This window comes from Aedes aegypti, chromosome 1 (genome assembly GCF_002204515.2).
Source record: "Aedes aegypti strain LVP_AGWG chromosome 1, AaegL5.0 Primary Assembly, whole genome shotgun sequence".
Classification (NCBI taxonomy): Eukaryota; Metazoa; Arthropoda; class Insecta; order Diptera; family Culicidae; genus Aedes; species Aedes aegypti.
In genome coordinates, this window is record NC_035107.1 from 242,100,730 (window position 1) to 242,172,818 (window position 72,089).

General features: G+C 41.1%; 2 protein-coding genes across 2 annotated transcripts; one reads left to right on the forward strand and one right to left on the reverse strand.

The window, feature by feature from the left end:
* Positions 1-1,997: 1,997 nt before the first annotated feature.
* LOC23687380 lies at positions 1,998-41,560 on the forward strand. Its single transcript, XM_021837352.1, has 4 exons — positions 1,998-3,078; positions 27,763-28,176; positions 28,665-29,352; positions 40,845-41,560. Exons 1-4 carry the CDS (start codon positions 2,932-2,934, stop codon positions 41,234-41,236), a joined length of 1,641 nt encoding a protein of 546 aa, XP_021693044.1. The 5' UTR covers positions 1,998-2,931; the 3' UTR covers positions 41,237-41,560.
* A 3,754-nt stretch (positions 41,561-45,314) lies between these two features.
* LOC5564809 (cytochrome c-type heme lyase) lies at positions 45,315-57,501 on the reverse strand. Its single transcript, XM_001649107.2, has 3 exons — positions 57,317-57,501; positions 56,716-56,966; positions 45,315-46,132 (listed from the first exon to the last, which is right to left on the reverse strand). Exons 2-3 carry the CDS (start codon positions 56,962-56,964, stop codon positions 45,539-45,541), a joined length of 843 nt encoding a protein of 280 aa, XP_001649157.2. The 5' UTR covers positions 56,965-56,966; positions 57,317-57,501; the 3' UTR covers positions 45,315-45,538.
* Positions 57,502-72,089: the final 14,588 nt, after the last annotated feature.

Sequence of the window (72,089 nt, forward strand, 5' to 3'; positions counted from 1 at the left end):
TGCCCGGTCAACCAGTCAGTGATTTTCGATAGCGATCGATATAGATTCGTTTTGAACCGTTAGCGATCGCCATCGTTGCCCGAATAAAAAATACAATACAAAAACAATATAACGTATTACAACAGTACCATTCAATATATTGGAAATACAATACAGTATATGTAAAATGACAATACAATTACAGTACAATATATTGTTTTGAACAGTTCACTGTATGGTATATGAGATTTTTGCAATATAATGTATGGGTGGTTAAGTATCGTAACAATACAAATATACATATTTACTCATACAAACATTTTGAAAATACAATACGATATAATGTTCACGTATTGTCTTGATTAGCAATTCGTGTATTGTTGTACAATACAAAAACAATTCAACGAACTGTATCATGGTTGCATTCGTCGTTACAGCTAATGTCAAGTGACTTCTAAAAAACTACTTATTTTAACTTTTTGAATATTTTTCACCCAACATTTCTTGCTTTCTGAACTTGTTTTGTTTATTTCTTTCAGCAAAGCTACATAGAAAAAAGCAACAGTTGTTTTACGCGAAAATAGGAATTTGACCAAAATTGTAAGGTATAAAACCAATTAAAAACAATACGATGTTCTGTTACAATATATTATATTGTTTTTGAATTGTATATCCAAACAAGAATAATATTGCTTCGACATTCAATTACAATACGCTGTATTGTATCCAATACGATATATTGTACATTAATGGTTTATTCCATTCACTGAATGATACGTTTTTATCCGGGTGGTCAACACCAAGTGTCGGGCCATACACTCACCGTCATGGCATACACAACCACATTACGGACGCAGCACACGCATACATTTGCACTGCAACTTCGTTATGCTACACGGAGACGGAATTCAACTCAATTTTGGGTTGTTTCAATGCAATTCCGTAGTTGAGCCCAATAACTCAATTTTGGCTAAATTTCCAAGGTCCCCACTAGGTAGTTTGGCTTTAATTCCATTAGAAAAATATACTCAATTTTGAGTTGATTTAACGCAAAATTGAGTTCTTTCGACCCAAACATAAGAAAAGTTGCATTTACCCAAATTTGGCTTATTGGGCCAAAGTACCCCCATTGGGTAGATGCAGCTCTCTCTATTTTTGACAACATTCGTGTGGGAGAAAGAGAAAACCGAGAGATTTTGGGTTGAAACTATAATCGATATACTTAATTTTGGGTAAAGTAAACTCAAAAATTAGGTAAAAATATTTCTCCGTGTAGCGTTGCATGTGAGGGGAAGGACATTGAACGTGTTCAGCTCTGTGTACACCCCACAAGCCTACACGGAGACGGAATTCAACTCAATTTTGGGTTGTTTCAATGCAATTCCGTAGTTGAGCCCAATAACTCAATTTTGGCTAAATTTCCAAGGTCCCCACTAGGTAGTTTGGCTTTAATTCCATTAGAAAAATATACTCAATTTTGAGTTGATTTAACGCAAAATTGAGTTCTTTCGACCCAAACATAAGAAAAGTTGCATTTACCCAAATTTGGCTTATTGGGCCAAAGTACCCCCATTGGGTAGATGCAGCTCTCTCTATTTTTGACAACATTCGTGTGGGAGAAAGAGAAAACCGAGAGATTTTGGGTTGAAACTATAATCGATATACTTAATTTTGGGTAAAGTAAACTCAAAAATTAGGTAAAAATATTTCTCCGTGTATGCATGCTATAAAACGTTGGATTTTTACTGTGCGCCCTGTTTTCAAGTTGCCATTGAGAAAGAGCGAGACAGCACCAACACACGGCGCACAGTAAAAGTCATGAGAACAAAAGAATGGCACGTACAGAGGCTCATAAGGGTCCAAATTAAATTGGTTACCCTATTGGGCGGCGCGTCTGAATGCTGGTGGATTGCTAAAATGAGCAAGTTGATGTCGACGCGTCCTTCCGAATCCAACCCTGCGAGCACAAAATTGACGTTCGGTTCGGTTGTCACCCGCGATTTTGACAACGGCGTGCGTCACACACGAACGACGGCTGGCTTGCTTCGATGTCTGATGCTCCCATCACCCATCAAAGCAGCAGCTTTTTTATGCTGTGCCAACACAAGCCAAACGAGTAGTGCAAGCAGTGTGCGAGAGAGTGAAAGAACTTCACAGCCATCCCTAAATCCAATCCCAGCCACCAACATCAGAGAAAGGGGGAAAGTGTCGCGCAAACCCACTCATCAAAAAAAGGGAAGCGAAGCGGCCGCGAACGGCCCGATTTTTTTGACAGACCATTTTCCGTGTTTGTAAACAGTTTGAAAATCGATCTATCGCCTCATTCCGGGACAAGATAGGCAGACTTCCGGCTCGTCGCAGGGGAAGAATTTCACGCGTGAAGCATTTTGTGTGTGTCGCAAGAAGTTTCTGCTGCTGCAGTGCAGTAGGCCAGTCAATTGAATTTTTAGCGCTGTGCGGACGGTGGTGGAAGGTGGAGGGAAGCGTAGTAGGCATCGACTCGAATGTTGCTCTGGGAAAAATAGTGAACGCAGCTCACTTAGATGTGAAGTTTTTTTTTTCGTGTGTTTCTTGTCTTGAGGAGTTGGCTCTTGGCTTCGCTTTCTCGAGACGGCCAACAAAGTGAGCATAGGCGATTTGGATTTAGTGGAAGGAGAACCTTGAGAGCCTCGCGTTTTTTTTTGTGTGTTCCTTCATACACCTCTTCTTCGTTGTTGTCATACTTCGAGACAGACAATAATTTGGTGCTTTGCGTGCCACGAACCGAGACTTACGCGGCTCGTGAAAGGGCATCGACCGAAAGACCCAGGGAACAATCCGCGACCGCGGCACTGAATGGGTTGATGAGGACCGCAGCCGTACCTGGGAACTAGAAGGAGCTTACAGGGCCTTAACAGAAGATACCGGGAAACGGGAATCGTCGGAGCAGTCCGGAACCGGAGGAGGAGGAAGATGGAACAACTGCAGATCCAGGCGACGGAGTTGCCGTTCTGTCGGCTCTGTTTCACGCAGGGCGTTGCGCTGTACGAGATCTTCCCGGGAGCCGCCAATGAAAACGAATCTCTGCTCATCAAGATTATGGACTGCGTTACCGTGGCTGTGAGTATCAGTAGAACCTAGTAGTAGGCTGTGCCTCGAATTGGGTGGTGGGTCACTCCTGTTGTATGTTAAATACCTAGTTTTGTTCTAAAAATTAGGCTGCGCCTGCTGCATCGATAATCCTGCTTAGAATAAACATACAGTTGACTCTCCCTTACTCGATATTTCGTATCAAGATATCGAGTTAGAGAACCATAGTAAAAGTTGGTTTTCATGGCTACCTCGATGATTACTTGAATCGCAGTTGCTCTGGCTATGTGTTTTGTAACTCGATACCTCCATATCTCGATGATCCCTCGATGTTGAGTCATGGAGAGTTGACTGTATTTTTTTATGGTTCGACTGAGCCCATATCCTGGAAGCTAAAGATATTTTGAACGGGGCCTTAGGATTATCTGGAAAGGAGAAGGATGTTGCGTCAACAGACCGACAATATCTTCGCATAATCACAGCAATCACAGTCACTGATAAAAATCCACACCCTCGATCTGTGTGTTTAAAATTATGGATCGATTCATGAACGTCTGTAACGATTTTCAGTGATTTTCTTGCAAATTTAATGTTTGTTACACATTAAATTCCTTTGTTTTGCTTTATGGATTGATTCATCAACCGACAACAAGGATTCCATATTTTTCCGCATAAGTTCCCGAAGATTTCTCTTCAGATTCGTATGCATCAACCTATGGGCGCATAGATCATCACCCAACACGGATTGTGGGTTTTGCTTATGGTTATCTTATGTCAAAAACATCATGTTCAAGTCGATTCATTGATTTGCGCAATGAGTTTGTTATGATGAAATCGATGAGCTATGCTATCGAGTTCCATGTTCAAAACTTTTAAATTGTTTGTGATCAACCCATAGTGCATTGGATTGCGGTTGAACCTCGTGTCGAACGACAGTCATCATCATGCTTCCAAAGAGAAGGAGCAAATTTTGAAGCTGAAAGTAATGCTCGATTTACTATAGATTCCTTTCACATATTACTCCGCAGATCTCTTCAGGAGTTTGTTTTGAGATTTCTCATGAACTTTCTAAGTAATTCTTCCATGAATTTCGTTTTACAGTCCATGAGGCGTGTTAACACTACCGCTTGGTACCACCCTAGTGGACGAACCCAACAGATCGACAAGTACTGCTGTCTGACGTACAAATGTCATGGATACTTTGGCGAACGCTGTCACTGTCAGCGTAGTTTAGCGAAGATTATAAATGCGGAAAAAAGAAGAATTACGTTTCGTTAGACAAAATCACATTTGAGTCAATCCAAGTTGAATTCGTTCATCCTAATTATATTTCGGTTAAATTGTTGAATTTGATTAATATTGTGTAGCACACGTGAGTAAACGTATTCTGAACATTAAATGCGAGGGTTACAGTGCTAGAAAATTATTCTTATAATTACAGGCCGGAATACATTAAGAATTCGTATGAAATTGTTCACCCGAATTGAAGTAATTGAAAACCATTTATGTAAGACACCATGTAATTAAAACTTGAAATTATTCTAATAAAACAGTTTTGAGCTGTACGACAAACTCGTCTGCTGCAAAAGGATTTCTAAATTTCGGTGTGAACAATTCTCAAAAATAAATGCGATGGCATCATCTAAGGAAAAGGAACATAACCCCGAAAGCACCGGGTATGATTGCGCGCTTTGCGAAAGACCGAATCATGCGGATAGCAATATGGTCAGCTGTGAGAAGTGTCAGAGTTGGTTCCACTTTATGTGCGCGGATGTGACTGCTGGCATTGAAAACCTCCCGTGGACGTGCAAGGAGTGTTTAAACACAGGTACTGCGGACAAATCTCAACACCGTGAAGCCACAGTCGTCGATGTCTCAGACGCGTCCGGCAAGGAGCCGGCCGATTCCCTTGATCCGAGGGTCGATAAAAGATCGACAATCAACGAGCAAGATCAGGATTCAGACCAGGAAGAAGCCGAAATGCAGCACCAAATAGAGCTGCGTCAAATGAGAGCCAAGTTCGAGCGCCAGCTCCAGAGGGAGAAAGAGAAGATGGTTCTAAAAATTCGCCTAGAGAGGGAAATGCTTCAAAGGAAGAAAGAGGCGGAAGCAGAATTTCACAAGATGCGTAACGAGATGTACAAGGAGTTCGAGGGTGTGATGGACCCATTCGTCCAGGAAGAGGGCGCTGTAGGAGGTACCTATGTGTCGAATCACGTACAGTTGGAAACGGATTTAGAAAAGGCGTGGAAGGAGAAGTTCAAATTTCCGGAACAGCAGGGCAAATCGGCCGATGATATCCGTGGAACTTTTCCGAAATCTTCTACACCCAAAAACGCTCCACTGCAACGGGATACTATCATCAACCGCCAATCAGCAATCGAAAATGTTCTGGAGGAATCGACACCGCTCAAGAATCCGCAAGTACCAACCGTTAAGATAGACAAGCCTGTCTTATCGCATCCACCGCATCCAGAATTGTCTGCAAATATTCCTCGAAACTCGGCCATATATCAGGCACCCATCTCAACGGCGAATATTGAGGTGCCCGCGACGTTCAACCCATGTGCGAATCAACAGGGGATTCCAAATCAGCATCAAGGAGAACCTGAACTGACCAAAGCTCAGATAGCGGCAAGAAAAGGTCCGTTTGCAAAGCTACCAGTTTTCACCGGTCGGCCAGAAGAGTGGCCGCTCTTCATAAGCAGCTTTAATAATGGCAATGCTGCATGCAACTGGACCGATCTTGAAAATCTCGGTAGACTACAAGAGAGTATCCGAGGGCCAGCTCTGGAAGCCGTAAGGAGCAGACTACTGTTGCCAGAATCGGTCCCACGAGTCATTGATACGCTTCGGCTTCTCTATGGCCGCCCGGAGCAACTGCTCCATTCACTTATGCTGAAAGCAAGGAAAGCGGATCCACCTCGGATCGATCGTTTGGGTACATTCATCCACTATGGCATGGTCGTTCAGCAATTGTGCGACCACCTAGTAGCATCGGGACTAATAGATCATCTTGTCAACCCCATGCTCATCACGGAACTGGTGGAAAAGCTACCGCCCAGTACGAAGATGGAGTGGGTTAGATATAAACGTCAACAACACGTTGTGGATTTGAGAACTTTTTCGGATTTCCTCTCGATAATCGTTTCGGAAGCTACCGAAGCAACGCTCTACACGGATTTCCACGTGGATGGTCGTCCTAACCGGGACAAGAAAGAAAAGAAATCGAAAGCTAAGGATCACGAAGGATTTCTCAATGCTCACATCGGCGTCCAACCTCCATCACAACGCTCTGCAAATCAACATAATATCGAACTCCAGCAAGCGATACGTAAACCGTGCCGTGGATGCAACAGCCTCGAGCATCGAACGCGTTCCTGTGAAGATTTCCAGAGGCTGACGTATAGCGATAGGCTAAAGATAACTGAAAAGTGGAAAATGTGTCAATTGTGCCTCAACGAGCACGGGCAAATACGTTGCCGATTCAAAGGTCACTGCAATGTAGGAGATTGCAAAGAGCGGCACCATCCCCTCCTTCATCCACCAAACCCTCCTATGGCTTTGTCGACAAACTGTCATGTGCACAACTCGGAACATCATCCAATCATTTTTAGGATGGTTCCAATTAAGTTGCACCATGAAGGGCGTACCCTTGACGTTGTCGCCTTTTTGGATGAAGGGTCTTCTTATTCGCTGATGGAAAGCGCCATTGCAGACCAACTGAAACTGAAAGGAGCCTGGGAACCCATTCTTGTCAAATGGACCGCGGGAATGAGTAGACTGGAACGGGACTCAAGGAGCGTTGACGTATCAATTTCGGCCACCGGGTCAAAGGAGAAATATCTGCTTCGAAATGTCCACACGGTTAAAGAGCTTCAACTCCCTGACCAAAGGATTCGTTTTGCTGAGGTGGCAGCTCGATTCAAGCATCTTTGTGGACTACCAGTAGCGGACTGTTTAAGTGGATCTCCAAAAGTGCTTATCGGTTTGAAACATTTGCATGTGTATGCACCGCTGGAGTCACGGATTGGAAATCCTGGTGAGCCAATAGCAGTTCGTACCAAACTTGGCTGGACCATATACGGCCCACAAGGCGGCGAAAACATGGCAACAGGGTTTGCTGGTCATCATACAGTCGGTGACATAACTGAACTAGATTTGCAAGAACTACTTCGAAGGCACTTTACATTGGAGGAAACCGGTTTAGACGTCAAAGTGCTGCCTGAATCAGCCGAAGATCGCAGAGCAAAGGAGCTACTGGAACAAACCACTATGCGGGTCGGCAAGCGCTTCGAAACGGGGCTTCTGTGGCGAAGCGATAACCCACAGCTACCAGATAGCTTCCCCATGGCGCTAAAACGCATGAAGAGCCTGGAGCGGAGATTGGAGAAAAATTCGGAGCTGAAACAGAATGTCGAGAGGCAAATTGAAGAATACCAATACAAAGGCTACGCTCACATCGCTACGAACACTGAGCTGATTGAAGCTGAACCGGGAAAGGTCTGGTATCTCCCTTTAAATGTGGTACTCAACCCAAAAAAGCCGGGCAAAGTCCGGCTTGTATGGGACGCAGCCGCGTCCGTTCAGGGAAAGTCGCTCAACTCCGAATTGCTCAAGGGGCCCGACCTTCTATCCAGTTTGCCGTCTGTGCTGTGTCCGTTCCGAGAACGTCCCGTCGCTTTCGGTGGCGATATAGCGGAAATGTATCACCAGCTGCGAATACGGTCAAGCGACAAGTCAGCACAAAGGTTTCTATATCGTCCGAACGCATCAGGTCCTCCCATAACCTACGTCATGGACGTCGCCACCTTTGGCGCAACCAGTTCACCCTGCTCCGCACAGTTTATTAAAAATCGAAACGCTCAGGACTACGCGGAGGAATATCCGGACGCTGTGGATGCAATAATTAATAAACATTACGTGGACGATTATTTAGATTCCACGTTCACTGTGAGCGAGGCTATCAGACGAGCAGAGGAGGTTACATACATCCACTCCAATGCCGGTTTTCACATCCGAAATTGGGTGTCCAACAGTGAAGAATTCCAACAACACTTCGGTAGAAAACCGGAGAACCACATCGTTCATTTCGCTAGCGACAAGTCTAGCAACACTAGTATGGAAAGAATTCTTGGTATGTCTTGGAATACAGTAAAGGATGTCTTTGTGTGTACTACGGCTCTGCGCAACGATCTTCAAGTATATTTGACCGAAAGTAAGCTGCCCACCAAACGAGTATTGTTGAGCGTTGTCATGAGTTTTTTTGACCCGCTCGGCCTGTGGGCGCCTTTCACCGTGCTCGGAAAAATCATCGTTCAAGATCTTTGGAGAAATGGTTGTTCGTGGGACGAGATAATTGATGAGCACTCCGCGAAGAAGTGGTACCGTTGGATTGCACTACTGCCAAGTCTTCAAGCTATGGAAATTCCGCGATGTTACTTCGCCGACGTGAAGGCATCAGACTACCAGGACCTCGAATTACACGTGTTTGCAGATGCAAGCGAAGAAGCTTATGGATGTGTCGCTTATTTTCGTGTATTGGTAAAAGGAGAACCGAGAGTGGCACTGGTTTCAGCAAAATCGAAGGTAGCTCCGTTGCAATACATGTCCATACCGAGAATGGAACTCCTTGCTGCGGTACTTGGAGCCAGATTAGCCGCCTTTGTGAAGTCGAACCACTCTGTACAGGTGCAAAGAGTGTTCTACCATATCGATTCAGCTACAGTACTTTCATGGATCCGCTCCGACCATAGGAAGTACAAACAGTTTGTCGCATATCGCATCGGGGAAATTTTGAGCATCACCAATCCAAAGCAATGGAGCTGGGTGGCTACGAAGCACAATATAGCCGATGTTTTAACGAAATGGGGAAAAAATGGACCACCGTTGGCGACGGAAAGCGAATGGGTACAAGGCCCTGACATTCTTTATCGATTAGATCAAGAGTACTCTCAACGAGATTTGCCACCCCCTGGCGTAGTAGAAGAACTGCGAGCATATCATCTGTTCCACGAAGTTTCGTTTCACAAGGCTCTAATAGACACCACGCGATTCTCGCGTTGGACCATATTGGTAAGAAGCATGGCCTGTGTGTTTCGTTTCATTTCTAATTGTCACAAAAGGATGAAGAAACAGCCAATAGAAACACTGCAAGCCTCGCCTAAGTTGGTGAAGTTGCTAAAACGAACGTTTCCATCAATCAAATCACCTCTCAAGCGCGAAGAATACCAGATGGCGGAAAACTTTCTATGGAAAGCAGCACAGCAAGAAGGATTCCCCGACGAAATGAAAACGCTATTGAAGAACAACAGACTACCTCAATCGAAATTGCACCTTATTGAACGCTCCAGCCCACTCTATAGATTGGCTCCATTTCTAGATGCGAATGGTGTGATCCGGATGGAAGGCCGTGCAGCTCACGCGGATTTCATCCCTTTCGAGCAGCGTTTCCCAATTGTACTACCAAAGGGCCACGACGTTACATCGAAACTACTACTACACTATCATGCAAAATTCGGTCACGCCAACCGTGAGACGGTAGTGAACGAGCTGCGACAGCGTTTCTATGTTCAAAATATTCGCGCGGCTGTTTTGCAGGTGATTAAGGACTGTACTTGGTGCAAAATACATAAATGTATTCCTGTGGCGCCTAGAATGGCTCCTTTACCGGTGCAGCGTCTAACCCCCCAAATACGGCCATTTAGTTATGTAGGAGTTGACTACTTCGGCCCAGTAGTCGTCACTGTAGGACGTCGCTCAGAAAAAAGATGGGTGTGTCTATTCACATGCCTTGTGACTCGGGCGATCCATATGGAAATAGCCTATAGCTTGAGCAGCCAATCATGCGCCATGGCAATCAGACGTTTCATTTGCAGAAGGGGCACTCCGTTGGAGATTTTTTCCGACAACGGAACTAATTTTCAAGCTGCGAGTAAGGAGTTCATCCAGGAAATTCGTTGCATAGAAATGGAATGTGCGGACATCTTTACCGACGCTAGGACTCGTTGGAACTTTAACCCCCCAGCAGCACCACACATGGGTGGTGTATGGGAACGGTTAGTGAGGTCGGCAAAGGAGGCACTAAAGGCTTTACACAATGGCGGCAAATTAAGTGACGAGATATTGTTGACGATATTATCAGAAGCCGAGGACATGGTGAATTCTCGTCCGTTAACATACGTGCCACAAGAATCTGCAGACTGCGAAGCCCTCACGCCGAATCATTTTCTTCGTGGTTTGCCTGCCGGAGAGCGTGAAGAGGCTAATTTGCCAACAAGTTCTGCCGAAGCGTTGCGGGACAGCTATAAACGATCTCAAGAGCTGGCAGACATGTTATGGAAAAGATGGCTGAAGGAATACATCCCAACAATCAACCATCGCACCAAATGGCTTGCTGAACAAGAACCTATCGCAGAAGGAGAGCTGGTCTATATTACTGATGGGAACAACCGTAGGACCTGGATCCGGGGTATAGTAGAAAAGGTGATACGAGGGACTGATGGAAGAATTCGACGTGCGCTAGTTAGAACGTCTAAGGGCGTTTTTCGTCGGGCGGTCGCCAAGCTAGCGGTGATGGAGTTGCGGAGTAAATCTGGTCAAATCCCTGGCCCTGAACCAGAGTTACGGGAGGGGGAATTGTTAACACTACCGCTTGGTACCACCCTAGTGGACGAACCCAACAGATCGACAAGTACTGCTGTCTGACGTACAAATGTCATGGATACTTTGGCGAACGCTGTCACTGTCAGCGTAGTTTAGCGAAGATTATAAATGCGGAAAAAAGAAGAATTACGTTTCGTTAGACAAAATCACATTTGAGTCAATCCAAGTTGAATTCGTTCATCCTAATTATATTTCGGTTAAATTGTTGAATTTGATTAATATTGTGTAGCACACGTGAGTAAACGTATTCTGAACATTAAATGCGAGGGTTACAGTGCTAGAAAATTATTCTTATAATTACAGGCCGGAATACATTAAGAATTCGTATGAAATTGTTCACCCGAATTGAAGTAATTGAAAACCATTTATGTAAGACACCATGTAATTAAAACTTGAAATTATTCTAATAAAACATATTTGCAGTTTTGAGCTGTACGACAAACTCGTCTGCTGCAAAAGGATTTCTAAATTTCGGTGTGAACAAGGCGATATTGAAGGGACCATCGACTCATGGAAATATCGAGTCATGGAACATCGGTTTAACTGTATACACCTTCTATAATTCATTCTAGATTTTTCTAAGGATAATCACATCAGGCATCATCCATAAAAAAATCCAATGATTTCCCGAGGACTTCCTGCAACATTTAGAGCATCTTCAGGCAGTGTTGCATTTTGAACAGAACGCGAGCAGATGAGCAAGCCAATTGTTCTTCGAAATTGATCTTGATCACAGTAATCATTGATCATTGTTCATTTTTTCCAAGTGCTCTTGAGCTCTCAGTTCAGTTCCCAGCTATTTTTTCTATGTACTGTTTAGTTTCCCTACAAAGACATCTCTTTACAAATACATGAAGTGTTTTAGCACTTCCTCAAAGAAAACAACTGATCTTGTACATTGTAACACAATGAGACCAAGTTTATTGTTGGAGTATGTTTGGATTTCTTAATTTATAAGCTAATATAAACATTTAAGGTTATTGGGTGATATGCAAGTTACAGAATGTTATTTTTACAAATCTTCGTAATCTAAAACAACGCAATTAAACAAATCTTCATTTAGCTTCACAAACAATATGTTCGCCAGATTTTCGTTGGAGAGCTGCAGTCTTCTATCAGTGAGGATCACGCTCAGGGATACCTGAGTACATGGGGCTGCTAGAACTATTTGGGATAATTCATATAGTTCTGGCTCAGCTGATCTCACCATTTTCCAATATGAAAGTACATTTGTATCAGCAGAAACTCGAGGTTGTGTCCCAAACGATTCTAGCTTTTGTTCAAACGTTTTTTGGGATAAGTCGACCGCCGATTCCTTCGTACGTAGCATTTGTTCAACCTTCGAAATCGATGTTTTATCCATCGAAATTTCCTTACTCTGGTCATTTGACTTATTTGAAAATCGGTGTTTGATCTTTTCCCATACGATGAGCAAGTGTGTCTTAAAAAAATAAGAATATACGTTAATAAATTTAAAATTAGTTGTATTTTTAATTACCTTTGCTGTAACTCTCTGTTCATGGGTAATCAGCTCACTTCCTCTGTAGTTTATTTGTAGATCCAAAATTATTGCTGCCAAAAATGAATTATTATTAAATAGATTGAACTGCCGCTTCTCCATTTCTTCAAGTAAGCTTATTGACAATGGCGACGCAACTTCTTCCAATTCAATGCGACATGTCAACCAAACGAAATAGAAATCTCCCATGGTTATAGATTCATTCTGCAACTTCAAGGTAGCTGAATAAACTGGTTTGAATGCCTTTGAAAAACCTTCAATAAATTTCCACATTTTAGATCCCATTCGCAGTGTTTGATCGTTCTTCAAAATATTCTGGATGAACTCTTTATGCTCCATAAAGTATTCAACCATCAAATATGCTGAATTCTATCTTGTGTCACATTCAAGTGTCGCAATGGCTTGTCTATGTAACTTGAAAATATGTCGCCACTTTTTCTTGAATCTTTTCGATTTGATGACATCGTACACTGCAAGTTGCAACGTATGCGCAGCACAACGGACTCCACCAGCATGGCCTCGGATAACAACACTTCCTCAGGTTCATCGTTTGTTTCATACTATTCATCTTCATTAAAATTATCTTCATCATCAGATTCCCAATCCGCATACACGATTGCACTGGGCTCGTCATTTGGAGCATCTATATCGAAAACTTCATCGTCATTTTTAGTTATATTTACTTGATCTTCTTTCAAAAGTTCTACTGCTTTCACAAAATATTTATTTATTGTACTACGTCTTCAGTTAAAAAACTCTACAGACTGACTATCGGATCGGGTTCTGTTGAATCGAATTATTTTACATTTGCTGGCATTCACTTCCATACCGTTCAAGCAGCACCATTCTTCTAACCGCTGTACATCTGATTGGAGAGCGACGCAATCTAACACAGAGATTATTATTCTGTACAGTTTTAGGTCGTCAGCATACATAAGTTTGCACGACTTTAGATAAGTGCACAGGTCATTGACAAATTATGAAAATCAGTGGCCCTTGGTGACTACCTTGAGGCACACCCGATGTCGTGCGAAACGATTCTGACTTGTGGCATCCTATTTTCACGAACGATGTTCTTTCCGATAGATAAGAGCGAAGCCATTGTACAATCCATACCGGAAATCCTAGACGATCAAGTTTCTTCAATGCTAATTCATGCGGAACCTTGTCGAAGGCTTTCGAGAAATCGATATAGATCGAGTCGATTTGTAACCGCTTTTCCAAGCTACTATTCAGCGTGCTTATATATGAAAGCAGATTCGTCACCGTCGAACGTTTTTTCACGAAGCCGTGCTGGAATTCTGAGAGTATTGGTTGAGCAGCTGCATACAGTTTATCGTAGATAATCGATTCCAGAACTTTCGATAAATGACACAGAATGGAAATCCCTCTGTAATTTTCCGCAGAATGGATGCTTCCTGTCCACAAGGTGTAACGGCGGCTGATTTCCATGCCCTAGGGAAAGTTCCTTCCGCGATGAACTTGTTGAAAATGAGCGAAACAGGTGTTGCTAATTGAACAGCGCAACGTGTTAGAAAAACTGACGGCAAACCGTCAGGGCCAGAGCCTTTCTTGGGGTCCAATCTTTTCAATGAGACGAGTGCGTCGTTACTACGCCAAATTGGCGCCGTTATCGGTGGCTATTGAGTAAACTTGATCCAATCCGATTTCATATTTAGCAAGTATCTTATGTATCTCTTCACAAAATATTTACCGCCGTTTGTGCAACTTTGATGTCCACCATGTCGAGCGTCCTTACCGTTATTTTCGAATCCTTCAAATATTGTACATTGACACCCAAAATGCTCCGTCCTTTTCTTGTTGCTGAGTCCAACTTCAAACAAACGAATCTGTTTTTCAAATCTTCAGTTATGCGTTTTTTGAATTGGTCAGCTGTGTACTTAACCTTAGACGGTATGTTGTTGTGATTGAGTTTTATCTTGAGAGCATCTTGAATTTTTGTCAGAATTTCACAAATACCAGGTTTTTCGAAAATAGACTGACGCTACAAGACAACGGCAAGCCTCCGGATGTAACCATTTTTACACATGCTCTTGTAAAAGAGTTGGAGTTGATTTCAATTGTCACTTTCATCATTTTCTTGGGTCGCGGTTCAGAGTCTTCTAAGCTAACTTCTTCAGGATCAAGCCCTAGCTCTAGAAACCTTTTCGGATGCATGTCTTTTAAGTGGCGCTTCAAATTACTTTTTTTTTCGTGGACAAAAGATGTTGTTGGCATAGCTTGCATTTTGCCGGAGGGGTTTCAATATCTGTGAATTGACTTGCTATAATAGCAGCAGATTCCTTGACAGGTAGTTTTCGTTTCGATGATGTTAGTTTAGTTTTCGAATCCTAAAACATGAATTTAGTTACATAAAGTAACATTGTAGAGCAATAAAACAAAGATACATACCCTCATTGAGAAACGTGTGAAATTTAACCAAAAGCCGGAATAATAAGTTTTACTTATCAACCGATCAATCAAATTACGCCACGAAAATGAACTTTGTCAAGCGAGCAATCAAAGCCTGCTTAAAGTTCAATTTTCTGAACAGAACGCGCGTTCTGTTCAAGAGCTCGCCAAGTTCAGTTCATTTTTTTGGAACGCAAATTGAACGCGTTCAAATGCATCACTGTCTTCAGGAATAAAAAATTCCTTTAAGGATGCCTCCAGTTTTTTTTTTGGAAAAATTTCTCAATGAAGGTTTCAAATAGTTTTGCATTCAACGAAATATAAGGAAATTTTTTAGATTGTTAGAAAATTAAAAAAACATCTGCGTTGAATTTTGAAGAAGAAATCACTGGAGAAGAACTGAATCATTCCTCGCGAGATCTAAGCAAAATATCATTAAAAACTTGTGGAATAGTCGCCTAATAGTTTTTGCAGTGGCGATTCCCTAACCTCAAATCTACCTGTTCCACGATTACAAATTCTGGATTTTCAGCAACAAATTAGCATCTAACAAATAGAGCTTTGTTAGAAAGGTGGATTACAATCATTTACTTTGTGTTTTATAAACTAAATTTGTCGAATTATCCGTTTTTAGATTCGTAGAACAGGTAAAAGTGAGGTTACGAGTCGCCTCTGAGTTTTTGTAGGTTTCTTTGGAGCATCTAGAATTTTGCATTAGAATTCACTGCAAGCAGATTAAAAAAGTGACTTTAGAGATATTTTTTATTGAAATAGAGACATTAGAGACCATAACCGAAAATAGGGACTTGCATTAAAATAATGATCAAAAAAAAGTTGGCTTACTTGAAAAATTTACTATTTTTCGGGCCTGTTTTAATTTTTACTCTTTCATTATTTTTGTATAATAGGCAAAAAAACATATTTGTATTTCGAGAGGGATTCGCGATAAGGGCCTATCTGACAAATCAATAACAATGAGAAAATAACCAATGAAATTCTCATGTGCAATCCTAATTGGAGAAAATATACTCAAACTTTAACCTTTCCACTTTAATACACATTTCATAAACCTAGTTTTAAAATCCTCATCAATACCACACACACATCTCCTACAATTTCCCTAGCTATTTCGTACTAAAAAAAATATTATAAGGTTTCGCCTTAAACGCACTTAAGGATGCCAGTATCGCCCAATGTTATGAGCCTGTAATCGATATTATTTTCAGTGTCGCCAATTACTTTTGCGCCGTGTTTACATTCTGGTTTCAATTAAGCCCGCCATGTACGCCTTATTTATTTTTTGTTTGCAGTGTCGCCCTTTACTCTCGCCGTGTTTTGATTTCGATTTCAGATGCGCCCATCACTTTGATAAACAAAAAACAGGCGTAATCAATAAAGTGTGTGGTTTGGCATGAGGTGAAGTTTCGTCTTCTACAAATTTGCGTTTTTTGAATAGTTAAATTATCGATAGGGGAAAAGTTCAAGTGCAGTGAATAGACAATCGAGCTACAATTTCAACGCTATATTTTCTTAAATTGTGTACATTTTGTCAGTTTCGCCTGATTCACGAATCTTTCTAGATTTTTTGGTTTAATGTTGTCAACTTGTCAACTGCTCAAGAACAACACCCAACGGGACCTGTAGTTTCTTTTACCAATTTGCCAAACTTAAAATTCCCTGTAAAGTTAATGCATTAATGACTATTTTTTATCTGCCTCTCTTTCATTCTGCTGTGAATTTCTACACTAAATGTCATTTCACCTGGGTTGAAGCTTAGCGATGTTTCAACCCAGGCGAATTGACAAACAGGAATAAAATTCCCTGCAGAATGAAAGAGAAGCAGATAGAAAATTGTCATAAATTACTAAAATTTAGTCATTCTGTGACTATCCGTTTTTCTGAGTGTACAATAAACATGCTTCAATATTCAAACACCAACCAATACTAAATTTGAGCAATGCAAGCGTTTACTATCACTAAATACAGTCATGAATCCATATCGAGTGAGCTATAAGCTCAATGTTGAAATAAACATTTTTTCATTGCTGTAATTTTATATACATCATGCTTCTTTATTGTTGTTGCATTGACGCTCCCACTGGAACCAAGCCCGCTACTCACTTCATTTTTCTATTAAAACTTGTATAATGTTTGATTTAGACTTTGCATACAAAAGACTAGATCAAAATCAGATTAGACTTGTGTGTTGATAGGCCTCGCTGCCATCACCGAACCATTAATCATATATATAACAATTTTTTTTTTTTTCTAAAAATGCTTTAGGAAATATGTAGCTATTGCAGTAGGAATTCCTACAGATGTGTTTCAAATGATTTCTCCAAGAATTTAATGTTTCTCTAGGATTTCAACTAGAATCCAGAAATTCCTTCAATAATTTCACCATGGACTTATCCTCGATATTCATGTATAAAACTTGAAACATAAATAAAAAAATCCCAGGAATTCCATTGGTTAACTCTCTTGATATTCATGCAAAAAAACTTCTGAGATTTTCTTCAGAAATGATTCCAGGGATTGCATCCAGTGTTGACCAGACTCATTTCCCCGAAATTCTAATTGTGAAGCCATGAACTGTTATAACTGTGCGTTGTATTCCTGAGATGGAGGGGGAGGTGGTTGGGCTTGAGTGTTGCACATGGGATACGACAGTTTCGACCTCGGTGGGCCGCAATTCAAGTTTCGGTGAAATGATTCGCACTCACTCACTCACTCATTTCATTTCACCGAAACTTGAATTGTGGCTCTCCGGGATCAAAATTAATCGATTTTGTGTGCAGTACTCAAGCTTAACCATCTGATTTTCTATCTTTGGAGGGTAGAGCATGGCTGTAGTAGTTCGTGGCTTCGTAGTTCGGAAAATGTTATTTTCGGGGAAATGAGTCTGAACAACACTGATTGCATCAGATTTTTTTCAAAGTGATTTTAAAGATTTCTCCTACAGTTTCTAAGAAAATTTGATCGGCATTGACTTATCGGATTCCCGTCTTAACGATTACTTTAGGAATTTCATCAGAACATTCTCATTGAATTCCACCAAGAAGTAGTTGAAACATGCCTTCAAAAATTTCTGCTGAATATTTCCAAGTACCGTAAAATCGGGTGTAATTGATCAGAAGGGTAAAATTGATCATCGTATCACACGATTTTATTTATTCGTAATGGAGCACAAATATCAATGTAAGCTACAGTAAATGTACGTTGCTTGTCGTAACTATTGTAGAATTGTGTGTTGGGAAGTTTTTTACGTTAAAGAATGTTTATTACTATGAAAATAACGTAAAATTTCAAAATCATGCACAGTGCAATATTGACAAACAGCTATGAACTTCTATTCATAAGCAAGGATTTGAACATGATATAAACCTGAACGTTTGTGAAGATGCTTGATATATATCCCCAAACCAGATTTCATCACCAAAACTCGTACCAATTAGCTCATATGCTTGAAATAATTGAATTTCTGTTATATTTTATTGAATTCCTTAGAAAATTGCATACATTTAGGCGTTTTCCGTGTAATTCTTGAAATTTATCTATTCGTTATTTATTTAAATATTGCATTGTTAAGAATTTTACAAGCATATTCGGATTCAGGGAGCTCAAATTTATCATATAGAGTTGTTTTGGAAACTAACAATCATGGCATTGAGAAGTGATCAATTTCACCCCGAAATGAGATCCCCTGATTTTTTATTTTAAGAGATATTTGTTAACACTAAAATAACATTTGTTAGAAAATTTCGGTACATCAGTCGATGAGGCTCACCTTCGTACTTGTTTTCCTGCATTTTGTTGTTTGGTATTGTTAACATTATAGAAAACAGACTAGAAAAACCGTGAAAAATGATCAATTTCACCCGAAATTACGGTACTGTTTCTTAGGAATTCTAGGTTATAGGAATTTTATATTCATTTGATGTTGAATTTCCTCAATTGTTTTTTTTAACAAAACATATCTATGAATTCTACTGTGCTTTTTATCAAGAACTTCACCAAGCCATTTCTCCAGGATATATAGTAGATTCAAATATGAATTCTTTAAACCATTCCGCCTACGATACTTTATTTTTTTTCGGATCCCGGAGATTCAATAATTATTCCAGGACTTTGGAAAGAATTCTTCTCCTTTAAAGAACAATCCAGTAATAAAACTTAGAATGTTCTAGAAATCAAAACCAGAAAAACAATCTTCTCAGAATATCTTCAACAATTTCATTATGAATTTCTGCACAACTTTCTCAAATATTTATGCAAGAACCGTTCTATGTACTACTTAAGTGTCTTCAGGGATGCTATGTGTAATGAAATCCTTCGTTGATTCCGTCAGGAATTTCTGAAGAAAGTTCTTTATGATTTTTTTTATTGGTTCTCCAACTCCAATTCTTGAAGTATTCGTCTAGAGATTTTTCGATGGATTTTTTTTTATTACAAGAATATATTCAGGAATTCGTCCAAAAACTGATCAATATCCCCTCCACGTATTCGTTCAGAAACTTTTCCATGGAAAATCCCTCAAGAAAAGTTCTTGTTTTAAATCGAGTTTTCTTACACATGTTGAAAATAATTCTTTAAAAATCTACTATCTTGACAGAACAGAAATTACAAAATCCTTTAAGAATTCTACCATGAGTTCCTCATAACAAACTTCTTGAAGTTCCATTATTGCCTGCTAGAAATGAATTTCTCTGAATGTTCAAGGATACCTCAAAAAACATTCCGGATTACTGCAATTAAGTAAAAAAAGGGGAATAAGTAGAAAATAAAAAAAATAAACAGTGAAAAATATCGAAAAAAAAAATATATGTGAGAAAGACTGAAAATGCCTACTAAGTCAATAACAACAATTTTAGATCCATTTTCTCATCAAACAATACATGTTGAACGAAATTCAGAAAAAAATATTTTGCTTCGATATAACGTAACCTCGATATAACGTAACGAACATAAAAATCGAGTTACGTTATATCGAGGTATTACTGTAAATAAAATTTGTGATAAATATTATCATTTTTGTGGCACACAAAAATAAATTTGAAGATGTGAACACAGAAATATTGCATTTTGATGATGTATTCTAGTACCAAATTAGTTAATCACAAAGGTGGCTCCAAATACCGGACACAATCTGAAAATGGCTTGATTTCTGTAAATTTGTACATCATCGAATGTTTTTACTACAGGAACAGTATTTCACAGCTAATTTAATGCATTTGCAACATTTACAAAAACAATTTGAGTTTCACTTAGTTTGCAAGATGTCAATTAAAAACCTTTTAGATATATGTTGTTTTGAATGTTCATTCTTCTTATTTTTTTGCACATTTGATCGACGGAATTCATGAAACATTAATGTATTTTGAGGAACTGGTGCAAACATTACAAAGATTTCACGTCAAATCAAGCTGTCCGAAACCGGGGGACAGGAGGTGTTTGACCAAAATTGTAGTTTGTATATAGAAACTTGGTCAAAGCAAAGCTTTTGCGTTTGTTATCATCAATGTATACTGAATTTTTATTAGATACTAATTGTCCCAACATACGTTGTACTGCCCGTACAATTAGAATCTAATAAAAAAAACATTATAAATTGATAATAACACACATAATGTCATCATTATTTTTTATATGATTGAGATGATACCACGTTGCATCATAATTTTCAATTAGGAAATGATATTGATATTAAGTGTATGGATGGACCGATGCACGAGTTCACTAATTTGACGTTTGAGCGGTGCTGTGTTATTTACGTGACCATGGCAACGAATGAATTCGGCACCGCTCAAACGTCAAATTAGTGAACTCGTGCATTGGTCCATTGTGCGTAAATGATCGCGTGACTATGTTTAAAATTGGGTCCTAAAATTTTTAATGAATTCTTGTTTTTATTTAATAATACGAAAGAGCATGTTCTTGCAACTACTTTAACAATTTTTCCAATTCAAATAACGGCTATAACATATTTAAACTTAAATTTGAAAATGGTTCCAATTATGAACCTTGAAACTTTTGATCATGTTTGACGTTCACGTTAGCGTTTCGGAAGGGACACGGAAAACAAAATAAACCCAAAATTTGAGTTTGAGCCAAGGGGTGTAAAAAATGTTTTTTTTAAAGTAAAACTAACGAAACCATTTAAAAATGAACTAAACACGTGTTTTTGACCTAAGCTCAAGCGCTTGGTACTAAAATTGGGACAGGGATTTACTGCCGTGAATCGCAAGTCAGTTCCATCTGCATTTGCGTCAAAATTGAGTTGAGTTCAGTTTTCAACATATCTTTCAATACTCTTTCAGCTGCCCTAATAATAAGATTTGTTCGGAAAAAGTAGGAAACAACAGCAAGTCAAATTGTCCCATAATGAAAAGTAACCGCATATCAGTCCCACTACAGATTTCCGCACCGTGTAACACAAAAATGAACCTTGTTTTGGTAATTTTTATATTTTTCTCAGAAAGATATCGTAGTGAAAAGCAAATTGTGAAAGTTTCATCAAGATCTGAACATGTTCCAATCCTCTGGAATTTTTTGAATATTCGTATGGAAAACGAGTTTGGAAACTTCACACCCACTTTTCTCAATGCCTACTTTTTACAGATGGGACTGACTTGCGATTCACGGCAGTTTAGGACTTTATTAACAATTTTAACTTAATTTAAATTAACAAATTGTCAAAAATGTCGAATGTGACTAATATGTAGTTTTGGGCAATTGATCTAGCTGTTACGTCTGTGGTAGAACTATCACATACATGTTGATGTTCGTATAAATGAGGCCTGCCCCACCTTATTGATTCGCGGGTCAAACCTCAGCAATAAAATTTGTTGGCGGGCCTAGTTTTTGTAGCTAACGAACAAAATCATTTTCAAGAAATCGAACAAAAGTTAGTCAACATAAAAAGCCTTTCTTAAAAAAACAAAATACAACAAAATGCTTGCTGCTAAGCACCGTACCGAGGGTTTTGTGAGAACTGGACCCAGGATTATGTCATCTACCTTAGGTATTATTGAAAATCCTGCCCTGATTTTTATGAGAATGGAAAACTACTCAGAATTTGGTCAAAATTCTACCTGTCCACAGGATTTGTGAAAACTGTGCATAGTATTATGTCAACATCTTGTGGAAAAATATTATACAGCCATAACAGTCTCTATATGAACTTTCAATCCAAATTGAATAACGTGAATTTTGTTCAAGTTTATTGTTTTGTTTATCGAAAAAGTTGAAAGTTAGCGTGACATAATTTGTGTACCATCCCACACCTCTTCTTCGATTCTAGATTACGAGTGTCTTTCCAAAATTTGGGCTCAATTGGATGAAAACTAAGACTGCACAAGACTTTCAAAGTTTAAATGGGAATTACTATAAAAAAAAAAAACAAAATAATTTATTTAATCTGTTATAATGTTTGTAAATGCGCCCTTGAGGGTTATTACTATGCTGTTAATATTACATACATTCACACTCAATCACGTTTTGCATGTTCGGAACTTTTTTATACTGGGTATGAATTCTTAATCATAAAAAATACTAAACATTCAGCTTTTTGATTGAAAATTTTTGAAGTTCAGTATTGGCGCGCCGCCATAAAATCAGATCGCACCAGTGTGGCTCGCTACGCGGCGCCTCAACTCGCCGCTATTTGAAATCAATTTTAAGTGTGGCGCTGCTTTTTTACGATGTTTATGAACACAGCGCACTATTCAAATATTAGTCGCAACGTATGCTGTGTCTCAACCAGACGATTATAAAAATCAAATGTACATCAGGGGTTTTCACGCTAGAGTACAGTATTTAGGTTTTATTAAAGGTTTTAAAATATTCCATCGATGAAATTTTGATTTTTTTTTTTAATTTTTTAGCTATTTTTCATACTAAAACCCATAACAATCCGATGGTAATAACAATGTATGGTAAAAATTTCACCGATAGAATATTTTAAAACTTTTCAATTATGAAAATATAGACCATATCGATTTCTATTATCGTCTGGTTCAGACATAGCGTGCAACACTTTGAGGTTGAGAAAAAAATATATATAAAAAAAATTGTCCTTACTTACTTATTTGGCTTTACATCAATTATCTTGATAAAGCCTCGCCAACAATATTTCGCCAATTCACTCGGTTCATGGCCGCTTCTCTCCATCCTCGACTGTGACCCACGCTCTCCAGGTCCTGGTGCACCTGGTCGATCCACCTAGCTCGCTGCGCTCCACGCCTTCTTGTTCCGACCGGATACGTAGCGAACACCATCTTTACAGGGTTGTTGTCCGGCATTCTTGCAACATGCCCTGCCCAGCGTATCCTTCCAGCTTTAGCTACCTTCACGATACTGGATTCGCCGTAGAGTTGAGCGAGCTCGTGGTTCATCCTTTGCCGTTCTCCTGCACGCCGCCGGAGATCGTCCTTAGCACTCGGCGTTCGAAAACCCCAAGAGCTTGCTAGTCCTCCTGAAGCATAGTCCACGTCTCATGCCCATTCGTATTTCCCGACTAACGTTGTTATCAGCCGTCAACAAGGATCCGAGGTAGACGAACTCGTCCACCACCTAGAAGGTATCCCCGTCTATCGTGACGCTGCTTCCTAGGCGGGCCCTGTCGCGCTCAGTTCCACCAATCAGCATTTACTTTGTTTTCGACGCATTCACCATTAGCCCGACTCATGTTGCTTCGCGTTTTAGGCTGGTGAACAAATCTGCCACCGTTTCAAATTTTCTCCCAACAATATCCATGTCGTTCGCGAAGCAAACAAATTGTCTCGTGAAAATCGTGCCTCGACTGTTAAGTCCGGCTCTCCGCATGACACCTTCTAGCACAATCGTCGTCATCATTTGGGCTCATCTCCTTCGACAATCGTTGGTTCCCATCGAATGGCGTTGCAACTGGGTTACACTCAATCATCTTGAAGCGCTGAAGTATGACATCGATGTACCGCTGTTGGTCCAACATAACCATATCTCCTGAACGGGTGATCCGCATTCCCAAAACTTGGACATCAACTGTTTCTTGACGTATTCCACCCACCTCGACTGGTTGGAAAACACCAGCAAATCGTCGACATAAACGGCAATGACGATGACGTCGTCACCGCTTGAATGGTAATACACGCATGGATCGAAACTGGAACGCTTCAGGCCTATTCGTTTCAATTCCGCATCAAGCTTAATGTTCCATACCCGACTAGCCTGCTTCAGACCTGAGACGAGACTCGCGAAGACGGTCTTCTTTTTCTGTGATTGCTGAGTTTTTTCTTATTCCACTTTGTGTTTATATCAATTATGCGCATGCTGTTCAAATCCTCACATGAACCTCTCAGCAAAAAATGATTAAGTTTGCATCACATCGAATCATAAATAGCCATTTGGGTGAAATTTCATGCCAGCAAACGTAGCAGACATTAGAAATAATTAATCTTCTGCTTAGATTTATCAGCAACTTTGGAAAAAACTGCTCCGCCGACTGAGGTTTTTAATAACAGTTTACTTTGAACACTATACTTTTCACTTTTTCAGCCATAAAAACGGTGGGCTGCATTTGACGTTTCGTGAGAGGGGAATCTGGGCTGCATATGACGTTGATATTTTTCCTCTCCGCGAGTCTCTCTCAGCTTCAGACCATACAAAGCTTTACGCAAACGACAAACCTTCTTCGGAGCTCTTGGGTCTGAAAATCCTTCGAGCTGCTCCATGAAGATATCCTCCTCGGACAAATCTCCCTGCAAGAACGCTGTCACATCGTCCATTTGGTACACACGGAGACCCATTTGAGCAGCTGAAGCCAGCAGATAGCGAAGACTGGCATCGCCTTTTGCCACGACGTCCGGTCGGAGCATCCCATGGCCTCTGTGTACGATTGTGGTTCGTCGTTAACCTGTGGACACGCAATACTTTCAGGAAGAATACTGCACATCATATCGTAATCCAAATACTTGCCTGGGCGTACGCATTCCCTCGCGCTGCGCCTGCCCACCGTTTGTGGATCCTCTTGTTGCGGAGGGAGCGCATGAGACGACACCGTAACAACAGTATCATTTGCGCTGTTGTAGTCCGTCTCACCGACTCTGCTGTCAAGGTCGTCGTCGGTTTCGTTCTCGCTGTTGGTCGTAGCCCCTGGCCCACAACAACATCACCATAACGACCAGAATTACTGCACTCCAACTGCACCCATCTATTACCATCCGGATCGTTTGATTCGACCGGATTTGGTGTATCTGGAACCTCGCTCGTGAAAACAACGTCTCGACTGATGATGACCTTCTTGGTTCGCGGAATGTAGACCCTTCGACTGGACAGCATATCCAACGAAGATTCCTGGCTCGGATTTCGCATCCCACTTTTGCCTCTTGACCTTCGGAATATGCCACATCACCTTTGTGCCAAACACTCGTAGTCCCGAAAGGTCCGGTTTCTTGCCGCTGAAAGCTTCTTCAGGAGTCACATCTAGTCCTTTGGTCGGTGAACGGTTGACCAAGTGAACTGCCGTCGCAACGGCTTCTGCCCTGAAACGTTTTTCCAACAACAAACATCGAGCCTTTTCAACCACTGTTCGATTCATCCGCTCAGCAAGTTCATTCTGCTGCGGATTGTACGGAACCGTCGTTTCGTGATGGATTCCCGCACTCTTCAAGAATCGTTGCATCTCTTGATTTACGTACTCCAGACCGTTGTCGGTTCGGAGCCTCTTAATGCGATTACTCTCCTACTGGCGTCGTCAATGAACGTCAGAAAATATCTACTCTCGCCTATCGATGCATTCTCCATCGGTCCACATAGATCCGAATGTACTTGTTCGAGAACCTCGCTTGCTCTTCTTGAACGGCTGACGAAGCTGCTTTCCTTGTAAGCATGCGGTACACGTGGGAATATTCGCATCTCGGAACTGCATACCAGTAGTCATACCATGTAGCTGCTTCAGGCTTTGCTCGTGCAAATGGCCCATCCGCCTGTGCCACTGGACCATATCATCCTCTTCCTTTGCCGCACACGAAAATTGCGCATTGGCCAAGCACAACTTGTAGAGGCCAAGGGTGGAACTGGCGGCTCTTTACTGCTACCCCAAAGTGTAGCTGGTTCTAAAAAGTAAACAACCATACAAAATTCCAACCAAACAATGATGAAGGCGTAATCAATTTTCCAGAAAACATCTATTTTGGGAATTAAGTCGAATTTGCTGATTAAATTGCCAACAGCGCACTGCAGTAGCACGTAGCAAATAAGTGCTTGCAAACATTATCTTTCAAGCACATTGATTAACTGGAATTTAGCGAATTATATTTTTCACTTTTCCGCGTTAAGCCTTAAAACTGGCTCTGGACTTAGGTTGGCGGCTTTTCAATTTTACTCCCAGTTGGCAGCCGCCCTCCACCCTTGGTAGAGGCCTCCTACCTCCCTGCCAACGGCAACGAGTTCATCAGTTGGTGATCGCACCTCACAGGTGCCACAGGACATTAGACGTCAAACAGCACGAATTACCTTCCACATCGGCTTTGAGCTGCACGGTGCCTGTTGCCACTACTGCGGACTCTGCGTTATTTGCCACGTTGATGTGCTGTGCCACTTCCTTGGCACCTTTCAAAATCGTCTTACGGCACATATGGGACGTCGCCCCGGAGTCAAAAATCCACTCATCGCACACGCCGGTTGGCGCTCCACGAACACTGAAAGCGGCTTGCTTTCCGGATTTCTTCTCCTTCTGGTCGTTGGGGTCTCGCTTCTGACACTTGGACGCATAATTCCCCAATCGCTTGCATTTGAAGCATTTCACCGCACTTTTGTCCTTCTGCCTAGCCTTATTGGGTTGGCTGTAGAAGGCTCCGTCACTGGAGCTGGATTTCGTCGCACTGCTCATCTTCACACCTTGAAGAATCTTGGCCTTGACTGCATCAGCTGTGATTCGAGTTCCGGACGCCTCAAGGCCCATGATCATGGGCTCATACATTTCCGGCAAACCCATCAGAAGAAGACTTGCTAACCACGTGTCGTCGACTTTGAAACCAACTTCTGACAGTTTGTGACTGGTCGACATCATCTGGCTTACATAGTCTTTCACGGAACTACACATAGTCTTCCACGGACCAGCCGTATGCTGGCCAGCTTCCGGAGCAACCCTATTCGCCGGGTCATTCCGTCGTCCTGGAAGGCGTTTTTCAAATTCGTCCACGCTGCCTTTGCCGTTTCTGCACTTTGAACCAGACTGTAGTTCACTGGCTCAAGGCTCAGGCAGACAGTGGCGAGGGCTCGAAGGGAAATCGCATCTGCCGGATCCTCTGCTTACCGTGTTACGGCGTCCCAAGTTCCTTCGCGAATCAGGAGCACAGCACCCTCGGAATGGATTCACCACCGGTCCTTCCTGGATTGGCATTCTGTCCATCGCCGATACCTTCTGCACCGCCTTCGTTCTGGTTTCTCGACATTTTCAAAAAAAAAAACTTCAGAATTTTCAGCTCTTCTCAGCGCTTGAAAAAAAAGTCACTCTTGTTGATCCGTTGCTACGCGTTACTAAGGAGTCAACGTGTCAGGCCTATAACCTGATAGAAATGAAACACGTCTGCTGCGTAGCCATAGCTAATAAGAACTGAACTTATATTCAAATTGAGAATTCATGGCTTACTTATTCTAACATCATAATTCATGGCTTACTTATTCTAACAAAAAGACAGCTATTTTAGGGTGTGGATTTGTCACAAATTTTGTTGACACATAAAATATGTTAGATTTGCGCACGAAGCCCGTATAATTCAAACTGTTTTAAATATTATTTCGAATATCAATACACATATGATGATTTCCGTTAAAGTAAATAGCCAAGGACATATTGAGCATTTCTTTCACCACTGGACTATCGCAGAAGTTTTTGCAAGTTCGGAAACGCTAACAAAAGTGCGCAATTGCATCAAATCGGGTAGTGTCTTCGGGGGACTTATTCTTCGTAAAACGAAGAATAAGAGTTCTGAAGACACCAACAGGATCCAATGCAATCCCGCACTTTTATTCACACTTTCGCACTTATGAGGCCGCACTTCGCATTCCAGTAGTGAAAGAAATACACAATACTTGAATGCCTTTTTCACCCATTCATTAATGATTCCTTTCCATAGATAACGTTCGATGATGACTACAACTCATACATCTGCGGCAAGTGCGTCACCACCATCGAAGAATTCTACGAATACAAGGAAAAGTGCAAGGAAAACGATGCGCTCCTGCGCGAGAAGCGGAAATCCGTCGACCAAACCGCAATCTACAACGTGGTCAACATGCAACCGGAGGAGGAGGTCGTCAATGCCAACGGCAGCAATGGCACCGTCCAGGAGCTGGCCCTCGACGACCAGCAGATCGATCTCGAACATCGCATCAGTATAGAGGGCGGAGCGCCACTCAACGGCAACATCATCGAGTTCAAGAAGCAGCTGTTCACCGCTTCGCCGGAACAGCTCGGTATTTGGATTTGCGTCGCTTCCGGCAGCGATATCCAGTGTCCTGCGATGATCCAGGTCGACGAAAACGTTCAGGTAGGTTCACACTCCCAATTGGTAATGGTCTGAGAGGTCCCAGGTAATGGTAACGGGAGAAAGTCCATTTGACATAAAGTCGTTTGCATGACTGGTATCAGGTCTCTTTTCAGAGACTTGGTCAATGTGTTGATGTTAGGTTTTGCAATTTCTCATTGTAATATGCTGTTTTTCATCACGTCCTCACGTCCATCTTTCATTGTTAGGATCAATGGAAAAAGTCCTGGCAGCCCGTCAACATCACAGTTCTCAAGTCAACTGTGGGCTAATCGGTGACAATTGCAGTAAGTGGCCATCGTGTGCATATCTTCATCATAGTTATGCCAAATGGTCATTATGCCAAGTGGCCCTTGGCTGTTTAATCATTTATGGCAAATGGCTTTATGCGAAACGACTTTATGCCAACTGATCTTATGCCAAACGACCTCATGTTTTTCGGATTAGCTTCGTGTACTTCATACCTTTAACCCTCACGTTTGTCTTTGCAGGTCGTCGCAGAAATCGGACAACACAACCACGGACTTCCAGTATCGGTAACGGATAATCCTCCCCAAGAAACGAAATCACAGCTGGCTCCACCCCCGGTCCAACAGCAACAGCAGCAGCAGCAGCAATCCCAACAGCCACAGCAAGCGCCTCAACAGCCCCAACAACAAAACGTTGTTACCGGGCCTTCGAAGGTTGGCGGCGTGGCCAGTACCAGCACACCGGCTCCCTCCAGCGCTAGCAAGAAGCGCAAAGCGAAAGATCAGCCCAGCAAGAGGAAAATTTCCAATGACATTCTCGTCGGTGACGGATGGCTGGTAGACGTTGAAAGCCAACAACGCCACCATTACCAGCTGGTCACCAAGGATGGCTATCAGACGTTCCTCATCTTCAATGGGTATCGCTTCCGCACGCAGCAAAAGATCCGCAACGGTATTGCTTCGTGGAAATGCGCCTGGAACGGACGGAAGGGATGCCAAGCGGTGCTGCACATCACCGAAGATTACCAGAAGGTGAAAGAGGTCGGCAACCCGCATAACCACGAGCCGTCGTTGCGTGATCGGATGATTTGCGGCGCGAAACCGGCCAACGGCAGTGACGCCATCCTGCTTGCTTCCGACGGGGAGGAAAGTTTGCATGCTGGAGCCGAGTTGCAACAGATTACCATCGCTGCGGCCGTCGGAGGACACGGTGAGTTACACGAAATATATGAATAGGTCAGTGCGGAATGACGAATTTTCGCAGCAACGAATCCTAGCAGGTTTTGGCCCAGACTCTTCGATTAGAGGGAGAAAGCAACTAGTACCGGCAATCGCGATAAGAAGAGTTGATTCATGATGTTTCCTTCCAAAAAACAAAGAAAGTAGACTGTCTCGTTTTGCCGGAAACCGTTAAAGATCACGAACTGTTGCCGGAGGAGACGCATTTTTTTTTACTTATGAAAAAGTTCTCTCAAGAGATGATGATTTACTTGAAAAGATTGAACTGAAATATGAAAATTTCGGATGTAGAACTTCTTGCGTACCTTCACTCACTTTGGCTCTGCAGTTTTTCTCGACCGAATTGTCTAAAACACTTCAATACGACAGATTTGGTATTAGCCGGTGGGTCCATCTAACTTTAGTGAAGTTATCTCATTTCTGCTGCCAACTTCTGAGCGTTGCGGTCTCCTCTGGTACCTCTTTGGGTGGAGCATTGAACATCTTCCTTGATAATAAGCCCGATGGGTGTCATCCCGGCTATGATGTACACGGCCTCATTAGAAACCGTTCGGTATGCACTTGCAACTCTTAAGTACTTGATCCTGTATGTGCTTTCCAACCGCTTTAGGTTTATGCTCGTTCTACGCGTTTTTGAACAGATTGGTCATCCATTCCTTAGTATGGATAGCGCCACGTTTGCCAGTAACTTGCATTTGCTGGCAATTACAGCAGAGCTGTTAGACATCATCCTCGAAAGCGCCGCTATAGCCGTAGATGCCCTTTTACAGGCATATTCAACATGGTTAGCGAAGCTGAGCTTGTCATCGATCATTACCCCAAGATGCCTAAGGGATCGCTTCGACTCTATGGTGCAATCACCTACCGAGATAAACGCTCCTTGCTCGGACTTGCGGTTGTTGACCACCACCACCTCAGTCTTGTGACGGGCCAGTCCTAGTTTCCTAAGACAGGGTGTCTACTACCTGGAAAAACCTGGAATTATCAGGGAACTTTATTCAACCTGGAAAAAACCTGGAATTCTCAGAGAATTTCGATCACAATCAGGGAAATTATTTTGATGCAATCATTCATGGTAGAATATGTTCACGACAAAGGATTTTTGCATCAACACAGAGAAACCATTATTTGCAAGAAAATTCTCTTCAATCGAAAAAAATTCGGCTGCGCCGCTATCACAACATTATTTGAGCTGTTCAGTGATTATCCTTTCGAGTATGAAATTTTATCGACCTACTAAAACATGATTGACGTTTTTAATATCTCCATATATAATCAGTCATGGATTAACATATCTAGGGCTAATCACAGGTTCCTTTTAGAGAATTCTTTATTTTATGCAAGTATCTATTTCTGACAAAAAGGTCTCTGAAGTATCTTTTTTCCTTATCTTGCTTGCAGATAATGATGATGCTAAATTTCTTCTCATATTTCACAAGAACAGTTTCAGAAATTATCCTAGTGGTTTCTCCAGGGATTTCATATGAAATACTATCAGGAACTAATACAGGACTCTCCATAAATTCTTCTACCAATTATTTCAACAATTTTTCAAATGATGCTTAAATGAATTTCTCCAAAATTTGCTTCAGGAAATCCTCGAGCACTTCAATGTTACTACCTCCAGTAATTTTCTCATGGATCACTTTGAACAATTTTCCAAAGACTATCCTAGGACTTCCTCCAGATATTTTCACTAACTTTTCAACCGAATTCTTCAGTCATTACCCTAAGAGATCTTCCAATGATTTCCACAGATTTTTTCTTTTTCAAGAAAATCCGCAAAGGTTCATTGCAGAGTTTTTGGTAAAATTCGTCGCAAGGATTTTCTTTTTCAAGAATCCCGCCAAGAATTTCTACGTCATTTCATCTAAGGTTATTCCAAAGAATTTATCAAAAAAATCCTTGAGGTGGTTTTCGAGTGAATCTATTAAGAACATTTCTAATAATTCCTTAAAATTTACCTGTGTTTCATAATTGAGTTTCCCTACTTTTTTTTCTAGGAATTTCTCCAGCATATTATCCAAGAATTACTAGAGTTCTTCCAAACATTTTTTAATGAATTACTCAAAAAATCTCCATGGCATATTCAAAAGTTCGTTTGGGGTTCCACACTAGTTAACACCACAGGATTTTTTTTGTTCAAGACAACCACATTGCTTTAGGACAACGTCACCGTTTTTTTTCATCAGTTTCTCAACTTCCTGGAAAATTCCATTCACATTTCCTTGAAGAAATACACAGAAAACACCTCGAAGAATGCTAATCTTAAGAGTAATCTCTTGAGTAGTTCTTGAAAGTATCCTTAGAGATATTTCAAGTTGAAATGTTAAAGATTTTTTTGTATAAAATCTAGAAAAATGCTTGGAGATATCTAGAGTAGTTTCTGGTTAAATATTCTAACATGTTTTAAACGAGAGCCTTGTAGGTTGTATTAGAAAAACTGATGAAAGAATCGCCGGATAAAATCCTGGAGGGATTTCAAAATTTTCTTGAAAAAAATATCAGAAATAATATATGACGGAATTCCTGTTGGAATCCCTGAGGTATTGTTAGTGGTTATTTATGAAAAAAAAAACAGGTTTTATTTCGATACACCCAAATTATTATTTTTTTTAGAAATTCCTTAGGAAAATTCTTGGAGAGATTTCATAGAAAATAAATTCCATTCTAACCTGAAGAAATTATTTGTCGTAATATCACGAGAAATTTTAAGAACAAGTTTTAGAAATATTCTCTGATAAATGTCAGGTCGTATCGTATCAAACTCTTTTCTCCTGGTTACTGTTAGGTTTCGTTTTTTGGCTGTCGTTTAGTCTCTTTTCGGTCTCTTTCTAATTCCTGTTAAGTTTCATTTTTCAGAAAAGAGTTTTTTTTAATTTCTTATTTTCAAGACACTCAGTCGCTACCATCAGAACTATGCTATGAGCTACCATGGGAAAGAGAAAGTTAATTTAGAACTCTTGAACATGTTCGAATGAATTCAACTAGCATACTGATACACTTGAAAGGTTTGTTAAGTCCACGATGATGAAAAAAACTCTTAACTAACGTATTCAAAGACTTCATCATTAGGAAATAAAATTCAAAACATTGGTATTGTTAGCACCTTTATATTGGAATAGCTTCAGCATGCTTTAAAAAATGTCTAGAAGTGTTGCTATTAAATCAAAAACACTTCGAAATATGTCATTATTTTGTTTTAGCCATATAAAATTAGAGTATTTGTTGAACTTGGAATTATTTGGTGAAACCTGGAAAAAACCTGGAAACATCAGGGAATTTCATTTGGGTAAACGAGTAGACACCCTGTAAGACTTCATCCATTCCTCAACTATGGAAATAGAGTGCGCTGCTGTCAACTCTACTTCCTCCATCGATTCACCGTAGACCATTAGGGTGATATCGTCGGCGAAGCTAACAATCTTAACATCCGTCGGAAGGGGCAGCCTCAGTACGTCATCGTACATCGCATTCCATAACATCGGGCCCAGGATTGAACCTTGAGGTACTCCCGCGGTAGTTCCAACGCTTTTCTGCCTCTCCTCTGTGTCATACAGTAGAATCCTACCATCAACATAGCTTTCTAGAAGCTTACACAACTGCACCGGTACCTTGAGGCGGTGAAGTGCGTGTGCTATTGCTTCCCAGCTTGCGCTGTTGAACGCATTCTTCACATCCAGAGTGACGACCGTGCAGTAACGGATGCCGCTCCTTTTATGCTCGATTGCCACCTCAGCTGTCTGAACGACCGACTGGATGGCGTCCAGAGTAGATTTACCTTTTCTGAATCCAAACTGGTTGTTGGACAGGCCTTCCGCACTCTCCGTATACGGTACTAGCCTGTTGAAAATCAACCTCTCCATTAACTTGCCCGTCGTATCTAGTAGACAGATAGTTCTATACGCCGACGGGTCACCTGGTGGTTTCCCCGCCTTTGGTAGTAGCACCAATTTCTGTCGCTTCTATTACATACGGCAAGGTTCCTTGATCAATGCAGCGTTGCATCGTGGTTCTGAACATGTCCGGATCCACGTTCACTGCCGCTTTTAAGGCAACATTCGGGATACCATCGGGACCCGGTGCCTTGTTCGACGCGAATGTTTTCACGACTTCTGCCAGCTCTTTGTTCGTCACACTCGCCACGTCTTCTCCTTTATCTGCCACCTGCGGGGTTGGGGACCATGGGCTTGTGGGATGATGCGGGAGGAGTACATCGATTATCTATCGGCGACTTCTCTTGGGGCGCTATGGCACTTTTGGTCTTAGCCATTACCACTCTGTAGGCGTCACCCCACGGACTCGAAATGGCACTCTGGCATAGACGATCGAAGCAAGCCCGTTTTCGACTCTTTATATCAGGGTTGGGAAAAAATCTGAAATTCACTCTACAGTAGACAAACAACGCCAATCACAGTCAGCGAAGCCAGTGAAACTCACGCCCATCGCTGCTGTAGGCAAAGAGCCTTGAAAATTGCAAAACACCCGTTGCTAAGGGCAACCCAACATTACTGTAGAAAAATGTTCTATTTCCCGCTGCATTTCCCGCATCTAGAGCCTTTAATGACACTACTGATTTAGAGAAATTCATGTACCCAATATGGACCGATGCACGAGTTCACTAATTTGACGTTGGAGCGGTGCCGAATTCACTTGTTGCCATGGTCACGTAAATAACACGGCACCGCTCAAACGTCAGATAGTGAACTCGTGCATCGGTTCATAGGGTACTTGATGAGATTCACGATTTTAAACTACTGTAGTGAGAGCCACGTGATTTTCGCGAAATTCAAGCCTACTACTATTACCATTCCCAGCACTGCTTTATTTCCTTTTTGAGCGCTAACTTTGCCACTCTCAATGCTACACCGCGTTCTTCTCTTTGTGCTTATGTGTGTGCGTGTTGAATTTTTCGTCTAGCCCGAAGGCAGATTGCACGATGAATTGCACCACCGGCGGCCTGTTATCTCTAGGAGGGGCCTTTCTTGGCATGGAAGCATCACAAGCTCGTGATATCACAGCAACTATCTCTTCACCGTCGAAGCGCGCTGTTTTCCATCCTCGGGCTTGGGTCGAGTTAGCGAATCGGCTGATGATCTACTAGCCTATGAGTATAACCGTCATCAACGCGCCAGTTTATTTTAGAAGGTTAGGACTAACGTCACGTCGATAATCGATTATGCACCATTTCTGCGAAAGGTACTCACTGTACCCACATTTGTCAGCTCTATATTTAATGCGGACAGGGATTCCAACAATAGTTGGCCTCATGGGTTGGTGCAGAGGCTTCCCCACTCCACTGCCCATTAAAATCACCAGCTATCACTACTGGCTGCCAATTATCTAGTTCGGCTTTCATCCTGTCGACCATGTGGGAAAATTCCTCAATCGATCACCTTGTAATAGAACTGTAATAGAACACGCCGTTGATTTTTGCTATCGCAAAATCGTAATTTGAGATAGAGACTATGTTGAAATCAAAGCAACTCAGCAATATATGAATTCCGTATATATATACAGTTAGTTTCCCTGTTGCTATTATCATTATATAATACAACTGCATAGCAACCATAGTAGTATAAATATCACCATGTCATCAGAACCGATATCAGTTTTCCAATAAACCACCAGTTTGTTAGTGTTAGGGTGGCCACCGAACCGGGAAAAACGGGAAAAGCGGGAAAAAGACGGGAAAAACCGGGAATCTGAGAAGAACACCGGGAAAATCGTTTTAAACGAACATCTCCAATCTGTTATCTTAAAACAAACCTCCAAAATAAGTTGTAGAAAGTGGTTATGTTTAATGATATTGTCATGAGGAATCCGTAATTATGAACAAATATTTTTCGAACATTAATAATTTCATTTCTACCATGCTACACCATATTTCTTAAACATGTTTCACCCTTTTCTTAGCAATATCTCGAAATATTTTTTTTGTAATTATTTGTTTTCATGTTTTTTATATACTTTGATCTATTCTGTAACTTTTTTGCTCGTCGATTTGAACTAATGTTCAATTCCTTATTGCAGATTGGTTTAGCACTCTTCTGTAGTTGCTGAATACATGTATCAAAACGAATCTTGAAAGCAATCCTTTATTTTTAAAAGCTTTTAATTTCTCGCTAGTTATCTAATCGTTAACATTTTGAATAAAGGATCATTCAAGATTTTCATAACGCTCAAGCTATTACAGCTCATATAAAATGTGTAGAATATCCATAAAAATGCATTACGAGAGGGTGGGTGGGTATCGAAAGTGATAATTTTCAGTGTTATTAAAATTAAGCGCTTCAACGTTTCATCCCTACCTTGAACTTATTTGCTTTAGAGAACTCTTCATTTTTTTGAAGACGATCTAATGGAATAAGAATTGATATACTTCAAATTACGGTAAAGAACTACTTGGGTATCTTTATGATTAACTCAGGCACCTGAGGCTTTTGTCTGCCAAATTATTTGAAACTCAGCAGTAAGATGCACTTAAGATGATTATAATCCAAAGCCAAACCTCGAATTTTCAAGAACACGAGTCTAGAAAACCAAACAGCGCTGAGTTCAGCTTTGATCGTTTGATCATCACCAGAATGTAACCAATCCATCAAATTTTCAACGCGAACGGTTGTCAGGTCTTCTAGATCTTAGAACTTAAACTTAAAAATTTGATATTTGGGTTCGTTTGATAATCACCTATGGTTTTAGTAGCATTCATGTTGAACCCCTTGTCGTGCCAAGAGTAGGATCCGTTTTATAAGCACAATTTACCACCTCATGGTAGCTCCAGAACTCCATTGTTTTTCAACAAACGCGAGACAAATCTATTAAGATGAATACTATTGTTCTAGTTTTCAGAAAAAGATTGTATATAGATTAGAACAATCTAGTAATCAACTTATTTTCCTATAATGAAACTATTGATAAACCATTAAATTACTATTGAAAAAAATAACAACTGAAAAAATTTAAACCGATTTCAAACAATTTTGATCTAGTGCTTTTCATAGAAACGATGTTTGATATAGAAAAAGTCGATTAAAGTCGTGGGAAAGAAAGGACTAAAAACCGGGAAAATTTTGTAAAATGTACCGGGAAAACCGGGAAAAAAGCGGGAATTTCAAAATCGAAATTTGGTGGCCACCCTGTGTTACCACGTATTTCTCTTTAGGTTATCGGCCCAGTCACGCCACACCTAAGAGCCAGTGAAAAGTGAAAAGTTCTCGAAGCCGTTCCAGCCCCAAGATGTCCAGTGCGAAGAAAGCAGGAATCGTGCAGTTTGCCGGTGAAGGCTAAGACACGTGGAAGTTCCGGGTGGAGACCCAACTTTCGGCCCATGGAGTGAAGGAAACCATCACGGAGGACCCCTCGGCGGAGGAACCAGCGAGGACCGCTTTCCTGGAGAAGGACGAAAACACGAAAGCGCTTCTGGCGTCATACATTGCGGACAGCCATCTGGAGTACATTCGCGACGAGTAAACCGCAAAGCAGATGTGGACGTCGTTGGCAAATACCTACGCTAGAAAAGGTTTTGCAGCCCAGACGTACATCCGGCGGTCGATGGCGTTGTTGTGGATGGAGGAAGTTACAAACCCCCCGTGCCGCTTCATATCGACAGTGCAAAGGATGGTGAGAGGCTGATAGCAACGAAGGAAGGTACCGTGAATGGAGGGTTATGCGTTGGTGAAAATCGGTACACGTTTTCGTTTAGACACGTGTTGCTCGTCGAACAGCTGAAATACAACCTGATGTAGTTATCGAAGTTGCTGAACGCGAACGTGCATGTTGAATTCAAGCCGGATCGTGCCATTTATTATTTTATGGTATACGAAGCGATGGCGACGGCTAAATTTGGGACAAACATTGCAAATTTGCGGTGCGACGTTGGGCGTGAGTATTTTTCAAAAGAGCAGCTAGCCGACTATGATGCAAAAGGCATTCAAGTGGAGTCAATGCTCGGGTACACCCCGTAGCAAAATGGTGTGGCGGAATGTTTCAACCGCACCTTAATGCAGAACATGCGGGCGATGCTGACCGAGTCGGGTGCGCCGAAGTACCTTTGGGGAGAAGCGGTCCAGAATGCTGTCTACGTTATCAACTGAAGTCTACGTTACCGACTGATGCAATCAAATATAAGGAAACCTGCGGAACGGTGGCATGGAGAAAAGCCTGATGTCACAAAGCTGCGAGTTTTCGGGTGCCAAGCGTTTTCCTGGGTACCGAAACAGAAGAGAGGTAAGCTGGATCTAACCGGACGAAAGTGTGTGATGCGCGGTTACGCACCAACTGGATATCGTCTTTGGTATCAAGAAAAGCGGAAAATGTTTGTGGCCCGCGATGTCCGCTGCAACTAAGCATCATTCCCATTCAAGGCACCGAGTGAGAGCGACGGACTATTAGTGATTCCGGAGGACGTATCACCGGTTCCCGAGCAAGAGGGGGAAATTGAAGAGCAGCAGATGATTAAAGCAGTTGGAGAAGCTTGAAATGATGCTCGTGACTCCGACGATGAGGACGATGGTGATCAAGACCCCGACGAAGATTCTATTACAATGATGTCAAAGGTCATCCGAACGAGCTTGACTGGAGGGAAGCAATCCGAGACGAGTTGGTGGCTTTGCAGAAGAACCAAACGTGGACCATGGTCAAACGCCCTGCCAAGGTACAACCCGTACCGTGTAAATGGGTGTTCAACCTGAAAACGGATGATGACGGGCGTCCTGCGCGGTACAAGGCAAGGCTGGTAGCTAAGGGCTATGCGCAAAAAAGACACGTGGACTACGAGGAGAATTTCGCACCGGTGTCCCGGTTGACTACCATTCGGACGCTATTGGCACTAGCAAAGACGAATGGGATGCATATTCACCATCTAGATGTCAAGACCGCTTTCCTGAACGGAAAGCTCAAGGATAAGGTGTACATGCAGTGTTCAGAGAAGATCAAGATGCGCCCTGATGAAGTGTGCTTGCTGCATCGTGCACTTTATGGTCTGTAGCAGTCGCCCAGGTGCTGGAACAGCCATTTCAACGAGTTCCTGACGACCATGGGTTTCGTGCGATTGAAGCACGATTATTGTTTGTACGTTTGGGCCTGCGGAGATGCCACTGTGTACCTGGTGGTATACGTTGACGACCTTCTGATCGCCGCTGTGGATGAGGCCCCGACATCGAACGTGTAAAGACCACCCTGATGCAGAAATTCTAGATGACGGACAAGAAGAAGCTGCACCATTTCCTTGCAATCAAGATCCACAGGGATTTGGATCGTGGCCTGATGAGACTGTCCCAGACAAGCCAAATCGAGAAGATAATTGTTCGTTTTGGAATGCAAAACTGCAATCCTGTCAAGACGCCCGCCGAATCAAGAATGCAGTTGAAGCGAGAAGCCGGAAAATGCGAGTACCCCTACCCAGATATTGAAAATGCTCAGCTCATGAGCTAAAATCAGCTTATTTTAGGCGCATTTGACGATCAGCTAAGGGGTAGGCCGTGATTTGTCAAGATCGTTGAGCGTTGACGATCATTGATTAAACCTTCTGTGATCAGCGCAAATCAGCAACAGAAATCAACTGATCACGGCAGTTTTGAGTGTATTGAGGAATTTTGTTTTTCAAATGACAGTGCTCTAGAGTTACATACGTGTTGAATAAATTAGCTTCATTCGGTAAGACGTTGGCATTTCGTTGCTGTATGGTTTACCAGTTCTTAAATACATTTTTTTTCTAGACCATAGTGTGGTACATAACACTATTCATTGGAGTAAAAAACTGCTTGAGAACATGATTCACTTTGGCAAGGGGGTATTCCTTGACGGAATTAATTTAAGTTCTGCAAAAGAATGCACTTTTGGACTACGCATCTTAATGCCAAACATGAACCCAAGTTTTCAAAAAAACTCCCTGCCGAGGTAAATCCAAAGTGCCAAGAACATGACTCGGTTCCCTATGTGATGCGTGTATCTTTGCGTCGCGCTGTAGAAAGTGGGGTGCAATTGCATTGAAGATACGGAGTAATATCGGTTGATGACCGTGCCTTTTTTATACTAAGATTGTTTGCATCATTACTGTTCACGCAGTCTGAGAAAAGCATGACACCCGCTTGGTGCTGTTGAGGGTTATAGAGGACACGACTGTCCTACAGGTAAACTTGTTGATACCACTTTAGTAAGACAGATTTTTGCAAAACGTCGAACAATGATGCTCCTAACATTAATTTTTACTGTGACATTTGGTTTGCTTCCATGATACTGATACGCTTTGGTGTTGAATCACTGTTGTTAAGTGATATTTCAAGCTCATTGTTTACTGCAACATTGATCGCTCATAATCGCAAGCTGGAATTTGATTGAGTGGCACAGTTCGCTCACATACCATGGTCGCTATGATTGCGCAAAGCTCATGCTCACTATGATCGCTCACTTCTTCAATGCCTGCCCCTACCGCGAGCTTATCGGTAGTTTCATGTACGTCATGATGGGTTCTCGACCAGATCTGTGTTTCGTCATTGGATACTTGGCGAGGTTCCAGGATGCTGTTGGTAAAGAATATTGGAAGCATGCCAAACGCGTCCTACGACACCTGCAAGCAACGAAGAAGTTAGGATTAGTTTACAGAAGCAAGCCATAGGAACCAACGCTAGCTGCGTACGTGGACTCCGACTTCGCAAGCGACGAATGCGACCGGAATTTTACTGAAGGTGCACGGAAACACTGCCGCCTGGTCATCAAAGAAGCAGTCGACTGTGGCGATGTCGTCTACCGAAGCTGAGTCCGTTGCCATGAGTTCCTGCGTGAGCGAGACGATTTGGCTAACCGGATTAATGGCCGATTTGGCCCTACTGTTTCCGGTACCGGTTTATGAAGACAACCAAGGAGCGATTGCGATGGCAGAACGAGAGGAAACGAGGAGAGTTAAACACATCGACTTGAAGGTTCATTTCATCCGAAATGCAGTTACCGAGGGGAAGGTCAAGCTGATTTACATTCCGACTCAAAAGCAGCAAGCAGACATCCCCACGAAGTCCTTGCCCGCTCCAACGTTTATAGCTTTAAGAAGTAAGTTAGGGTTAGAAGGCAATAACTGAGAGGGGGTGTTGAAATCAAAGCAACTCAGTAATATTTGAATTCCGTATTATTCCCTGTTGCTATGATCATTATATATAAAAACTGCATAGCAACCATAGTAGTATAAATATCACCATGTCATCAGAACCGATATCAGTTTTCCAATAAACCACCAGTTTGTTAGTGTTACCACGTGTTTCTCTTTAGACTACTTCTTGCATTAGATATCGTCTTGTCGTCCCTATAGCTGCTAGCTGTTAAGACCTATCTGCCACCCAGTTCCCGTTGTTGGCTTTTATGCGGTATGGGACCGAATTGGAAACCCCCAAAGATCGCAAATTACATCTCTAACATCTTGAATATAATACTTAGACATAATATTTCATGAATTTATCATATATTCCACAGGGGCCACCAGTAGCAGCAGCAACAGTTCGACCTTGGGCAATCCCATCACGGCCACGGTGACGGGCGGAGGAGTCGGTCCCAGTTCCACCGTGGTCACCAGCAATGCCGTAGCGAATCTCGATGTGGTTACAACATCGTCGGTAAGCCACAGTTCATCGTTGGAGCACCTGTCCACGTCCGAAATAGTAGATTTTGTCCAGCAGAGCAGCAGCGGAAGTGACCAACTGGTGACAACGATAGTGGACGCCGATTCTCACCATGCGGCTGTCGTGGGAGGCGTCGGATCGGTTGTCAGCGTGGTGGACGACGACGTGGGCAAAGACGACACTGCGATGCCGATGGACATAGAGGAAATTATACGTCCCCACGTGGTTCTGCATTCGGCGGATTAAATTACCGGAGGAGCAACATATTTACGGAAAATGAAGTAACATTAAATTACTACATGAATGAATGACACGATACAGACAAGAAGAATAAATCAATAACAGTGCGGATATTCTCAACCTTAAAAAATCTATATTTTTAAATTGTGTAACATCGTGAGCGCTGGATCCTAGGGGTTTTAAGCAAGAAGACTAGCTTTTAAGAAATACAATTATGCATAAGAATTAGGAGTCGGAAAAACAGTATAAGTATGATCGTAGCCGGTAAGCACTACATCGTAAGCCTCTTTGTGTAAATTGCCAAACTTAATAAACAGTAATAAACAGCAACGGTTGGTCGAGTACACTTTGTTTAGAGAAAACACCATTTTGGGTTTGTCGAATGTGCACCGTGTAGCCGTTCCTTACGATTTTGTTGAAGGAGAGGAGGTGGAATGTAGTGGACATTGCTCACAGAAATTTCGCTTCTTTGCTGCTCGCAGATGGGATGTACCTCGGGACTACCTTATGGTATTACTTCGGGGGCGAATGGCTTATTATTTATTTGGTTCTACATCAATTAATGTCATTAACGTCAACAATATATAGCCAATTCACTTGGTTCATGGCCGCCTTTCTTCATCCCCGACAGCGACCCACGCTCTTCAGGTCCTGTTACTTACTGATACTTGATGGTATACAATCCGCTACGTTGAACGTACGCCGAATGGATAATTCTCTTACACTGGACTCGGTCCTGAGCCAATCGCTACTAGTCGCCCTGAACGTTAAGTGCCCTTAGCTCTTCCTCAACTGCAAAAATCGGCCCCACGAAAACCAGCTTGGTATTCGCCGACGGACTCCTCAAGCGGCCTCAATGTGTTGAACAGAATACGAGACATTATGTTGTACCGTGATACAGTCACCCCACAGTTATGGATCAACTAAGGATCATTTTTCAGAACAAAATGTGATTAAAAACATGGTGACGCAGTACAAAACAAAATTACCTCCCTGGCACTGAAGAATATAGTTGTTTTTTAGAATACAACTCAAAATACCCGATTTCGATAGAAATTTCAAACGATGTCCACCCCACAGATGTGGATCAGTGGAAGAGGAGGATCCCTATTATGGATCAAATCGACTCATATTATGGATCAAAACACTATAACAGCAATTTATCTGCGAGGTAAACGAATGGTGTGCTAGTGAAAGCATACGTTTTGGCGTTTATTTCGGAATCGTCTTATCTTTGATTCATAACTGTGGTAAGATTTTCAATGCCCCACAGTTATGAATCAACGCTTTTGGGAATACGGTTGACATTTTATTTCCTATGAACGGCAAACATAAGCTTAAGCATATTATAATTGATTGCGATGCTGTACAGATTTATGGTTCACATATAGAAAATGTGTTCTGCGTAATTGCAACTCTATTTGATGAGATATTCCCATTTTAATCCAACTCTGATCCATATCTGTGTGCTATCCATAACTGTGGGGTGACGGTACTACCGTTTTTCGCGCACGCTCCTAATTTCGCTCACTGCCATTTTATTCATATTTGTTGATATCTATTGGACTACATAAATGCATGTTATGCAACCTTGGCTGAAGAAGAATTATTCAAAATACTAGCTAACCTAAAATTTATTTCGCAAAATATGTTTAAAATGTCAATGAGCGAAATTAGGAGCGTGCGCGAAATATGGGTACTTTACGGTACGCCGAATTAAGAAGCGTTATTCCTCGGTAATTGGCGCACTCCAGTCTGTGTTTCTTCTTATACAGAGAGCAGATGAGGCCCTCCTGCCAGCTAGCAGGTAATTCTTCTTCCTCCCACATTCTTGACAGAGTACGGTGCAGTATTTCGTACAGCTGCTTACTACCTTGCTTGAAAAATTCGGCTGGAAGCTCATCTTTTCCAGCAGCATCACTGTTTTTCAACTCTATGATTGCCTTTTTAACCTCATCTAGCGTCGGGGGCTCCACAGCTTGTTCACCGTCGCTGATGGTTAATCTGTTCTCAGACGCGCTGATGTTCTCTCTGTTCAACAAATGCTCGAAGTGCTTTTTCCACCTGGCAGCCACCATGGTCTTGTCTGTTAGCAAGATACCTTCACGAACTGCCTGTCATTGCACATATCGGGAGACGTATATCATTTTGTTCGATGCTGTTCTGCCCTCGGTAATGTTGCTGTTGCTGCTTTTTCTTTCTGCGGTGGATTATTTTCTCGGCTGCTCTCGCTATCTTGTACGGCGGGGATTCGCTGATTGGAGCACGACTGCTTTCCAGCTAGCGAATCCGACCTGTTAGTTGGCATGACTGACAGCTGGTGAAAATGCTCAAGATGGTTCTATCTCGTTAGGTCGAATGCCGTTAGACCGAAAGGGTCATTAGGCCGAAAATGGCCGATAGTTCTAATGAACCGTAAGGTCGAATGGGTAAATAACAGGGATAGGTCAGGATAATTTGCATTACCAAGAAGCCGCCGGATGAATTTTCAGGTCGAATGGATTGTTAGTTGTTAGATCAGGATAATTTGCATTCGTGCTTATTCTGCGCGGCGTGTGAGGTGACACGAGTCGAATGAGGTGACAATTGTCGACTCGCTCCCATTTGACTAACATTAGTCGTCTCACGTCACTCACGGTGAGAGTCTCGACTCACACGCCGCGCAGAATAAGCTCAATTATACAGAAGTCCACATTAACGGCTGTGAAATATAACTAGAAAGAACAGCCTTTGATTAAAAGAAGGAAAAAAACACTGCTGAATGTATTAGCCGTTTGAAACATTCGTAAATCGTAGTAACGGTGTCCTCCAAGCTTCTTCTGACTTCCGAGTTCCTACAGCTCTCCTGACCTCGCCTTCTGATCAATAAGAACCCGCCACTAGCCTTGACCGCATCTTTATCTCCGACTCTTGGATCCGCTTCAGCCACCTCCCGTCCAGGTTCAACACCCTCGTTCTACCTCTTCGTCCAGGTCCTGTCACCTCGTCTAGGTGCATGCTCGTGGTCCCTCACCGAAGTCACTTCATACTATTCTAAAAGAGTTTCATTGGATATTGGTTTCCTTGAAAAATGAAGATTAGAAGTATGTCCTTTCAATAACTGACAACGAAATGTATGATTGCGAGCAATTTATCCACCCCATTTTGCTTAATGGAGGGAATTTGATCAAATTAAATGTTTTTCACAATTATGCCAAACGGCCATTATGCCAAACGACCGTTATGCCAAATGGCATTATGCCAAACAGCTATTATGCCAAACGAATGTATGCCGAACGGCATTATGCCATATGGCATTATGCCAAACGGGGTAGACCCAGAAAAGGAATGGGCTATTATCTCGATGCGTGGAAAATTTCTTCTCAGAAATGATCCAGAAATTCACATTTTTCTGATCGCAGTACGAAGTTGAGAAGAAATGTCATTTCAAATGGGGCTCTCATTTCTGGGGAAGTTTGTTGACCCATTCAGTCAAGGAATTTCTTTGTTTTTCTCGAGCGGAACAGCATAAATGGCTTAAGAGATTCTGATGCACAAGAAAATCAGATTGATGCGATCGTTTCCCATGACACCATCTGCACAGTTGTTGCTCCTCACAACCCAGTGGAAATGAGATGATGCACATAGTTGTGCTTCCTCTAGTATATACTTCACATTGAAGTGATTTTAATTTGATTCACTCCATATTTAAATGATTAGTTAATGTCTGATACACTTCAATCAGGTCTGAAACTCTTCAAGTAATTCAGATCTAGTTCATTTTATATTCAAGTGATTGATGTCTGATTCACAGGGCTGGTAGTGATTAAGTGCCTTTAAAGTAAGAACTTTAGAGAGCTTATTCTTGAAAACAAAGACCGGACAAAAACAAAAATGAAGTTCGTAGATACAAGTCAATTTGAACAAATTGAGATGTAAAATTGTGAAAAATAATGGAATCGTTCTGGAGTGGTAGGCTTCGATCCCACGACTCCCAATTAGGATATCGTTCATCAATGCAGTCGAACTATCGTCCGTAAATCGAAATACAGTGCCAGAAAGGATTATTGTGATACTCACCAGGCTTATTGAAAACTCTTACCAGTAAATTCCAGTATCTCAGTTAACGTTTGGGATGCGTTTTCGTTTAACACATGTGTTTATTGGAGTAGCGCAGTAGCGAGTCGCTACTGTTGACCGCTCGGTTCATAATTGAGAAATGGCTCTATGCATGGTTCATAGTATGGGGGGTTGCTTGTCAACTATCACGGCTGTTAAAATCTATTGGGCTCCGCTTCGTCGTCTTGTGTGGCTTCTTCCGCCTGCTGTTTAGTTACTCAGTTGCTTGACCTTACTCTCCAACTGGAACTTCCAGCGCATGTAGCAAACCTTCATCCGGTCCCAAACGTTTTCCGGCGAATCCATCGCAGGTCTGACATCGAGCAGGGCGAATTTGTACTTATCGTCCACCATACCGCCATCGTAATAGTCAATTATGTACCGGACATCCTTACCACATCGGTCCACAATCCAGTCGTGCCTGTCGAAGGGCAGTTCGTAGCCAAGCCAGCTTCGCATGCGGGCCCTCGGACTGTACTCTGTCGCCTTACCGCCGAAACTCTTCAGCTTGGGATTACCACATTCCCGTGCGTGCAGTGCTTCCCATTTGAGCACTTCTTGCCACGCCTGCTCGTTGTTGGCGTTGTGAATCTTGATGATGTCGTCCATGTCTTTCGGCGCGATGTCGTCCTTTTGCCAGCGCCAACCCTTGCGGAGCATCGCATTCCAGAACATCTGCTGGCTGGGATAGACCCAGAATTCCTGCCGGCCGTCTTCCGTTACTTTGGGAATCGATGAAACCTGCCGGTCTTTTGGCAGCGGGAAAGGTTGGTCTGGTGCTGGATTCTGGTTCATCGGTGGCATCTGTTGGGCAGAATAGGAATCAATCAGTGAAGACGAAGCAACCCGATGCAACCGTTATTCAAGTCGCAGTAGCCTACACTTTTTACGTTTCATTTTCATTGTGTCATTCCAAACTCAAACCTCAAAGAATAAAGACGTGTTTTTCCAAAACTTGAACCTAAACTTATAAAAATCAGAAATGTACTTTTTTTTTGTATGGTATTCAGTTGGAGCTGCCTGACAGCTTAATTTGTCAAGGCTGAACCCTCGGTCTGGCTTTTGCCAAGTTTCTCCTCTACCACGACCAATACTCAGACGGACTATGACGGGTATGATGCCCACATGAACACTGTTGTGACGTGGCAGTTTTTGAAAAATACACATATTCTTATGTTTCTGAGAAAAGGAGCTCCATCAGGATTTGTTTGAAATAGTAGTCGAAACGGTTTTGAATAATTTGTCATTTAAGTGCTATTCTGATTACGTAACATTAGAGTCTTAAATGTCAATTGTCGTCAAGTCTTAGCAAAATTAGGCTGTTTAGTAGTAGTTCTAGTTGATTTCGTTTTTTGTTGTTAAAAGTATTTATTGGTTATTACGTTCATATATCCTTAAAGTAAAAAGTCACTTTCCTTGTCTGTTCAACAATTTCTCGAAACTAGAAAGTGTACCCTAGTGATCGATCTCAGCGTCTTATTTTCCATAGTCATTATTGTAGTGAATATTTAAGAGTAAAGTTACCTTAGGCTTCTATTACAGTCTCATACAAGATTCACTTTTCGGTGGCAAATGCTATGCTTCACAACGCCTACTTTTTGCTTGTAAATTTTGCGATAATGAAGCTGGAATTAGATTTCTAATACCATTGTTACTAATGAGGTATTCATTATTATGGTACTGTAAAAACCATATTAAAATAATATTGTCGCCACTTATTTCTACTCAGTGAATCTATTAGTCATTTTCCTCAGAGTAATATTCCCTACGTCGTATATGATAACGATGTGTCTAGCTAGCTAATAGTAAGAGTGGCTACGGATCATTCTGATTAGCAAAATGTAAACTGATCGTCACTAATAGTATCAATGTCCACTTCGAAAAGAATAGTTATTTGAAAAGGGCATCAATTCTATCAACGACGCAGAATGTCCGTTGGATCACATGCCAGATATTATTGCGTCTATGCCATATTAATTATAACGCGGCTTTAAGCAAAAAATGCCAAAATGTGATACCACCACTACAGGTTACGCCTTTGGTTTCCATCATATGGGCTGAAGGATTATGCCCTCCCATCGCGGCAAGGTAGCATAACCAAGAGGAAGGATGATTCAACGACATTTTGAATTCAAATTAAACTGTTTGAGGTTTCTTGAATTTAAAATATCTTCCAGACTTCTTCCGGTTATGGTCCTCTTGCTGGGCAGGTTATCGGCCAGAGCAATTAAATAAAACGTCTAGCTTGACTGATTACTAGCAGTGGAATGAACATTTTATTCTATCTTAGCAACTAATAACAATTACATAGGGACGCGTATTACTGTGCTACTACGATCGAGACAAAAGCAATAGCCAAACTTTATTTTTTACATCCATAATCTCATAAGATTTTCGTAGTAGCATTTCATATTATCATGAATATGTGAAGTATGAAACAACATTTTCGCACGGTTTTCACGGTGGTGGCTAGTTAAAGCACACTTTATGAGGTCCTAAAGTAATCGGGAACAAAACCGGTTTTTAAGCTCCAATGAAAGGTGGCTCATATCACCCCGTATGACCATACTGCCCCGCCTTCCCCTATACTAAAATCGAGATTTCTCGCGTAACTTTTCAAAACGGCCTATCTAACAATTCACACATTTCGAGTAAATCGAGCTTGAAGGTTGTGAAAATATATTTTGAAACTGTATCAAAATGAAACAATTTTTCCTTACTGTGTTGCTTGTAGAGGGAAGCAGTGTAATAAAGTTCAACGTAAGAAATGAAATTTTGTCAATTTATTTGGAAATTACACTGAAATCTATAAAAACATCAGATAGGACGTTTTGACCAAAAATATGTACATAGGATAAATCACATAGGTCGTTCTGTTTCAACAATTGTTACATTGGACATTCACTTCAGTCATTTTGTTTTAGTTATAGTAGCATCGGACATTTTGATTTGAGCACACAGCAAGCATGTTTTATTTCATTTTGTATCCACGTGCGTTGAACTGCTTCAACATTCAAGTTGAACTGCTCATTTTGTTGCAGGCACCAGCTGTGCTTTGTTTTGATTCATTTGAAGAAGGGACGAATGACCTTCGGGTTAAAGTCCCTCACAAACAACAACAATTTGATTCATTCAATGCCACGCCGTCACTTTTTTCTCTCCGTCTATGTGTCCTATGTAACAACAGAAGGAGGGGAAACGTTGAGCTGTACATGGGACTTTTTGCTTTCTCGCTGTTTCTCTCTCAATCTTCCCCCTCGTTTTAATGCTGGTTTCGCCCACACTTGTTCGTGTGTGAGTTACCCACTGCACGACGGGTGGTGACGACTGTGTTGCATTCGGCACCAGCCGTCGGCGCAAACAAGAAATAGCGGTGGGAAATGATGACGATGACGGCGCCGTCGATTGTGTTGTAGGAAACCAATGCCAAACAAATATATACAGCTTTTCCGCTCTTCGGTGAATGATTGCTCTGCAAATCTATGTGCGCAAGTCGCGCATGCACGTTGCTCGTGTTGCTGCCGTGCCAAAATACAGTTCTGTGTACCTTGTTCTCTTTTTGTTATTTATTTGAGCTTATTCAATATTGCGAGGCAGAGCGACTCTGAAAATATGGACATTTTGTTGCGGTGTGCTAATCGGAGACACCAGCTGTGCTTTGTTTTGATTCATTCAATCCCACGACGTTACTTCTTCCCTCCGTCTATGTGTCCTATGTAACAACAGAAGGAGGGGAAACGTTGAGCTGTATGTAGGACATTTTGCTCACTGATTCTCCCTCAATTTCCAAACCCCCCCCCCCCCCCCCCCCCCCCCCCCGTTTTTATGACGGTTTCGCCAACATGATCATGTGTGAGTTTCCCACTGCGTGACGTGGTGATGGTGACGGCTGTGTTGCAATCAGCACCAGCCGTCGGTTGAAACAAGAAATTGCGGTGGGGAATGATGACGATGCCGACGTCGTCCATCTTGTTGTAGGAACTTGAGAAAGGAGCCCACGCCTAACAAATACATACAGCTTCTCCTCCCTTCGGTGATTGATCGCTCTGAAAATATGTGTGAGCAAGTCGCGCATGTACGTTGCTGCCGGGAAGCATATTTATATGCTTGATCGATCATGCATCTGAATCAGATTGATACAATGACATCATGATGCTCAATCTTTTGCTCAATATCATTCCCCTATATGCACGCAATGCGCTAATAATATGAAAAGAGAAGTTGCAGCAGATCCAATCCAGCGAAACGGTAAAACATGGTTTGGCAAAAAGACCAAAATACAGTTTTGTGTAACTCATTCTCTTTTTGTCACTTGAGCGTTTTCAATTTTGCGAGGCAGTGCGACTCTGAAAATATCGACTGAAATGATTGTGAAGCATTTATTATGGCATTCTATACATCTAAGTAGCGTCTCAGACACGCTTCTACAAATCATTCTACCTTTTAAACTCCAATCCAAAGCTTTATTCAGGAATGTCCAATGTAACATTAGAATCGTGTTTATTCATAAATGTTACTTAGGACACGTGGTTGGTTCTCTGATCAAAGGTCCAATGTAACAATTGAATAAAAGTGATGCAGTTTTGAACATTGGTCATTTTGTTAAGCTTTTAATAGATTAATTTATTGTTAATATATCAGAACGAGTGTTCTAGTGTGCTGCTAAGTGGTGCAACGCAAATGATTTGCAATGATAATCTCGATTTGTTTACATTTGTTACTTAGGACGTTTTGAAAAGTTACGCGAGATTTCTTTAAAATTTGGTTTAATTTTTTGCATGAGCGGTTATTGGAACGCACAAAAATACCAACTGATCCAATAGCCGTTCACAGGGTTTTATGGTTTTGATATAAAGAATTATTTTATCAAATTAAAGTAATGTCAGACGATTTCATTTGAAAGTTGTTCATGTTGTTAGAAGATATCCGTACGAAAAAGATTGCATTTTTACACTAATTGCACTAGTGAGCGATAATAGTGGCATGAGCGGCTACTGGTGCACTGATGGTAGTTGCTTCCAAAAATATATCTTTTACATTAGATTGTAAATTAGTCAAAATATCAAATAGTCAAATTTCTTACTGAACTCCTAAATAAAATTTAAGAATTAGTTCTATAGTTTTTGTCGTTTTCTTTGAAAAATGTTTGATTTGAATTTTTTAGTCTTCGGATTTGTGTCGATAAAATAGTTTGGAAATTCTTTTTGCTCAACCCTTAGTAATGCTTTTTATATGAATATTTTGAAAATTTGTGTGAACTGTAACATGTTAATTTCGCATCCCTATTAGCGAAATTTGTGAATGAGGCCTGTTTTTCCTCACTATTCTTGACACATTGACTTCCAAATCTGTAACAATTGAAACCGAACACGTTATTACAAAAGCGCCTAGTCAGTGTTGATAGACTTACACTCAAATATCAATCAATACGCTCTCCCGTGAGAGCGAACTCATTAGCGATCTGCTTCGTAAATCTCACGCTTCAGATTTTGATGCAAAATCACTCAATCAACTCAAACCGTAAAAAATGATTTAGTCGCAAAACCCGTCATAAACTTGTGAACCCGAATGTTGTTGTTTACGTTAGAAAGTATGACTTTAATTTTACCAGACTAACAAAAAACTATTGCTGTGTGAGAGTAAACTGTGGAAATACGAGACAATGAGTCAAAAAGGTAAGTCAACTCATCCATGATTTTTTGACTGCTGAGTTGCGTGATTGACAACTCACGCATGAAAAATATCAAGCGTGAGTTATGAGAAATTGAGTTTTTCACAACACTGCGTCTAGTTTGATTTTGTGCTCATTACTTACTGTACAAAAGGAGTGAAACAATCTTGTTCCTATGGATACCACAGCAAACCATGCTTACTGCGATCCAACTCATATTTGAAATTCGAATTTGCATTAAGGTGCTATACTGCCCATAAACGCATAATTGTCCCATGTGAATAGGAAATCCAGCAAACATGGGACTGACATGCATTTATGGGCAGTATAATTTATTATGGTTGGTTGGCTGAATATTATGGGATGGTAATATCTCTAATGTCGTTTTCGTTTTTAGGAACTGGGTCGGTGATCAACACATAAACAAACAAACGTCAAGCAAATTGTAGTCCGGTCGAACCTGAATCGGGTTGGGGTTGAAACTGTGATTCAGAACGGGTTGCGCCAGTTCCAACCTAGGTTCAAAAACGAATTCGACATAAGAGAGAACGTAGTCTTGAAAATGCCGTGGAGTTTTGACGGTTCTCGTTGGTCTCGATGGTAGGACGAACTTCAGCCGCAATCGGTACTGGTTGCTCTCTGGGTGGCTCTGCATTTGATGTCATTCCAAAATCGCCCCACAATACAGACAACGGTAATTCAATTTCCGCTCTTTCTTGCTTTGCAGATTAGTTCATCCGAAGTTAGTCGACGTGCGATCGAATTAACCGCTTCCGCTGCATCGAGGAGTACATTGTAATGTACGTTCCCAATTGCCTCGATTACAACTCCGGACTGCCACCTTCAGCTCTAGTTATTTTTATGAACCTTCGCAAAGGCGGTTGCTCCTGCTGCGAATTTTCGTGATTGAGAAGGCTTGTTTGGTACTGGTGCTTGTGGAGGCGCTGATGAAGGCTTGAGCAGATCTAGTGTTGTACGCATTCGTCTGCCATTCAGTACTTCCGAAGGGGATTTACCGTCGAGCAGATTGGATGGAGTTGATCGATACACCTGCAGAAATGTTTGAAGAGCTGCAGATGCTTGTGGGCTTCGTGGCCGTGTGGTTAGTGTTACCAAGCATTTAGCCGCATCGAGTCAAGAGGTGTGGGTTCGATTCCCGCTTCAGTCCGGAAAACTTTTCATCAGGAATGTATTTCGACTGTGCCACTGGGCGTTGCATGCTAGTCCGTTGTCTAGTGTGGTGCTCCCTTCAAAGGGCAAATCGTCCACTGGAAGCATTAACGTATAGTGTCTTAAAGATGCTGATAATCCTTCTCCCTCTCGGATTTTGCGAAGAGTGTGGACGAACCTTTCCGCTTGTCCATTCGACTGGAGATAAAACGGTGCGGTGCGGAAATGTATGATGCCCAGATTTTCGCAGAATGTACGAAAATCGTATCCAGTGAACTGTGTTCCGTTATCGGACAAAATCACCGAACCTGGCGAAGCTCTCTTGGAGGAAACCAATCGTAGCAGATGCTGTGGTCGATTTTGTCCGGAAAATTTCCGGCCATTTTGAGAACGAGTCGACGACTACCAGATAGTCGATTCTGTTGATCGGTCCGGCATAGTCGACATGGATGCGTTCCCATGGTCCTGCGCTCTGCGACGGTTGTGGTTCTGCTTGTGGTGGTCATTTTTGTGCATTTGCACAACTGGAGCAGCGTCGAACGTACTTGCCGATGTCGTCGTCGATGTTCAGCCAATAGATGGTGCTCCGAGGGATGACTTTTACTCGCTCGATACCAGGATGATATCGATGTAGCTGCTTTAGAAGCTTTTTCCGGAAACACTCCGGTATTATCAGTCGGTCCATCATCATCACAAACCCTTGAAGTAGCGACAATGAATCGCGCCGGTTGAAGAATGATTGTAGCGCCGAATCTTGAATTGACTTGCAGTTGCTTGGCCAGCCAGTTTTGATAAACTGGTTGAGTTTCTGCATTGTTGGGTCATCCGATGTAGCTTGCTTCACCATTTGAAACGTGACTGGTAGTTGCTCGAAAGTGTTATCCAAAACGTATTGCAGATCGGCCTCGACGTTGATTTGTGCTACGACGAATTCTTCCTCAGCACGCTCGTGATTGCTGATGAGGCGCGATAGTACATCGGCGTAGCCAAAATTATTTGTGGACACGAACTCAATTTCGAATCCGAGCAGAGTGAGTGCCCATCGTTTCAGCCGGTTGGCCGTGTGAATGAGAATTCTTTTCTTCGATCCGAATACTTTCACGAGTGGCTGATGGTCAGTCTGCAACTTGAACCTTTGTCCCAACAGCATGCGGTGAAACTTGGTGACAGCAAAGACCAGAGCGAGCGCCTCTTTTTCGATTTGCTCGTAGTTTTGTTCGGCCAACGATAGTGTTTTGGAGGCATGCGCAATTGCCTTGATTCGACCGTGGAAGCAATGCATGATTACCGCTCCTATGCCCGTTTTGGATGCATCACCGGCCACGATGATCTCGAGCGAGGGGTCGTAGTGGGTGAGGAGTAGATCCGTCTGAAGAACGTGCTTGATGTCGGTGAAAGCTTGTTGGCATTCGACAGTCCAAACGAACTTTGCTTCTTTCTTCAGTAATGGATTACCTCTTGTCCATAGTTGATCAGCAGAAGTTTTCTCGTTTCATTTTGTATGGGCAAAGGCATCTAACTTTAAATTTCTCGTAAATGAAAGCTTTAATCAAAAAAATATTTGGTAGGCGTGATTTTCATTATCATCACGTACAACCGGTACCAAATATTTTTTCGAAAATGGTTCGCAATTTTGAGAAATAATTCGTTAGATGCTTTTCGCCATACAAATATTGTTCGCATTACCTTTAAGCGATTTTTCGTGCATAGACACTAGCGCATGTGCGTTACTATGTGGCGAGTAGCGATTCAAGCCATGCAAGTAACCCATTGATCCAGCGACCTTCGAAGCTGATGCATTTCACGGATGAATTTTCCGTAAAAAGTTACCGCTCCCAGGAATGACCGCAGGGTGGAGACATCAGTTGGACGTTGCAACGACGAAATGGCAACTGTTTTCTCCGGATCAGTGCCCCAAGTACTTGATTTCCTGCTGGTAGAAATGTCATTTTTCTAGTTTCAGGTGAAACCCATATTCCTGCAAACGGTCGAAGAGGATGCAGAGCGTTTGATACTGTTGCTCTTTGCTGAATACTATGAAGACATCCAGGAATACTTCGACGCCAGGAATTAGAGCAATAATGGCATGCATCAGTTGCTTAAACGCGCCGGAGTTTGACTTGGCACCAGGAGCCAGCCTGTTGAAGTTGAATAGTCCCCGATGTGTGTTAATGGTGAGCAGTCGCTTTGATGCGTCATCGACTTCTACCTATAAGTAGGCATCCGATAGGTCGATGATACTGAACACCTTGCTACCAACCAACTTGAAGAATATGTCTTCCGGCGTTGGAAGAGGATAGTTGTGCGCTTCCAGCATGGCATTCAACCCGGTCGAATAGTCGGCACAAATTCGAATTTTACCACCAGGCTTCCGCAACGATTGGTGCTGCCCAGTCGGAGTACTCTACGGGTGAGATGATACCCAACTGATGCAGACGATTGAGCTCTGCGTCGACCAATGGAATGGCGTTGTACGGTACAGGGCGTTTGGGTCGGAACACGGGCCAGGCATCTGGTTTCAGGTGAAGGCTGACTTGGGCTTTCTGGCAGTGTCCAAGAGTATCCTGAGAAACTTTGGGGAACCGCATGAGGAAGTGCTTTCCAGAAAAGGAATTTGAATTGGAAGAATTCACCTGATTGACGAACGATGACAATGGTTTCGTTCACATGTCGAAGAGGACCATCCATTCCGACCCGAATAAATTGAGTCCTTTGACTGACGTGACACGACACAGGCCAGGCTTGACGATGTTGTTAATTCCAAGAAGGCAGGTGAATTCCCACAGCAGTGGAAGAGGGTTTCTGGATGCAGAGTGCTTCATAGGTTGATGACTTGAGTGCAGGTGATCCAATATTTCTCCACGTTTCTTCACTGATTATGGTGATTGGTGATCCGCTATCAAGCTGCAGCGTGGCTTGACGACCGTTTAGCGTTGTTATGACGTACAGGTTGAGTGTACCGGTGTGACTAACTGTGTGAACGACGTTAGCTTGGTACTTGGTCTTCTTGTGTTGATTCTTAACTTTTCTCTGGTTTGGATGACCACCAGTAGGCGCGCTTGATGGCTTGGTGAAGCAAGTGCAGTACCCCTACTTGTGTCCTACAAGGATTTGCACAGATGGCTGCTGTATGTGCAATCCTTGACGAAGTGCATTTGCCAGCATGGCGTCTTCGGGGATTTGACTTCCGGCTTGAACGAAGGTTTGGAAACGTCTGTTGGTCTCTTCTTCTCGCAGATGGCCTGCACTGTTGCTTTGGAGCTGGTAAGATGCTCAATCAAATTGTTGTTCAGGTTAACGAGCTGCTGGAACTCGTCGATGAGAGTTTGAGGAGTCACTGGCGCATCTGGTCTCTCGTTCTCCATCCGGTAGAGCAATCTCGTCCGAATATCCGCATGATTGGTTGCCTTCAGTCCGGTGACGAACACCAGACATTTGAATTGGTCGTTTGTCAGGTTCGCAAAATCGAAGTCTTTACACCCTCGGTTGACCCTTCCGTCATACGTGATGACGTCATTGCCTTCACTTTTCGTCAGTTGAAGGCACTGGAACCGACGACAGAAAAGTGAGGTTTGCTCGCCGAAAATCTTTTTCAGCGTTTCCACCGTGTCGTTGAACGTGATCTCCCTCGGTATTCGTGAGAGGATGTAATTTAAATACCGACTGTAAGATGTGGTTAGTTTTCGCAGCAACAGCCGTACTTTGGCTGCGTCGTCCAAATGGCGTGCGTCGCTCTCGAAAAGATCCGTGTACCGAGCGAACCACTTCTCAAACGTGATGCCGTTCTCTGGGTTGAAAAGGAACTCGCTGATGTTTGAGGAAAGCGCTTCCAGGGTCTGCTCCGAATTCGGCTGATTGGGAGCTGCAATCCGCTGCAGAAGTGTGGTGATCTGGAAAATCGCCGTTTGGATGTCTCTGATCGGTAGCTCAACACGTGATGCGGCTGGTTCTCCTGATGCTTGCGCCATTGTCGAAGTTTCGGCTTTGCAATTTGCTTCGATTTTCAATTTTCACTAAAACTCGTCGCCAAAATTTGTTACAACACGTTTTTACAAAAGCGTCTAGTTTTATTTCGTGCTCATTACTAACTGTATTACCTTCCAATGTAATATCTGTACGTTTCCTTGACCCGTTATAATAAAGTTCAAATTACAAATTAAATTGAACTGTACAAAAGGAGTGAAAAAATCTTGTTTCTATGGATATCTGCTGTGATAACCTTGTATTGTAACCATGCTTACTGCGATCCAACATATTTGAAATTCAAATTTGCATGAAGTGCTATAATTTATTATGGTTTATTGTAGTACTGGAGGAATATTATGGGATGCAAATAAAATCGGATATATTTTTCGAGTTTGAGAAGCTAATTCAGACAAGTTTATCATCCGATCATGAAAATAGGGACATTAACCACCATTTTTCTTCAAAAGTGACTGCAGAAACTTTTATTTCCGAGGTCGAAATTAGTGACCAAGTCACTAAAAAGTGACTCGCGACCAGCCCTGGGCTTTTTGCACTTGGCGCCCTTACTCTAATGACTTACCATGTTCAGAGGATTGATGTCGGAATCATCGTGTTTGACGGGACACTCCGAGACCAGGATGGGCTTTTCCTTGATGGCCTGTTCCTTGTTGTGCATCGGACACTCTGGTGGTGGATTTGCTCCTCCTCCACTTGCCATCTTGACTTCTCCCACGGGGGGATGTCCCTTGGGCAGTGTCGGGGCTTCTGCAGCTTCGGCATGTACGATGTTTGTGGCCATCAGTTCAGCTGCCGAAACGGTGTTCCCCATGGCTAAAAAGATCCGGAACAAAAAATACGGTCACACCATTAAGGCTCAAGACACCATCATTCAATCATCAAAAAATAAAAACCAGTATTTTCGTTCAAATTTGGAGAAATCCTTATGAAAATCTATCATCGCATTACAGATAGACAGTGCAATGCAATGATAGATTATCTTGAGCATTGCTTCAACTTTGAGCGAAAAAACTGGTTTTGAAAATTTGTAAAACGATGATGGTTATTTTCCTCTTAAGCAAAAACGGAGGAATTTTCCCGAATGGGAATGTTACATAATTTTGTTTCCCATTTTCCACCGCTAAGACGCGATTATTCTTAAATCGCCGGATGTAAAAGCTTACCTGCTGTTGAGGGATCGAAAAGGCGATCGCTAACGGAGGATTTTCGTCACAGAAATTCTGGAATTTGTGGAAAATTTTGAAACTCCTGCGCCAAAACGACTTCACAAACAACACACCGTGCCGAACTCGATGTTTTTTTCCTACACAGACAGCTGCCTTCTGCGATTCGCTCTCTCGTAGTCGCATGCGTGCGGTGCGACCTGCTGATGAGGGATGCAGTGTTGCCGAATCTAACACAACTGCATTGAAATCGGTCAAACTGTAACGCAGATTCATGGTCAACCATCGGCATAATTTCATACTTTTCACAACTACGAATATTTCTGTATTGACTATCTTTATAAACTCGTATCGTTTTTTAACAATATTATCAATATTATCATTGTAAAAAGTTAATAAATTTTATTCATCATCGTGTCTGCATGTGATAAGAATGCGTACATTAAGGCAACACTGGATTAAGGCCGCGGCGGGTGGAGATTGACAGTTCTCTCTCGCGCACGTGCTCCCTCTTTGAACTGACAGCACAACAACTTACAGCATTGAAGTGCCAGTGGGGTGAGGGGCTTATTTTTTTTTATGAAATCAGGCATGCACGGAAAGAACCCCGAGTAAAAATTTCCAATTTACGTTAAGGCGAAGTAGGCCGTCATTGAAATTTGAACGCGTCCTTGATGATTGTTGCTAATTCATCTCACAATTTCGAATCAAAGAAAATCAGTTGGTTTTGCACTGAAACAGTTGAAAAAGTATCAGCATACTTTATGCATGTTAGCGCGTACAGTAATACCCCAACTAACATTCACTCATTTAACAAACACCATAATGGCAGTTTTATCCAGCATCATGTTTTATAACATTTTAATAATTTCCATTGCCAACCTTTGTTAAAGCATTGTTCACACAAATCTGGAGAAACTTTAAAACATGTCGTTGAATACCAACTTTATTTTTGGGCTTTAAAAACGTTTTACAAGCATTTTGTTCAGCTTTTATACGGCTGGTCTAAAAATAATTAAAGACTAATAAAAACAAAAAAATATTTTTCTAGGCACTTTATAAATGTAGTGTGCACTATTATTATGATAGTATAACAATCTTATTTAAAAATCGCCTTTATACTGGATTCGAACTCGAGACCTTCCAATCGTCAGCGGTATGCCTTGCCATCTGCGCCATCCTAGAATTGATGATTATACCCAGAGTTTATATACACAGAGTTGCGCGAAGAGACTTCTTTGAATGCCTGCTCTTCTTCGTCTTCGAAAACAGACCCTATCTGCTTTGCTGGGCTGCTCGATAGGTAGACGGTTTGACAGTTCGATAGGTAGATTTGGTTTCACTCTTCGCGCAACTCTTCATTCATAGACTCTGATTATACCGTCCAGTGCAAAATATAAACTTCTCATAGCTGAATATTGACCATGTTAGAGCTTCTATTCGACAACGTCTAATCAACACATGGTACGCTAATCTACAACTGAACAAGCATATTATTCAGCTGCTGTTTAGTGCTGATCCAAGCTGAGTTCAGTCGGCTATTTTAAGCGCACAGTGAGAAAATTTATGTCGATGTTGGTCAAAATAATGTTTATTTACACAAAGTAAAAACAGTCTGAAATGATTGATCTAATTTCATAATAAGTTTTAGTTTGTTCAAAACTGATTAATTAACTTAAATAATTTTATAAATTATAGTTTGATTATATTTTTATTTGTATTTTTCATAAACCTATTACATATGCATTGAAGTAAAAGTTCTCTGTATGAATATATTTGAATCATTTGAAGGGTTAGTCCTCTGAACCCACCTGAAAAGAAAATATTCGAATATCTTGATGTGATTTTTTTTTCGGAAATGGCCAAGTAAATCATTTTTCTTAGAGCGCAGTACTTCAAATTCTGTCAAAGAAATTTCCATTTTTCTTGTACGGAAAAACATCCCGAGCAGGCAAAAAAAGCTTAGCAATAGAAAATATAATATGGATAGCTAAAAGTGATATTAACTTGATAGATATATGATATAAAATATCTGGAAATGATATCTAAAATAAACTACTAGAACAAAATTGGCATGTCATATTTAGTTTCTGCAAGATTTTACCAATAGCTGCGAGCTATTCATTAGATCTGCGTACATCAAATTTTTCATAGGTTTAGAAGTTCCAGGAACAAAATTTTAATATTGTCTTCAGATATTTTATCTCTTATGTCAATCAAGTCAATATCACGCTTTGTTTGTCAGTACTTTGCTCCTGCTCGGAATACTTAGCTTAAATGTTTATTTTTGTTTTTCACAATAATTCTGCATTTCTGGAGACTGACCATGTTTATTTTCTGAACAGCTATTTCAAAAGTTTTAAGAAAGCATAATTCATGAGCTTTGAAATGCATTCGGAACTCAACACGAATTTCGGATATTTTGTCCATTTTATGAAATTTAGCTATAGTGTGATCGCTTTTACAAGGCTTATTTATTGCTGAACAATGTGTTTGTTAATCGTCATTTTGGCCTTTATTGGATCAACTGTTCTTATAATATACTGAAGCTGAATTAGGATTTTATAAGACACTTATTCAGCTCTTATTCATGCTTATGTTAAACATGTGGGAATAGCTGAAGTGCGACGCAAGTAAAACGTTAGTTCGTCTTCTGAATATCCTTTTATACATATACATTTGTTTAGTGGAATATTGGCTTTTTAATTGGGGGAAAAATGTCTTGTTCAGCTCATTTGTAGAACAATCTTGACTAGTCGAATGAGAATCTTTGGAAACGCTTAATAAGTGGCGATTCAACTTTTGTTCATTCTAATGCATAACGTTGAACATTGATCTAAGTTTGTGTTAAAAAAGCACCTTCTCAGCTCTTTATAGAGCAAATTTTTTATTCAGCTGCCATTACCATTATTGAACAATAATTAAACATGCATGCTTGTTTGTGGCTCTGAATTGTTAGTTGGGACATACCCGGATAAAAACGTATCATTCAGTGAATGGAATAAACCATTAAGGCGAAGTAGGCCGTCATTGAAATTTGTACGCGTCGTTGATGATTGTTGCTAATTCATCTGACAATTTCGAATCAAAGAAAAATCAGTTGGTTTTGCTCTGAAACAGTTGAAAAAGTATCAGCATACTTTATGCATTAGACTGGCCCTTAAACAAAAAAGTTGTAAAACTCAACGGGGCACCCCCTGGATATGAGCCTTAGGGTAAGAAAAACACTCTCTCAAAATTTCAACTCAATTGGTTGCTTCACCAGCTGGCGCATTCGATTTGAAGTTTGTATGGGATATTCGTCTTAAATATATTGGAAATTGATCCTATGTCACTGTTTCGTTCCGTATATTAATTGTTCGCGTTCAAATAAGCCCAGAATGACAAATACACTAGTTGATACCCTAATGAACATAATTGCAGAAGGTTGTAACTGGATTTAATCTCATTTTCATTACTCTTTCAGTTGTTGAAAGTAAGGCTTCGATCAGCACTCCCGTACAGTCACTTATATGCATGCGACATGTGCCTCAGCTCGCCCAGCGTCATAGGTGGCTATGATGCGCTTAATGGCTACCTCCAAGCTATGTTGAAGAAATACAAGCAGTATTGCATGATATACTTCAGATGGTTAAAACACCAACTTTATTAATTTTGATCATGGTACAATCTTCTACAATATTCTTCCCTATTACATCAAGTAGGGTTTTTGACATTCTGGGTCCACTTGAACGCGATCATTATTTTTCCTGAACCAAACAGTAGATGATATGCTATTGCTCATATGTTTGAGCTGAAAATCCCATATTAACTTCAATTCAATTGCGCCAGCTCATGGAATGACCAAATGAGCTGAATTTTTCAGAAAGGCTTCGTCTAACCCTAAGAAATAATCCTGGAGGGTGCCCCGTGGAATCATACAACTTTATTTTTCTCCCATACTGAGCTGGGCCAGTCTATTATGCATGTTAGCGCGTACAGCGATACATATTCAAGTCAATATAAACTATCAAGACTGAGTTTTATTACTTTGAAATACAAGCTGAAAAGTCATTAATGTTGCCAAAACGAATGACGGGCAACTTACCCCATTAAACATTTGACAGTTCAACAGCCGACTAAATTGGTTGAAAAATCGGTCGATTGTTGCACCGACGCTTATGGAACACGGTTAAAAACGAAAATACTAGTTAGTGTGTTATATATTACATTTATAATATAATCCTCTTTTAATCATTGTAATGATTTTAAAATATGCATTTTTTATACTTCGTCATGCATTTTTTTGTTCTATATTTTGCCGGGTATATCTGCTGGCTCACGCTACACTTGAGACTTGTGAAATCAAACTTGTTCTGTAATCGTACGTAATCCACGCCATCGCGCTGGAAAATATTATATCTTGCCAAATTTTCATTAAAATCTTCATTTTTTGTGTATTAACCTGTATTCTTAATGTTCATCGTGGCTGTAAAAATATTTGTGCTGAATCAGTAGCCAGGTTCCAAGTTCCAGGAAAACTGGTTCCGCCATGCCATCGGCTCTCTTCCAGCTTTCATCCAAAAAAGCTTTCTTCGGGGAAATTGCCACCGGAAGCGATATTGTATGCAAAGGTGAGCTCACTGGCTGCAAAGTTTATTGTGTTTATTCTTCAAAATATTACTATTTTACAGTGAACTTCATGGAGGTGGATGAATCCGGTGGCCTTGAGAAGCTGGAAAGATTGGCACTAAGAGGAACGGATTTCACTTGGAGCGAAACGACGGCACTACTGTCTGGAACAAGACCGCAATAACGACGGCAGCAATTTATTTTATGAAAATTGAAGGATAAAGCTTCATATTTGTTGTTGAATAAAGACAAAAATTTATTATTTTCAAAATTATCATTCATTATTTGTTTTGCTTTTTTCAGAACAAATCAAAATGGTAAATTTAAATCCGTTTAGAGGATTTTACGGATTAATGCATTACGTTAATAATTTTCGAATATACTTTCGCCGATATAAAATCTGATTATATTAGCAAATCATATTGCGCAAATATGCATCCCAATGAGTGAATGGACTGAATATAGTTTTAGTATGATATTTAATCATTTTAGTGTTTTTTATTTTCTGCGTGAAGATTAAGGCCGCACGGGACGTCATCATAATCACCCTATCCATTTGAAGAAGCAAATCTCAAGAACCACTCCATATATCGATGCGAAAAATGTATCACTATGATTTTATATATGTAGTGTACAACCTAATACATTTTCAGCTTCATCGGTTCACTAAAACTCGAGATTTGCTTCCACAAAGTTTTGATGATAATTGTTAGAGAGAGACAAAAGATAGGGAAAATAACACGGTCTCCCGTGTCCCCTTAACACAGGGATCAACCGAATATCACCCGATTTAATAGGGTGGGCCGACGTAATCCTACTAAATAGGTAGATAAATCAGTATTTAAAGTAAAATCCAAGAATATTGACCTACTAAACATCAAATTTCGTCGGTCAACCGATTTAATCTGGCGATTAGTCAGTTGATCGCTGTATTAAACTTCCATAAGCGTCGGTGCAACAATCGATCGACTTTTGTATTAATTTAGTCGGCTGTTGTGAACTGTCAAATGTTTCATGGGGTAGCCTTATACCACATTTTGGTTGGGGCAATAGGCCTTTTCATGTGACAAGTCCGTCTATGCATTTGTTTACATCGGTGGAGGACCGATGCATACACGAGGATGTCATTTTCATAGAATAACTGTCAAAGAGCTTCCCGATCAGCTATTTTTGAACGTCATGTGAATAGGCCTATAGAGGTAATAAACTATAGAGAAAGAAGGTCGCTGGCGTCGCTGTCGAAACATCTTTTGCAGGCGGAGATAGACGGGGCTATAAATGTCAACGCGAAAATGTATGTGTAGGAAGAATAATTAAATATAAATAAATAATAAAAAACAATACAAGTGAATCTCGATGAAAATTTAGTAGAGTGTAGATTCAGTGAGTAGGATTCTGCAACAGAAGATCCGATGCTTCGACGGCGGTTGAACTTTCTTGAACGTGTACGTAGAAGGCAGAGCAAGAGGGATAGAAAAATATGAATGAAAGAGAGAGACAAAAGGATGCGCTGGTGGATGGATGCTTAGAAGGACGCACGATTGACTTCAGTTTTGAAAAGGATGTGGTTAAGAGAATATGTGTGGTGCTATTGGAGTGAAAGTGAATGTTGAAAAAAAAAGAAAAAAATACGAATAAAAGTAGTGTTTATGTGAGAATTGTTTGTTTTAATTATTTACTTTATGGATTCCTACAATGGCGCAAACGGGTAGGTACGAATCTAAAGTACTGTTTGAGTTTATAGTTATGTGATGGGTCCTATCAAGGAGTGTTTGAATGGCTGCTGTTGGGCGGTTGGCTTTGTTTTCTCTGCATATTGATTAGGGGGGACGGAATGGCGTACAGTTTTTGCGCTTGCGGTAAAAGCTCTCTAACAGGAAGAAGTGAACATGTAGAGTGAAAGGAGAGGGAAGTTACTAGATTGATGGATTTCAGGTGTTTCAAGTGCATAATACGCATAAAGAACTTGATGTAACAGTATGCTTCTGGACCCCTTCTTTTGGCCACAAATGATTTATCGGTAAAGACAATGTTTAGCATGCAGAAAATGCAAGTGGATTTGCCCCTGTAGTTGTTTCTGGGCAGTTTGCCAGTTTGTTGATTGAAAGAACCGAGAAATGAACTTAAAAATAAAAGTCTATTGTCAAGTTGTTGCCTAGCGAGAGGGTACACGGAGAAATCACACTATCCAAAAACACGGTGTGCCAGAAACCGTTATTAACAGAAAAAAATGTCCATGAATTCGGCACCTACCATTCGAAAGATATAGTATTCAAGCATCTTCTCCGTTAATTTGAAAATATTCTAACGAGGGAATCGAAAGTTATAGGGATTTGAAGGTTTTAAGCTATTTTGCATGGGATATTCATATGCTTATAAATATTCCTTAACGGTGCATCATTATTAACTTGTAAAAGAGCCAAGTAACCATCAGCGTTGCATTAAGCATTCAAAACATGTGATATCCAAGCATCTTTCCTGTAAATTTGAAATCATTACGTCGAGAAAATCAGATGTTATAGTAATTTGTATATTTACCATTATATCTATGAAATCTAAATTAGAGCTTTTTTATGGCTTTTTTATATTAGTGCACAAATTTACAAATAAAAATGTCCATATGACTGACACTCGGCATTCAAAAGATGCATCTTCGCAGCTAGTTTGAGAATACTTTATCAAGAGACAACACAAGTAAAGTACTTTGAAGTTTTGGACCTATAATAAAGTAAATTTTGAGTATTAAATTACCACGTTCAATGTTTTTACCACTACTAATTGCAACAAATTCTTATCAATATGTTGATCAATGTGATTTAATAGCGTGATTGACTGCCTACTGTTGCTTCTCCGTTATTACAAGAGCAACTATACATGCAAAAGGAACCAACGGATGTTACTTAGGATTAGTCGCAGCACTCTCAGTGTGTAAGTAATGGAATTCTCATTCCTTGTACTAAGCAATACCGCGTCCTGCTGTGTCCTAATACATGTAAATTAGGGTTATGGAATAAATATTTAAGTGACACTATCTTTGAGGAAGCCGTTGGAATCCTCTGCACTTCCACGAGAAGTCAATTGATTCCCATTGATGGGAGTTTGGAAAATTGGAAGTGGTTATATTACAGATTCGTCTTGGTAAACAAAACGCTTAATCACAATAGTCCTAGGGATCATCACATCATTTTCACTGGTTAAACCCTATTATACCTCTCTTAAAACATAATGAAGTCATCAACATAATGAATAAAATAAAATAAAAAGTAATCCTTTTATATGCACGAAACATGACTGAATCAATATGACGATACCTTTGATGACAAACTATTCAAAGATTTCGCATGATAAAAATCATGCAGCATCAATCCAAAAAGTAATCTATCAGTATCTAAAGGAAAAGCCGACGCTGATTGTACCCAATAATTCTAGCAACTAAACAAAATATAAGGCTTGTTGTATTTACATATTTTGCAAAACATGAAACAGAATTAATTTCTACAATAAACTCCTGCTAACTATTATTTGAACAAACACATATATAAACGTATCCCCTTCGCTGTCATGAATGAAATGTGAACCATCATATTTAACTTATTTAAAACACTAGCATAAAACGATCTCACTAGTTGATAATCCAACCTCGACTGAGCACAGCCACTTTCAAATTGTTCAGGTTCACCAATATGCTTATTTGGGCCATAACGAAACACTGCCCCACAAAACGCGCAGAAATGAAACAAAATTCACAAAAACGAACCCATTTGCTTGTGATTTAACGAAACATTGCATTTCTTCAATGTAAGATATAAGTTGAATGCAAATCTGTTAAGTTAATTTGTAACGAAATTATTAAATGCGTGTTGCGAACACTATTTTAGACGATTAAAAAAAATAATCTAAAGGTGAAGGTGAATCGAAGCCAAAACTCAAATTTTCAAGAGCATAAATCTGGAGAACCAAACGCCCTTTTTAGCTGAAAACTTAAACGATTGGTCACTAGCTGGTGGTTACCAATCGATTAAGTTTTCAGCTCAATCGGGTGTTCGGTTCTCCAGATTTGTGCTTTTGAAAATTTCATTTCATCCTCACCTTAATGACTTCAAAACTTCAAAGTACTCTAGTTATGTTGTCTTTTGATAAAATAATCTCAAACTAACTGCGAAGATAATTGACTACCATATCTTTTGAATGCCGAGGGTCATTCCTACAGACATTTTCATTTGTAAATTACGTACACTTTCATAACAAAGGCGTATAAATCAGCCCTAATTTAGACTTCACAGAAATAATTATAAAAATACAAATCACTGTAACTTCAGATTTTTTCGACGTAATGATTTCAAATTTTCGGAGAAGGTGATTGGATATCACATGTTTCGAATGCTCAATATAAAGCTGGTGATAACTTGGCTGGTTTACAAGTTAATAATGATGCACCGTTGGGGAATATTTATAAGCATGTGAATTTCCCTTCCAAAATAGCTCAAAACTTTCAAATCACGATAGTTTTCGATTCCCTCGTTAGAATATTTTCAAATTCACGGAGAAGATGCGTGAATACTATATCTTTCGAATGGTAGGTGCCAAATTCATGGACATTTTTTTCTGTTAATAACGGTTTCTGGCACACCGTGAAAACGTAAGTTCTTTAAACTCAAATTTGGGTAAACTGCATTTAGTTTTTACCCACGGTTGGGTTGTTTTGCTTCTCTCGCAACAACAAACAGAGAGAGAGAGAGACGCACCGACACAGCGTCAAAGTTCAATGGAATAAGCCAAATTTAGGTTCTTTCGAGTTTACCCAACTTGAAGTTGTTTTAACCCACTACGGAGAGCTCGAAAGCTAACGCTGGGTAGTTTTTTTTTGCCCTGAGTTATTTTTTTTTTCGCTGTTGTCAAACGAAAACTACCTAGTGATTGACTGTTTAGCAAGAAACTTGCGACGATCGACGCGTCACCATAATTCATATAACGGTGGGTATTAGAACTAAGTTGATGGTGATGATTTCGCATTTTGGAGGTAAGATGTGGACGTTTGATCATGAATAGGTTTATGTCAGTTAACATAAATTTGGGTTATCCCACGAAAGAGCCGGCTTGCGTCAAAAGAAGTCAGAGTTGGGTTGATTCGTGGTTTCTTGTATGCTCCATCGAAGGATGCATAGAAAAATCTGTGTTTTATTATGTTGATTTATGAATGAACAATTGAATGAAAAACTGTTGTTAAATTCTTGGGTATTTTTTTTTTCTGGAGCCTGATAAGCTCCAACCGAAACTGCATAAAAAAAAGTCTTTGATGTTTAACTATTGATAGATCATAGAAATGAAAATCTGTTGTTAAGTTGATATATATTATGAATTTGATGCCTTGTGGATACTTCTGGAGCCCAATAAGCTCCCTCCAAGAATGCAAAAAAAGTGGCTCTCATGTTTTTTTGATTGACAGACAAATAAATGTAATTATGTTGTTAGTTTGCAGTGTTTTCTGGTTTTGATGCCGATGGATACTTCTGGAGCTTGATAAGTTTCCTCCAATAACGCATAAGAAAAATCAGTTTTTTTATGTTATTATTTGATAGATCATAGAAATGAAATTATGTTGTTGATATATTTTCTGATTTTGATGCCTTATGGATACTAATTAAGGCTGACCGTTTTCCTCCAAGAATGCAGAAGAAACAAAGCATTTCTGATGTTTATTGATTGATAGAACATATAATTGTGATTATGTTATTAAGTTTGCAATATTTTATGATTTTGATGTCCAATGGGTACTTCTGGAGCCTGGAAAGCTCCCTCCAAGAACGCATAATAAAAATAGTTTTTTGTGTTTATTGATTGATAAATCATAGAAATGAAAATCTGTTGTTAAGTTGACAAATATTATGAATTCGATGCCTCATGGATACTTTTGGAGCCTGGTAAGTTCCCTCCAAGAATGCATAAGAAAAATCTGTTTTTTATTGATTGATAGAAATGAAGAAATGAAAAAAAAACTGTTGCTAAGCTGATATGTATTCTGATTTTGATGCATTATGGATCTGGAGCCCGATAAGCTTCCTCCAAGAATGCAAAAAAAAAATCAACTCAAATCATGGAAACGAAAATCTGTTGTTAAAATTAATATTTTGAATTTTATGCCTTCTAAATACTTCTGGAGCCCGATAAGCTCCCTCCCTGAACGCTGAAAAAAAATCAATCATGATGTTTATATTGTTGATAGATGGAACAAAGGAATTTTTGTTTTGTTATGTTGTCGAAAATTTTCTTATATTGAAGCCTGGAGAATACTTTCATCCTGGTATGCTCCATCATTGAATGCTTTTGGAATATTATCTTTTGATTGTCCTTGATAAACAGAACATAGAAAAAAAACAGCTTAAGGTGTTTTTGAACGATAGAATAAGGAAATAAAAATCTACTGTTGGTATTTTCTGATTTTGATGCCTGACGAATACTTCTGGAGCCTGATAAGTTCCCTCTAATAATGTATACAAAAGCAGCTTAAAGTTTATTGATTGGTAGAACATATATATAATATATATAATCCTTTTGTTATGTTTTTTTTTTCTGTTTCAAGATCGATGGGCACTTCTGGAGCCTGATAAAACCCTCCAAGAATACATGAAAAATTTAGTTTTTGATGTTTATTGACCATAGAAAACCATAGAAACCATAGAAAACCATAGAAATGAGAATCTGTTGTAAAGTTGATAAATATTCTGATTTTGATGCCTTACGGATACTTCTGGAGCTTGATAAGCTCCCTCCAAGAATGCATTAAAAAAAGCAGCTCTGATGTTTACTGATTGAAAGAACATATAAATGTAGTTTCCAGTATTTTCTGATTTGGATCCGTTGGATACTTCTGGAGCCTGATAAGCTTCCCCAAAAAAATGCACGAAAAATAGTAGTTTTTCATTGATAGATCATAGCCGAAATTATGTTATTAAGTTGCTAAGTATTTTGTAATGCTTGTAACATTCCTCCAAGAATGTATAACTAATAACTTTTTTTAACAGTAGTTGATCAATATAACATATAAATAAAAACCCTGAGTAAAGTTGTTGAATATATCCTGATTTTGATCGATACTTTTAAAGTCCATAATTAAGTTGCCTAAAGGAAATTCGATTCTTGAGCGGATTGGTGCGTCTGAGTGGTGACGTTTGATCCGGTTGGATCAGATTGACTAAAATCCAATTCTCGAGTGGATTGGTGTGTCTGAGAGATGACGTTTGATCAGGGTGGATCAGATTTTAGAAAATCCAATTCTCGAGCGGATTGGTGCGCCTGAGAGGTGACGTTTGATCCAGGTGGATCAGTTTGACTAAAATCCAATTCTCGAGCGGATTGGTGCGCCTGAGAGGTCACGTTTGATCCAGGTGGATCAGTTTGACTAAAATCCAATTCTCGAGTGGATTGGTGCGTCTGAGAGATGACGTTTTATCCGGATAGATCAGATTGAAGGAAATCCAATTCTCGAGAGGATTGGTGCGTCTGAGAGGTGACGTTTGATCCGGGTGGATCAGTTCGACTAAAATCCAATTCTCTAGCGGATTGGTGCATCTGAGAGGTGACGTTTGATCCAGGTGGATCAGATTGAAGGAAATCCAATTCTCGAGCGGATTGGTGCGTCTGAGAGGTGACGTTTGATCCAGGTGGATCAGTTTGACTAAAATCCAATTCTCTAGCGGATTGGTGCGTCTGAGAGGTGACGTTTGATCCGGTTGGATCAGATTGACTAAAATCCAATTCTCGAGTGGATTGGTGTGTCTGAGAGATGACGTTTGATCAGGGTGGATCAGATTTTAGAAAATCCAATTCTCGAGCGGATTGGTGCGCCTGAAAGGTGACGTTTGATCCAGGTGGATCAGTTTGACTAAAATCCAATTCTCGAGCGGATTGGTGCGCCTGAGAGGTCACGTTTGATCCAGGTGGATCAGTTTGACTAAAATCCAATTCTCGAGTGGATTGGTGCGTCTGAGAGATGACGTTTGATCCGGGTGGATCAGATTGAAGGAAATCCAATCCTCGTACGGATTGGTGCGTCTGAGAATAGACGTTTGATCCGAGTGGATCAGATTGAAGGAAATCCAATCCTCGAGCGGATTGGTGCGTCTGAGAAGTGACGTATGATCCGGGTGGATCAGATTGAAGGAAATCCAATCCTCGTACGGATTGTTACGTCTGAGAATAGACGTTTGATCCGAGTGGATCAGATTGAAGGAAATCCAATTCTCGAGTGGATTGGTGCGTCTGAGAGATGACGTTTTATCCGGATAGATCAGATTGAAGGAAATCCAATTCTCGAGAGGATTGGTGCGTCTGAGAGGTGACGTTTGATCCGGGTGGATCAGTTCGACTAAAATCCAATTCTCTAGCGGATTGGTGCATCTGAGAGGTGACGTTTGATCCAGGTGGATCAGATTGAAGGAAATCCAATTCTCGAGCGGATTGGGGCGTCTGAGAATAGACGTTTGATCTGAGTGGATCAGATTTTAGAAAATCCAATTCTCGAGCGGATTGGTGCGCCTGAGAGGTGACGTTTGATCCAGGTGGATCAGTTTGACTAAAATCCAATTCTCGAGCGGATTGGTGCGCCTGAGAGGTCACGTTTGATCCAGGTGGATCAGATTGACTAAAATCCAATTCTCGAGTGGATTGGTGCGTCTGAGAGATGACGTTTGATCCGGGTGGATCAGATTGAAGGAAATCCAATCCTCGTACGGATTGTTACGTCTGAGAATAGACGTTTGATCCGAGTGGATCAGATTGAAGGAAATCCAATTCTCGAGTGGATTGGTGCGTCTGAGAGATGACGTTTTATCCGGATAGATCAGATTGAAGGAAATCCAATTCTCGAGAGGATTGGTGCGTCTGAGAGGTGACGTTTGATCCGGGTGGATCAGTTCGACTAAAATCCAATTCTCTAGCGGATTGGTGCATCTGAGAGGTGACGTTTGATCCAGGTGGATCAGATTGAAGGAAATCCAATTCTCGAGCGGATTGGTGCGTCTGAGAGGTGACGTTTGATCCGGGTGGATCAGTTTGACTAAAATCCAATTCTCGAGCGGATTGGTGCGTCTGAGAGGTGACGTTTGATCCGGGTGGATCAGTTTGACTAAAATCCAATTCTCTAGCGGATTGGTGCATCTGAGAGGTGACGTTTGATCCAGGTGGATCACTTTGACTAAAATCCAATTCTCGAGCGGATTGGTGCGTCTGAGAGGTGACATTTGATCCAGGTGGATCGGTTCGACTAAAATCCAATTCTCGAGCGGATTGGTGCGTCTGAGAGGTGATGTTTGATCCAGGTGGATCAGTTTGACTAAAATCCAATTCTCGAGCGGATTGGTGCGCCTGAGAGGTCACGTTTGATCCAGGTGGATCAGTTTGACTAAAATCCAATTCTCGAGAGGATTGGTGCGTCTGAGAGGTGATGTTTGATCCAGGTGGATCAGTTTGACTAAAATCCAATTCTCGAGCGGATTGGTGCGCCTGAGAGGTCACGTTTGATCCAGGTGGATCAGTTTGACTAAAATCCAATTCTCGAGAGGATTGGTGCGTCTGAGAGGTGACGTTTGATCCGGGTGGATCAGTTCGACTAAAATCCAATTCTCTAGCGGATTGATGCGTCTGAGAGGTGACGTTTGATCCGGGTGGATCAGATTGAAGGAAATCCAATTCTCGAGCGGATTTGTGCGTCTGAGAGGTGACATTTGATCCAGGTGGATCGGTTCGACTAAAATCCAATTCTCGAGCGGATTGGTGCGTCTGAGAGGTGACGTTTGATCCAGGTGGATCAGTTTGACTAAAATCCAATTCTCGAGCGGATTGGTGCGTCTGAGAGGTGACATTTGATCCAGGTGGATCGGTTCGACTAAAATCCAATTCTCGAGCGGATTGGTGCGTCTGAGAGGTGACGTTTGATCCGGGTGGATCAGTTTGACTAAAATCCAATTCTCGAGTGGATTGGTGCGTCTGAGAGGTGACGTTTGATCCAGGTGGATCAGTTTGACTAAAATCTAATTCTCGAGAGACGCATCAAGTCTGAGAGGTGACGTTTGATCCAAGTGGATCAGATTGAAAGAAATCCAATTGTCGAGCGAATTTGTGAGTCTGATAGATGACAAGTGAATTGATTGATTGTAGATTGAAG

Excerpts from the sequence above, each read along its gene's own strand:
- LOC5564809 (XM_001649107.2), bottom strand. The coding sequence starts at position 56,964 with ATGGGGAACACCGTTTCGGCAGCTGAACTGATGGCCACAAACATCGTA. Across the intron at positions 46,133-56,715 it reads ACATCAATCCTCTGAACATG|ATGCCACCGATGAACCAGAA; the intron begins GTAAGTCATTAG and ends TCTGCCCAACAG.
- LOC23687380 (XM_021837352.1), top strand. The coding sequence starts at position 2,932 with ATGGAACAACTGCAGATCCAGGCGACGGAGTTGCCGTTCTGTCGGCTC. Across the intron at positions 3,079-27,762 it reads TGGACTGCGTTACCGTGGCT|ATAACGTTCGATGATGACTA; the intron begins GTGAGTATCAGT and ends TCCTTTCCATAG. Across the intron at positions 28,177-28,664 it reads AGGTCGACGAAAACGTTCAG|GTCGTCGCAGAAATCGGACA; the intron begins GTAGGTTCACAC and ends TTGTCTTTGCAG.